This window comes from Columba livia, chromosome 2 (genome assembly GCF_036013475.1).
Source record: "Columba livia isolate bColLiv1 breed racing homer chromosome 2, bColLiv1.pat.W.v2, whole genome shotgun sequence".
NCBI lineage: Eukaryota > Metazoa > Chordata > Aves > Columbiformes > Columbidae > Columba > Columba livia.
In genome coordinates, this window is record NC_088603.1 from 99,270,183 (window position 1) to 99,331,130 (window position 60,948).

At 42.6% G+C, this 60,948-nt stretch overlaps 1 protein-coding gene across 1 annotated transcript; it reads right to left on the reverse strand.

Annotated features, from left to right (window-relative positions):
- Window positions 1-29,983: 29,983 nt before the first annotated feature.
- GLIPR2 (GLI pathogenesis related 2) lies at window positions 29,984-59,908 on the reverse strand. The gene is made up of 5 exons (XM_005509818.4): window positions 58,966-59,908; window positions 45,079-45,187; window positions 41,051-41,154; window positions 32,636-32,713; window positions 29,984-31,585 (listed from the first exon to the last, which is right to left on the reverse strand). Exons 1-5 carry the CDS (start codon window positions 58,976-58,978, stop codon window positions 31,425-31,427), a joined length of 465 nt encoding a protein of 154 aa, XP_005509875.1. The 5' UTR covers window positions 58,979-59,908; the 3' UTR covers window positions 29,984-31,424.
- Window positions 59,909-60,948: the final 1,040 nt, after the last annotated feature.

The window sequence follows — 60,948 nt, forward strand, 5'->3', positions numbered from 1 at the left end:
CAGCTCCTGTGAGATTCACATGCAAGGTTTTCTTCCTGTCAATCCTGCCTGTGGGACCTGATTCAACAGACACCTTCTAAGCAGGTGTAACCCCACAGAAAGGAGTGCCACATGTAATCCTGCTTTACCCAACAGTTGTTAGCAAGCTGACCTTGTATAAAGGCTTCAGAACCCTTAGGGGTCTTGGACTCACATCTCCCACGTGTCAGGAGTGTGCTGAGATGCAGGATGGTTACAGGTGGGGCTCTCTGACATATTGGTCAAATGCTGGTCAGCTAATCTACTAGAGGATGGAGATGAACCTGGCTCTTCCAGCCATAAAATGAGTGGTTGGCCAGGTGAGCTGACCAGTGTCTAGATTTGGGACACCTTTTAATACTAAAAAATGTTATAAGCTTGATCATGAGGAAGTTATCTTTTTTTAAGATATGATTTATGTTGATGCCAATATTACTTATAATGTGAGGCTCTCTAGATGGTGAGGGAATAAGTGGCATAAGGGTCATTTAGAGAGACACTGCATGTGACTCCTGTGAGGCATTTTTTACTTTTCACTCTGTATGGTTTGATCAGTGAGTTTAGGTTGCTGTTTATTGAATATTCAATAGCAAAGAGCTTAAGGGATGGTAGCAGCAGAGAGAAAGAATATGTGAGACAGAAGAGGAGGAGGACCAAGAGTGAAGGGCAGAAAGGCGCCACGCTGCATCATCAGCAGAGTTCCTGGTACACAGAGGATGACAGTTACTTTATCTGATCATACGCTAGAGCAGAGTCAGCTGCACAATCTTGCCTTCTGTTACACGTAAGGGTGGTACACAGCACATCCATAACCAGTGGCAAACTCTTCAGTGGTGATGCCCTATAGAGAGCATGGAATTGCAGTTCCTAAATAAAAGGCTGAAAACTTGTATTCCTTCACATGCTGAGGTTCTTTAGAAAAGAGAGAAGCAAAGTGATCATTTAACAATGGCTAGTTTTATTCTTTCCATGTCTGTATGAACCGTGGATTTTTATGAAAACCCATGGTTTTGGTGAAATCTGCACAACTTAAGGAAACCTTAGCCATGACTACAGGAGATACTCCAAAAGTGCTTTTATCCATGTGAAAAATGCTCACTCTGTAACATTGCCAAGACAGGTGTGAGCTTTGGCTCCCTGCAGCAGGAGAGCTTGCCACATTCTCTGACTGATTGAGAGCTAAAAGGGTCTGATTTCATTTCCGAAGGTGCTCACTGAAATCTCTCACTCTTCAAACACATCTTCTTAACCTTTTCATTCAGCCTGTAACCCTTCCTCCCCCCAGAACAAACACGCTCAAAGGAGCATCTGATTCTGCAGCAGAGCATGAGTATTGTTCAGTATCACTTTACAGAAGATGTTATAATGAGCTCATCACCAAAATATTTGAGCATCCTCCAGGAATGCTTTAAGCATTATTACTAACATTTGTTGTTGCTAATGCTTTACTCCTCTCCCAGGAGGAGAAGTTTGCCATAGAACACATTGCTTGGGGCTTATTTCTAATGAGATGGAGACATACATAGAAATAGGCCACTGGCTACCACAGCTTGCTGCGTTTAAATTCTACAGGTATCTATTATGCATAGGTTTATGCTATGGAAAGTGAAGTGAAAGGACCATATCCATCACCTGGAACCGTAAGTGGTGAGGTCTGCAACAATCCATAGTTCCTCCAGGGGTTTATTCCACAGTCCTCAAGCAACTCCTCAGAAAATTAGGATTTCAGCAGAGACAAACTGTGCTGAAACTGTTTGGGAGATCCAAATTTATCAAAAACAGTCCATGCAAGTGTTACAGATTTTCTTTGTGTTCTGGGAACATGCACAAAACACTGCAAATGTCTTTTCCCTGAGGTGACAGATAAAAAGCAGTATACTGATGGAACAAGCCAAGTAATCACCAGTCTCCTTGTCTTTTGATACATTTGCTAGCCTTGACTTTTTTTAAAAAATACATATATACATATATATATATATATATATATGGTTTATAATTAACCTGTAAGGTTCCTTTCAGTCAGTAACATCTCCTTTGTAACTGTTGTAGGTGCCAAAGGCTCAACCCATTCATCAGGTTTTACCAGCAGCGGAATCTCCAGTGGATCCCATGCCTCTGGGATGATGTCCCAGGAGGCCAGATCCCATGGAGGTGGAACTCCCAGGGGCGGTACAACCGCCACTGTCCAGTCCATCTGTAAGTGAGAATGCTCCTAATAATGATGAAATAACAAATGACTTCCGAGAAGTCAGCAGTATTTCAGTTCAAGTACACATTTACTAGATGAAGGGATGTAAATAAGAGAAGCGGCTGCACTGTCCTTGAAGCAACATTTCTCCTGTTTGTTGCTCTGTGCTTGGTGAGAAGCTGCAACTAGGGAATTAGTGGAAATAACTACGCCATAAATTTGCAAAGATACTGGTGGATAGCAAAGACAGATACCTGAAACACATAGTGACAGAAAAAAAGGCCAGTGGAAGTTTAGGTTATGCTTTCATCAGCACTACAGTGGAGGTTCATTAATTTTTTTTCAAATGCAAATTCAGGACCAAACCAAAAGCTTCACATTTGAACATACATAACAGTTTAAGTGGGAGGAAAGAAAGAAACATGAGAATGGAGTTACCAGGCTGACAGACAGGAATAATTCATCCACTTCTTGTGGCCTCTTAGAAAGAGCTTATTTTTCTTTCCTTTAAAGGAAATTTGTTGGGTCGAAAGCAGAGGGATCTACCTGCACTTACCAGCTCAAAGCAGGGATCAGCACAAGTTTCTGTCATCACTCTGCCAAGTTAATGGGACCCACACCTAGATAAATCAAACCAAGGGATGAAGAAGCCTAGTCTATACATGAATGCATTAGCAAGGAAGCTCCTTATGGTAGTATTGGTATATGGTAGACAACTGGAGGCAGGATTTAAGTTCTTAATTTCAAAAAGTGTCTTTCAAAGTGTAACACAGACCTTTGGTCTCTGACCTGGGGATGTTCGTAACCAATGCTCATATAGTCTGTATGTTTCTCTGTACTGCAACATTGCTTTAAGTTGTTCTCACACATTTCTTTGTATTTGTCCTTAGCGATGGGTGGTAAAGGAGGAAGACACTGAATAGAAGAAAAGCATCAGAAGTAAACTCTGCAAGCAGTTCATCCTTCACGGTCACTTGACAGCTTCTCCTCTTCTTTGCTCTCCCTGTCACTGACATGAAAAGTAACGCATTTTTCACATGCGCAAATAAAGTTTCTATTAAAATCATGGATTCTTGCATGAAATTAGTGGGGATGGGAATGCAAGGCAATTTCTTCCTCAGTTAAACATCCTCTGAAGTGCAGGCATGTACAAACACAAGCCAATAAATGGAAGCTGAAGTACTCTGGACTGTGAGAGTGTCTTACAAAAGTCTGGGGTTTAGCAATGCTAGACTTTCCAATTACATGTAGCTTACTTGGTTTATTTTACAAAAAGTGATCATCACAGTACTGTGGAGAAGGACCTGGGCAATCAGTGGACAAGTTAACCCTGAGTCAACTATGTGCCCTCGTGGACAAAAAGGCCAACTGTATCCTGGGGTGCATTAGGAAAAGTGTGACCAGCAGGTCAAGGGAGGTTATCCTGCCCCTCTACTCTGCCCTGGTGGGGCCGCACCTGGAGCACTGAGTCCAGTTCTGGGCTCCCCAGTTCCAGAAAGACAAGGAATTACTGGAGGGAGACCAGCAGTGGGCTACAAAGATAGTTAAGGGACTGGAGCATCTTATGAGGAGAGACTGAGTGAGCTGGTTCTGTTCAGCCTGGAGAAGGCTGAGAGGAGATCTCATCAATATCTCAAGGGTGAGTGTCAAGAGGATGGGACCAGACTCCTTTCAATGGTGCCCAACAACAAGATAGGGGGCAATGGGCACAGACTGCAACACAGGAAGTTCCATCTAAATATGAGAAGAAATTTCTTTGAGGGTGCCAGAGCACTGGAACAGGCTGCCCAGAGAGGTTGTGAAGTCTTCTTCTCTGGAGGTATTCAAAACCTGCCTGGATGTGATCCTATGCAACCTGCCTTAGGTCTACATGCTTTAGCAGGTGGGTTGGACTAGATGATCTCCAGAGGTCCCTTCCAACCCCAACCATTCTGTGATTCTGTATGAAACGTCACCCAGTTGTGAGAGAGAAGCATAGAAACATTTGATAAGGGGCATCTAGTAGTTCACTTTGGATGTACTTCTAATGGGCTATCAAATTAAATTCTACTTAATTAAAAATACACATAAGCAAATGAGAACAGGTCGAAAGAAATTTCATTCCTCAGAGAAGTAGCTGATATTTGTATCCATCTACTGTTTCTAAGGTCCCCTTCACAATCATTTAAAGTCCTTGTTTGGACATGAGAAATCAGTGTTTGCCTTCAGTTGCAGCAAAGTTAAACCGAATTATTTGATAAGGGGAGGAGTACTAGCATGGAGGATGATGAAGAGGGGAAGAAAGGTATCTTCACTTGCTGTGCTACACAAAGTATTAAGACGCAATTGAAAAACAGTCTCCATTTCATGGGATGGAGCTGTTCTCCTAGCAAGGCACTAACTCAGGCAAATGCTTAAATGTAAGCAGGAGCTGAAGTAATAAAATCATAGAAAGATTTTGTTTCGAACTGATCTTGGAGTGAGGAGAATGGGGACAGTTCTCTAGTGCAACCTCCTGCTCGAAGCAAGGTCAACCTTGATGTTAGACTTGTTTGCTCAGGGCTTTGTCCAGTCAGCTTTTGAAAATCTTCAAGCAGGGACATGTCACAGCTTCTCTGGGGGACCAGCTCAAAAGTTTCACCACTCCCACAGTTTGAGATTTTTCATACGTTGAAGCAGAATTTCCTTTGTTGCAAAGTTGCACTTACTCCAATGGGTTCTTGAGAGCATACCTAATAACAATGTATTTTAGAGTTTTCCACTTTAGAGACTGACTAATCAATATGCTTTCCTGAACTGACACCTGGGTGTAAAAGTGGTGATGATGGGACTAGAAACACCCTTTGCAGAGCTCAGTGCCTCCCAGTGCCACTGCTGAGAACAGACACACTATCTGCAAATCATGCACTGTCACATCAACAGGAATGGATGTTTCCTCTCTCCACAGACATTCTGTACAATTACAGATTTAGAGATTTCTTTGCACAATATTAGTAGCTTGTATATTTATGTTATCTTTCATATTTAAGGATCCCAAAGTGTTTTGTTCACTGTAAAGGAAATGCAGCAACATAATCACATGTGGGTTTGTTTGCATTTTTTTTAAGGTCAGACACCATCTAATTAGACTTGAGTAGTAGTTTGCATGTTGATATGCATGTGAAAGCTTCCCTGCTCATTGCCTGCGTGCTGGCTATCTACTACTAAATTGTTACCACAGCCATAAATATGTAATTGTAATATTGCTGTATTCCGTAACAAATAAAGACCAGGAATGAAGAACACCGTGACCAGGTGAAATTAAAAAGGAAAAAAAAAAAAAGCTGTTATGGAGGAAAAAAATAAGTGTTCAGGACTAACAGACAGCAACCAGCCTGCAAATCTGTCTGAGAAATGTGAGCTATGCTGTATGAAATGGTGTTTTATATGTAATTTTCAGCCTTTCTCTCAGCCTGTCTCTAGTGTCCTCTAGCACCTCCACAGATCTCAGACACCTCTCTGCAACAATGATTTTCACACATGTCCCGGGCACCATTATGCACAAGGCAAAAAGTTTGGCCAGACATAAACAACAGGATTTGTCAAACAGTGCCACCAGCCCCTGAAGAGGTAAGGGAAGGGGAGGCTGCTGGTTTTACTCTGACAAAACTTTTGTCTGGTTCTTCTGTTCTGCTTGGCTTTCCCACTGGCTTTCCCACAGCCTCCGATTAAGCAACCCCCTATCCCTCTCACTTTCAAAACTGTTTCATGGTCATCCTCAGTTCAGTTTATGGCAGCAGTCTCACAGCTGCTGCAGGACATCAGTAGGGTCCTGTTACTGTCAGAGTAAATTTTGGAGTTGTCCTACACAGGGTCATGAGTTGGACTTGATGATCTTCATGGGTGCCTTCTGACTCAAGACATTCTATGATTCCATGATACTTTCCCACCTTGGCTCACCTTCTGCAAGAGCTGTGTTGGAGCACTTTGATGGCTCGGGTTCTGCTCCCTGACCTCATGTTACCTCTCAAAAAAAAGCCACAACAGCTTTGTCAAACAGCTACGGGGTACAGGTAGAGAAAGCTGACTACATGGCCAAGACCACAGCTACATTTTTCTAAGGCAATTAATGTTCTCCACTCTTGGCTGCTTCATCACAGTTCTGCCATCTCTTTACACGGGAGGGAGGGAGCACAAGGTCGGTGTAGGGCAATATGGTTTTGACTGAACAGCATTTTATGTCTGTTTACAACTGATTAAAGGATGTGGGCAAGTGAAAGCCAAAGTAGAAGCTGCATCCTGTCTTTATTTTTAGAGATCACTAATGATTCCGCTTTTGCAGCCTTGACCATCCAGCATAATAAAAATAGATGCAATGAAACTCCAGATATTTGACATAGCCACAGTGCGTGTGTGCAAAGATGGACTCAGCAGTTTGCTGGTCGCCAGGTCTGGGCGAGTACGTGGCTCTACATCTGTCCTCCAAAGGCCTAATGCAGCAGCCTGTGACTACTAAAATGTAGCTGTGATCTACCAGCAGATCTTTATTTCCTCCTGTGCACTTAGCACTGGCATGAGGTACAGCAAGAAGGTCTGTCCTGGCTGTCCCCCATTTGGACGGTGCCTGCTCTGCAAATGGCAAGGTGCACTGCCAGAGAGCAGCAAGGACCTAAATTCCTGCAAACAGAGGTTCAAACACCTGCTTTAGCTATAATGATGTCAAAGTTGCTCCTTATTTTCCTGCAGAGGGAAAAGATTTAAACCTGGGTTTCAACTTTGATGTCGGCATTTCTTGACCTCAAGTGCTTTTGTCTTGTTAAAAAATGACTGTCATTAGTGAGAGCTGACAAAAGGTGTTATACCCAAAAGAAGGAAAACCAATCCAAACCAAAGCAAGGATCCTTAATCATGTATCGCTTCACTTTTCAGCATTTATGTGATTCTGGTGTTCTGCATTATTTTTCCCATATTTAAATCTTGCTGTATTGAGAACTATCCTAGATATCTTTACTGTGGCAGGGACCGTTCTCAGCTGCATTTGAATTCATTTCACTGAGGCAGCTCCAATAGGTCTACAGGAGAACAAAGGTAAATGCTTCCTGCTGAAAGCCTCACTCGCAGACCACTTAAGTAAATTCATATGCACATTATTGCAAATGAAGTATTTACATTTTTAACAGAATATAATTGAAAAGGTCAAATAACAACAAATAGGGCAATCTAAATCCCTCATGTCTCTCAATCAATGTTTCCACAACAAACAGACAGAGAGAGAGAGAAAGGAAAAGATGCAGCCGTGTGTGATTACCAGAGCAATAGCACTGAAGCACTATGCTGCAGAAAGCACAGAGCTCTCTGCTCAGAAATCGATTTCTCCCATGGGATGAGGTCGATAGTTGTCTGACAGGACAGTATACAGGCAATTTAATAGCGTTTTATCTAAATGAATCTATTCCTCCCCCACACTGGCCTCGTAGTTCATAAGAAGGCTCTCTTAGTAAAATAGATCTATTTATTTTTTATCAAAACAGGGAATAATGTATCATTCTGAAGACACTATCATTATCTATTAAAAAACATTTATCCCTGCTATTTGCTCATTACGTGCAACTCTTTCCCAGCATGATTATTCTAATTAGTTAACTCACGCACGCAGCCCATAAAAATCACTTTCAGTTACTCCAGAAATATTTTTCTTACCCCAGAACATTTTAAACTATAGGTCACCCTTTCAGGAAAAATAACATTGCAAAGCAAGCAAACTCAGTTGACTCGAAGGAGTATTGGTATCTGAAATGACATTTGCGTGCAAGAAAAAGCGTATTTTTTGAGGAATGTGTTACACACAGAGGTTTGTTGTGCAGTGTATCCATTTAAATAGTACCTATTAAGTAATAAATAATAAAGCTGACCTGATTATATTAGTGCATATCTGTGTGAAGTAAATGGTAATGAATGAGAACCCCTAATAAGCATAATTCCAAGGATGGATCTTTGGTGCTCTGGGAGTTTGGTATTGTGCCCCAAAGGTTCTTGTAAATCCAGCTGCAGTTCTTGCTCATCATTTAGAAGATTAGGGGCTGATAAGTGACAGTCAAGCCTTATTAGAACAGGCTAAGGCAACAGGAAACATTAATTGGGTAATTTAATGCACAAGGAGACAATAAATGCCTGCATTGTGGTTCAGATGCTGTTTCCTCTATTGATTTGTTCATGTCTTATTTTGTGAAATTCTCACGAATTCTTGGAGAGACTCTAAGGCAAAATCTAAGTTTAAAAACACAATAATACTTCTATTTTCTATAGCTCCTCTTTGCCTCTTGTGTTACTAAGGGACCCATCAGTAGCCCTGTCCTTGGAAACCAAAGAATGAAGACTGCTCCCTTGGCCCAGGACTCCTCCAACAAAACAGAGGAGAGACCCAAGGTATAGCAGCAGTGAAATGGTGTCTCACCATCTAATGTGTTATGGTTTCATCACAGCAGGAGTGTTGTGACTCTGGGAGGAAGCTCAGCCTCTCTTTTCCTCTAGAAAGCTTGGAGCTCTTAACAAAGTCCTCTTCTCTTTCACCTTTCTGAAGGAGATGTAGAAATAGTTGCTGGACTGATCTTCCTCTGAAAGTAAGGAAGATGAGAGGAAACTCATGACATATCTTCTTTGTGTATCTTCTTTGCCTAATGCCAGAACTAATCCACTCGTGGTGGGTATTCATGTAGAGAGCACCAAATATCTCAGTCACATACCAGCTCCTCATTTGGATCCAATTCAAAGGTTTCCTTCCTTGAGATATCTTTCCAACAGCTGAGCAGGAGGAAAAAGAGGTTCTCAACATGAGAAAGGGAGAGTCTTTACTTAGATACTAGGCACTGTATCCCTCTCATTTTCAAGCACTGTAACTTGGAAAATTTGGGGTGATAATTCATGGACAGTTTATTTTAATAATTTACATTTGCAGCAGTTTAAATATTAAAATGCAGTTTGAAGGCATGCAAGCATCATTAATTTCAAATAAACATTGGACACTATGCTCTGTTTAACAGGATCCAGTCTCACTTTCTGTGGTTTTTGAATCATTCCTTTCAAAGATTCCCAGCCACAGCCTCTCTCTTCCACCCAGCAGCCTGGCACCATTCCTGCTGCGAGCAGGGTTCGCCGTGCCTGTGGCACTGGCTGGAAGGGTCAGTCACTCCTCCTCACCTGCTGCAGCAAAATGCACTGTGAGCAGAGCAACCCTACGTTTCAAGCTTCTTCAGGACCATCATGTTTGAATTTGGCATCTTCTTCACGCCTCTCCAGATTTAAGGCAGTAGGTAGCCTCTCTGGATCCATTTAGCATACGATGTGGTGCTGCAGGGCACCTCTTAACAGATTCCTGGAGTCAAGGAAGGCTTAGTAGAAGTGGCAGGGTCCACCAACAGCCAAGGACATCCTCTCCACCACCATTTTAACTAGTGCTCTAGCTACACTCCGCGTCTCCCCAAAGACTGACTGAATCACAACAACCTGAGAGTGTCCAATGGGCCAAAAATAGGAAATGTGCATTTTGTCTTGTTGATACAATGCTTATTTGTAGTTTCACTGAATACTGTGAAGGACAGGTGGTGGCTGACCCATTCTGCTGGACACGGTGCAAGGGTAAGTCAAGGCAGACATCCACATCTCAGAAGGTCTGGCAGTCTACCTGGAACAAGACCAACACATTCTTTCAGACCAGCAACTAGGTACCCGGTGGCTGGGTTGAGCAGGTTAGCTCATTTCCTTTTCCCTCCAGAAGAGACCCCAATGGTCCTTCTCTGTGCTGTCATTCCACTGAAGTTCTGAGTGTTGCAACCATGCCAAAAAAAACAATAAAAATGACCAGGCTGCCCACAATGGTCCATGTTCTTAGGGTCTGGTATGTTAAAGAGACACAATTAATAATACACACTCAAATACACAAATACAAATGATTGTAAGTGCATTCCCTTGTAATAATATTAATCATTGCAGTAATTAACTTTAAAAAATCCTCCTCCTCGTTTGTATCACTTTGGGGGGAAAAGTGAGCATTAATATGTATTCTGGTTTAGTGCTCACCTAGTACAAGTGATATTTATCTAAGCTATCTTGTTCTTACTTTTTTGGGGAGGGGAGGGGTTTGTGTTTTGGTTTTTGTTTTTTGGTTTTTTTTTGGTTTGTGGGTTTGGTTTTTTGCTTTTTTCTTTAAAAGAAAGCCTGAATGTGGAAATATATAAATAAATAAATAGACTTCCCTCGCTGTCATAAAATTTCATAGGAAATATTGTCCCTAAGGAAAAAAGTGTATGCTACAAAAACAGTTTTTAAAATTCAGATGTTGTTTTTTTGGTGGTCTTTTGCAATTGGAATTTCCACCCAGCCAAGATTTTTACTGGCTAGTTTTAAGCTATCTCTGCAATTTATGTTGATACATAAACAGCTCTGATTTTAATTGCTATCAACTTCTTATACTTGATAGATGGTCTTAAACATTTTTTACCTCCAGAGACTATTTACTTTGCCAAGTATTGACACACTTTCAAGATTTATACTTCTCTAAGGAACAAAGTTTACAATAAAATATAATGTATTCCGTGGCTGTGAATGGTAATGTTACTAAACAATCCAAAGATATTTCACAACTGATAGTTATTTCCCTTTCACACACAGCACGACACTGTCTTAATCCTAATAGAGACTTAGGTTTTTAAAGAAAAACAAAATGCCTAATTTGCCTGATATAATGTTTCAGAGATCCAAGGGCAACCCCTTACAGAGCTCAACTATTACACTACAGTCAGAAACAGGAATTGCTACAGAAGCGTGAAATACATTGTCAAATATACGTGTAGTTACTAATTATTAGGCAGACATAACTTGCTAGATGATTGCAGTCACATCTAGATCTAAATATTTGGATTGGATCCCATTTGTTGGTAGCAACCATGGGTCATGTTGCTTAGAGGAACCCCAGAGGACAAGAAAGGGTCCTTAGAGAAAATATATCAAATCATACCATCTGAATGCAACTTCTGTTGCATTGCTGCAGAAGTAGCATCATCGAACTCTACCAGCAGCTCTTCTAAAATCAGCTGAAAAGATCTTCAGCATTGAAACAATCCATGGACCTTAGTTTAGTGACAAAGTACAGCTCCCAGCCCTCTAAGCATCTGCTTTCAAAGGAGAAACTTTAATTTTTGTGATTTTTTTTCAACCATTTGAGCTCTTTAGTAGATCTTTCTATATTAATCTATTTTGTAAATAGGTAATTTAATGTCACACAGCTCCAAGGAAAAGGAAAGACAGCTGCGGGTTGCTCTCTTTTTATCTTATTGTTACCAGTTCTCAAAGATGAGCAGGCACCCCAGCAATAAGAGGAAACACATTCCACATGTACCACAACCCATCTTGCTCACCGATGGGGAATGGAAAAGACATGATCCATGAGGACCTGTAATTTCCCTGGGAAAGGTGATGATGCAGCCTGTACAAGAGTAATTGTTGTAAAGTTTTGAATTTAAACATCCCAGCACCTGCTCTTGGTGAGGCTACAATTCCAGGTTACTTGGCTTTTGCCCTGGAGAGGAGACGTTCCCCTACAACTTCTATGAGAGATGCTAAAAATTCTAGGAATAAATGATTTTGTCAAGTAATAATTTCTATAATTAGTCATTGTGAGTACTTGCCCTCGCCATTCTACCTCTCCCATCCATCTTAAAAGGATTTTTCTACAGCAAATAATAGTTTGAGCTGAGACAGAATAAAAATTGAAGCAGAACAATAGAACTGCAAAGAGAAAAAAAATTAACAGTTACTTAAATCTGTTCTTAAGCAGATACAGAAATAAATGAGAATGATCAAAACAATTAAGAGAGATGAAAATGGAAAATATTATTGCAGATTTCTTTCCTGTAGGAGAAAGCAATAGAAATAGAGACCTAATTCAGATTATGGTTCAAAAAGCGTGCAAATTCTTGCTTAAGCAGTTATACTCAGATGTTTAAGAAGTTATTCATGTTCCACCATCATGAAGTTGTTTTTTAACATGTGCCTGGTAGTTTGTGTTGCAAAGATTTTTTGCAATATCACCAATAAAATTCCAACAAAATTTATTAGGATGTAAATTAACTCTGGAAATCTGTTTCAAGGTATAAAACTAATAATTCTTCTGTAGTGCATATTATTTATTCCTTTAGATGCAGGCAGATAAATCTGACAGTAATTTTGTACCAGTCCAACAGAGGACTTATAAAAGACAGTGGATGAGATAATTCATTTCTCATTATTCATGTTTACTTTATCTTTAGCATAAATAGATTATGAAAACAATATTTTCCATGGCTGGTGTGTTTCTGACAAATTTTAAATTACATGCGGAATATTCCTTAGAAAAGAGATGCTGAAAATATAAATTTATGACCATTTTGGCTCCTGTGCTTAAAAATGGTATACACAGAAAGAGGTTAATGGCATTATGATTTTCAGATAATCTGTTTTTAAACTGCTGACTTGGAAACTGTGAGATTAATAGCACTGAGAACATCTAAAGGTAATAGGATTACAATTTAATATTAACTAAGTGCTTCTTGGGGGTCCACTGTAGCGGTGCCTCATCTCTGAGATACACTAGAGTAATTAGTCTGTAGTAGCATACAGTGGTGATGCATGATAACTGCAGCTTTTTCCTGCTGCAGTTAGGATTTTCCATTCTCCCATAACTGGTTTTTATTTGTGATACGTGTCATGAACAGGCACAGAGCAAGCTTGCAACGCTCTTGGCATAAGCTGATGCTGATCGGGAGAGACCAGTTCTCAAAGGGTCCCATACTGAGCCAAATGCACAAGGAAAGGTTTGCTTGCTTTTGTCCCAGATAGCAGAATCACAAAAATTATCTGCTCCCACCTCTACTACACTCCAGGATGGGTGATACTGCACAGTGTCCTTAGGATAACCTGTTGTAGCCCAAGGTGGCCAGAGGTGACAGCTGTGCTGGCTGCAGGACAGAAGGGCAAAGTGAGTCCTGCTGTACTATCATCTCAAGCTCTATTTTTTTTCTTCCTCATTCTGCTAATTAAATGTATCCCCACGAAAGGAGCTGGCCTTCAATATCCCATGTTGCCATTCTCTCTGGGATAACAGGGTAGTTGGGTTCTGCTGTCACGTAGGATTGCCTGACTAAGCCACACCTGAAACACCAGTCGCACCTATTCATGGTAGTGAAGTGAGGATTGTGGAGACTTTCCTCCTATGGTAGGAATTGGTCACAGAAGCATTAAGACAGCGTGGCTGAAGCACCACAAGGACTTAGCAGAGCAAAGGCTACAGGACCAGTTTGCTTTTGTAAACAAGGGCACAGACAACAACAGCCAAGCTTGTAAACATCAAAGAAAGGGTTGACATCAAGATCGAAAGGCCTGAGCTTCAAGAAGGCCGAAGTACTAGGTCGGCAGAGGACCCACATGAGAGGATGGCAAAAAAAAGCACCTTGTACCTGGCATTGCTCCTCCTGCACACACAACATTACTAAAAAGACGCTCAAATCAAGAGATGGAAAATGATGCTTAATATTTACTGGGTCAGAGGGTTAAATAAGAAATATTCAGAAGCAAAGGATTACCTCATACTAAATATCGATTCTTCGAAGGTCAAACAGATGCATCCAACAGATCACTTCATGATGACCAGTCCCTGCCAGCCCCAGGAGTGCAGGGAGGACTCTGCAGGCAGAGCCCCTCATCCTCCAGGTCACGCAGAGGGACTTCTACCCACACCTTGTGGACACCTGCATCTTGCTGCTTATATGCAGGCTTGAGTTACTGAAAATGAGGAGAGCATTGTATATTTGGGAGCAAAATAAAAGCATTTAAGTTAGAAAAGCAGGCTAGCCAAAAAACAACAAACAACAACAAAACCCCCATAAAACCTATACATTGTCATAACTATTTGAGGGGGGATATTTCGATAATCTCAGTTTGGAGAATGTACTCACAAAACACAAAACTTGAGACTGATGTACTTCAAGAACTGCTTTCTACAGAACATTAGTGGGATCTAAATACTGTTATTTGTGCATTTAAAACTCTGCCTTTCAGGTAATGTGGAGTTTTGAACCAACAATGTTTGCATTTCACCTAGAAACTGCTTTTTGAACCCATCATAATTAAATTTATGTCAGCTGTGTTATGGGGGTATCAGCATATCTTGTACAGCTTAGCTTACTTCTTCTTCCCTATGTGAGCTACAGAAGCTTCTGTAGGTTCACACATGCATCTGTCTTACCCATGGTGAGCAGTACAAGAATAGTGACAAGAACAGTGTTATCATCCATTGCAGGATGATAACAGTGTATCTGCAGTGCATAAAGAAGTGTTTAAATTGATTCCTTCATGTGATAATTGCAAAAGCAGGCAAGCAGAGGTTCGCTTCATATGGAGACCAGTTTAGACCATTCAGGAGCTGGTTTTGACCACCTAGCAGAAGTATTAAACATTAACATATTTCAGTTGTGCCTATTGACTATGCATTTTAAATAGACTCTGCTATTCTCTCTCTCCCTGTGGAAAGATTTATTTTACTTTAAGTATACATGGAGTTGTGCTTTCAGTACTTTTTCTTTGTTTAACAAGAAGCTCTCTTACTGAAAACCCAGTAGACCACAAAACCAGTCAGGGACTTTTATCCAGGATGTCTGACCCATCGCCTGACAATAATTAGTTCAGGTTAATTACAGTAAATCTGTAGATTTGCAGCCTGAAATCATCTCATCCCCTAAGCTGAACCCTCCAGAGGTTTCTTTTATGAGCTCTGCATCCTAAGGGTGGACTTAAAGTAATGAATTTGTCTCTAATAAGATTCATAGGTTTGTTCCCTAAGCAATGGTGTCAATTATAGAATCTAACACTGATGGCTTATTTTGCTGAAAATAGAGAAATTGAGAGTTTTTAATGAAGCATGCAGGATTTTTAACATTTTTGCTTAACTCTTTGCATTGTCGAAAAGTACAAAAATACAATTATGCAAAATATTGTACCCCTTTCTATGTATTTCTGTGTGTGCCAATAGCTAATTTCCTCCTGCTCCATAATGGAAAAGGTTAATGTAATGACTCTGAGATTTCATTTGGAAATGTTCCAGAAGAGTGTCTGAGTATTTGCTGCACTTAATGGCAGGAAGTAATAAGTGAGGTTATGTATTGGTGAAAAATGTTTCATGTACTGAGAAGATTAATACTGGAGAGAGGCACAGGGGACACAAGCCTGAGGCTTCCTCCTCAATTCTGACACAATATAATATGTCCATACTTGATACGTGCCCTTCTGTAGTTAGCTCTTAATCACTGACAAAGCAGACAGTGAGTCTCTGGGGGACGTGGTATCGGGAGAAGAGAAGGAACCAGGCGCAGGATTCTCCTCCCTCCTACAAATGAGTGGCAGGCACCTCCAACTGGGAACACTGGACCAGATGGTACCAGTACCAGCACCCTATTAACATAGCAAGATAATGCTATAACACCCTTCAAGGGTTTGACTCTGTCCTGTGTATTTCAATATCTGTACTAATTTTTGTCCATAGTTATTGTATTTAGGGTTCCTGGAAGATGAACAACCATGTGACAGCTTTATTTCATCTTTTTATTTCACGTCACATTTATTACTTGTTAAAAATTTGGCATTATTGCATATGAAAGATGTAGCCCTTTCCTTTAATTCAAACTTTTCAAATATACTTTTAATTCAGATCCCATTCCCGTTCTCTGAGTCAGTCCAAGTCACAAAACTATGGTTTCAAGCTTATGAGAAATATATCAAGTCATTTATTTTACTATTTTAATAATTAAAGTATTATTTTGCTTTTAATTGCATTGAAAGAAGAGACAATGCTCCAGGACTCTTGACTCCACTGGAAAGAAATTCTGGAGATTGGACCTGGAAGGGGGTAAATGTGATGGTCAACATCACTGGAAGGGTGGATGCAGCTAAGATGAACAGCGCTTGTACACACACAACAGCTCCTAATATTTAAAACACAACTTACCTGAGCAAGGTAAACCACTCACCCTCCACAAGAGCATGTTCTGCACCCTGTCCAGGGCTTGCACAGGCAGGTGAATGCAGGCCACATGTTTGTTGTGGTTGAGATGGACAAACGACATAGACCAAGTTCTTCCAGGATGAAAGTAGTAGATGCCATTTATTGCCACAAGTGCATTTTTATGCAGTTTTACCAATTCATGTGTCTCTTCACTATTGGTTACAAGTTACAGCACTAACATCTCATTGGCTAATTTTACTGTCATCAGTGTTACTCTTCTACTCCCTTCTCTCTCACAGGTACATCCTTAACATCTCCAGATACTCCTTTACTCCCATCTTTCTCACAGGTAGGCCTTCATATCTTCAAGGCTAATTTCTGTTCCCATGCCCTCCGTCAGGGAATCCACGGACCCACCATAGTCCCACACACATGTTCAGACTTTTCAATCAGCTGTGGTCTGTCTGCAGCCTCAGCTGAGGGGAGAGGGGAGCCCCCATGCTCCTTTGGTTCTTGAGTGCTCAGCTGAGCATAGAAATCACTGTCCCAAAAGGGGACTTTGGGTCAACATGGGCACAGACTGTTGGGCTGGACCTAAGAGACTCATGTTGGGTACACAAGACAGGTGTCAGACTGGACAGGCTGCTGCGTTCACTGGTGGTCTAGGTCACACTGGGAGTAGGGATTGAGGGCTGTGAATTGCCTCGCCCACCACAATTTGGGTTCACCAAATTCTAACTTATTGTTTACTGTCATGCATAATCTTCTGCTGATCTCTGCTCTGAAGGCTGCTTATCTAACAAAGTCTATTTTGATGCACATTGGAAGCAATAAAGGCACCCATTAGGAAGAATAATATTTAGAAGAGGGAGAAAAAATGCATCAGAGATGCAAGATTAAAGAGAACATTCTCTTCTCTAGGTTGAGCACTGATCAGATCCTTGCAGCGACACAATTTAAGCTGGAAGGCGCTGGAGTACTGTATTGGGTTTACATGGCAAGGTTTTGGTAGAAGCGGGGGCTTCAGAGTGGCTTCTGTGAGAAGACACCAGGAGCCACCCCCACGTCAGAGAGCGCCCATTTCAGCTGCCTTCAAGACAGACCCAATGCTGGACAAAGCTGAGCCTATCAGTGATGCTGATGGTGCCTCTGTGATAATGTATTTAAGAAAGGGTAAAAAAGGCTGGACAGCAGCTGTGAGAGAGGAGCAAGAATATGTGAGAAACAGCCCTGTGAGCCCCGAGGGAGAGCAGAAGGAGCATTAGGAGATGCTTCAGGTGCCAGAGCAGAGATTCCCCTGCAGCCCGTGGTGCGGACCATAGTGAGGCCGGCTGTTCTCCTGCAGCCCACGAAGGAGCAGAGACACACCTGCAGCCCATGGAGGACCCCACATTGGAGCATGTGGATGTGCTCCCAAGTCGGAGCAGGCCCCTGTCAGGACCTGTGGCCCATAGAGAGGAGCCATCACAGGGGCAGCTTTTCTGGCAGGACCTGTGACCCCACTGGGGACCCACACTGGAGTAGTCTGTGCCTGCAGGACTGTGCCCCATGGGAAGGACCCATGCCGGAGCTGCTAATGAAAATCTGCAGCCTGGGGAAATGGCCCATGCGGGGGTAGGGAAAGAGTGTGATGAAGAAGAAGTGGCAGACCCTCTGTGTCACTTGTGGGTAGGAGGTGGAGGAATCAGGAGTGAAGTTGAGCCCAGGAAGAAGAGGGGAGAGGAAGCAAGGTGTTTTTACTTTTGTTTTGGCTTTTCACTATCCTTCTGTGGTATTAACTGGCAATAAATTATATTAATTTCCCCAAGTCAAGTCTGTTTCACCTGTGACAGCAATTGCTGAGTGATCTCCCTGTCCCTACCTTGATCCATGAGCTTTTCATTCTGTTTTCTCCCCTTGTTCTGCTGAGGAAGGTGAGTGAGAAAGCAGCTGGGTGAGCATCTGGTGACTATACAGGATCAGCCCACCACAAGCTCCAAGACCTAAACCTTTAATGGAAAAAATACTTGATTTCGTATTTTCCTGACAAGGTCCAGGATCATATTTCTGGAGAAGGAAACCTGTACCCAAAAAAAAGCAAATAGATTGATTACTTATCTCAGATGGCAAATGCTTCAATATCAGCTGCTATTTTTCCCATTTCAGGGCAGAGATCTGCAACTACAAACTGGATGTTGTGAGTATCCACTCTGCTTGAGAGAATAAAGGATCTACACCAGCCTACCTATAAGTCCAGCTGCCCTCTCACTCATTCATGCAAACAAAAACTGTTTCAAGACAAGCAATGGAAGGCTGTTTCTACAGTCTGGCAGCTGGAGCACATCTTAAACAAAGCCTGGACCTGAGACTCGTATTGCTGGGCAGAGGTGAGGATAGGAGGATCATATTAGAAAAGCCTCAATTTTCTTCTGATGTTGAATCAAATTAAAACCCTACGATCTCTCATTTATCTCATAAAACTAAAAAAAAATTGTTCTGCAGGTGGCCCTAGGGACTGACAAGTGGTGTTAATTACTTAGAAAACTATTTTGGCCACCTCCCTGAAAACATTTCCATTACAAAGTTATCAAACACGGGTTTAGTTAGGAAAGGCATATACTGTGCTTGGTTCTGCTAACCCTGCTAACTCAGTGTTGCAACATATTTTTCCACGTAACCACCTCTCCGCCTAGAAAGACCATGGGAAAGCTGAGGTGTGCAGGATATCTGTCTTCTAATCATGTATTGCAGCCAGAACTCTCCTCACTTGGAACCTGTAACCTGTTAATTGCCTTATCCTCATTTATATGATAAGTGGTTCATTTCCTTTATTGTGATTGAATCGCCCCCGATATTACAAGAAAACTGGAGCTGCAGAGAGTGCTTGATTGGATTTCATTGCTGTAGGCCATTTCTTAAACAGGTTACAGGTTGACAAACATAGAAGGAGGATCAATATCCATCCTTTGCCTCATTGACAAGCTAATCTTTTCAGTAAACATTTCATCAGTACCTGCCATTTGTATACATACCTGCCTCATGAGGATGGAGAAAGCTCTGCTTTATAAGGTTTAGGTAACTAATAAATGAAAAGACAAGAATATAAACGTGGTAAATCATCAAGATAGCATTTTTAGGAAAATAGCCTTTCATTGCCTGCAGAATATGACCAAACACGTTTCCAACCATTCTTAATTTTAATTAGGCTGCATTACACTCAGACCTGGTGTCAGCTTCTGTTTCTGTAACTCACCTTGTACCACTCTCTCGGAAAGGTCTGCCTGTCAGCCCGAAATCTCCAGCTGTGTTACAAATTCTTTATAAGACCACACTCACCAGAATTAGAGATATTAAATGAGCTCAGCAAATCTCACAGGGATGCCAAAATGCCCTGCATGGGGCCTGCTTTTCCACTCCAGACTAGATGAGAAGGGCCACCACGCTCAAGAAAGTGACATCCTCCTGTCTCATCAGAGGTAACAGGACTGTTTTGAGTGAGGCGTTAACGAAGCTGGGGCTCTACTAATCACTTAAAACTCATGAGTCATACTCCAGAAGAAAGCTAGAGAGTTATAAGTGTGTTTGGCGACATCTTCTTTTGTTTGCTTCTGTGTCACATGTTGAAATCTCCTTCCCCCACAACTACGTGGGCTGGAAACTGGCATTGTCTCTGACATAAATGAAGGCCAAGATGATCACTATATTTAGGCTTCTCTTGCAGTCCTGCCTATTAGAATTGCATGGCTGAATGACAAATGCTACAAAAACTGGCAATGTTGAATTTTGGTCTAACCCGAGACAGAGCATGAAGACATTCCCTGCAGGGCCTGGGGTGAAAGAAAATGGACAGCAAACATAAAACTCTGAGTTCATAACAAAAGTGAATAATTCTGCTGTTGACACTTTAGCAATTATTACTATCTTCAGTATCAGAAAAGTAGATATTAGTGATGCAAACAGGCTGCAAAGCATGGCAGGTAATCAATTCATTTTACAAGCCCTTCCTCTGCTTCTAGGATCCAAAGCTACTACTAGCCGTAGTAGAGAACTGCGCTATTTCCTCTTGCGGACCTGAAATCCAGCTAGCAGAAGGATGTACCCATGAAAACAGCTCCTTTCCATGCAGATGAGTCTCCCTTTGTTGGTCCAGTCTCAGTCTTTTCACTAAGGCTAATAGCAGCTGCCGTGCTGGTGCAAACTGGCTGTTGGTTCACATGCTACTTTATCTAAGCTGCTTCTGGTCACACTCACAGGACCTGGCATTTCCCTAGATTTAGGCAACTTTAAGGGTTCTAGACCATTTTCATATACAACTGCCAGTGGATGCTAGGATGGGAGACATCACTCCTATGCCGTCATATCAACACATCATATCACATATGATACTGTACCAATGCTGCTTACAGTACATGTTCATTCCTTTTGACATTCTAAATTTGCCATCTTACCAAGTCCTATAAGTCAAGAAATTTCCCTGCAAAAATTTAGGAGGCAAACTGCTTCTTCAATTTCTCACTATCTTTCATGTTTCCATTCTTCTATGACCTAAAGAGGCTCTTTTAAACCACACAGTATTATTTACCAGTCAGATAAACTTTGTAGACAGTAGAAAGTATTAGAAGTGAAGATTATCCCAGTTGTAACTTCACTGACACCACTGAAGTAACATTAGAAATATTCTGGTCCTGCATTTTGCTGGTAAAAGTGGCGGTGATACAACTTTTCAGTGCTTGAAGAATGAGAACAGAGAAAAAGTGGGGCAGTGTAAAGGTCAGGAGAATGCATACACATTTCCTTTTCTTCCCAAGGGAGTCTTTCAGTGTCTTTTAAAATAAATATTAACTCACCGCAACACTTCTCAGATGTCTGTTCTATCATCTATATAGTTTTAGGAAAAGCAAGTGGCAAGAAAGGGCTCACTTAATGTTGAGCAGTCTAGGAGAGGATTTAACATATTTCCAGCACAATGGATACCCTCTCTTCTCATATCAAGCTGTTCCATGTAGGTCTGAGAACGTTTGTTTTCCAGCCTTTCCAATTAGCAGAAGCAGTGTTAGGATACATCTTCTATTTGATGTGCACACTAGAACAGAAATATAATAGGGAGAATATATTCCCATAACCATAGGTTAATTGCTAGTAAATGTTGATCAAGCAGTCTTGGGTATGTTGATTAATGGCCTCAGTGAGCAGCTGAAAAATAGCTGGGCTGTTGGAAGGATCATTAGCAATTTTAACTCTTCAGCTATTGTGATGGGCATAGAGAAACAATTACTAACATTTATAATACATTTCACTGAGTACAGAGGCATACTGAAATGCAAGTTACAGTGAGGCAAAAACAATCACCGAGGTTTTATTGTGTTCATTTTTATAGAAGTTTACAAGACAGAGAGAGGCAAGAATTTTTTTTCTTCTTTTGGACACATTCTCGATAAATGCATGGGAGATTTTTTACATAAACATAAATACTCAGTTCTGCTCATTAGCCGTATTCTTGGAAAATGGAGAGGGACAGAGATGGTGTGTGAAAGGTAACATGCCAGTAAACAGACCCCATTTTAGCTTGTAGTGTCACAGCAATATTAAGCTGTGGCTTGCGACAGCACAAAGCCTGCAGTCCAGGGACTGAAGAAAAGAATGATGAGCTTTCATGCTGCCTCTGATCTTTCAAAGCTCTGAATACCATAGCCTCCCTCAGAGCATCCAGGAGACCATGGTGCTTGTGGGAATTCATTACAATACCTCTTCTTACCCAGACTGACTGCAGACCCTGGCGATGCTACAGTGTCTATTGCTGTTCCAGGGAGGGGATCTCTCACCAGTCAGAAGAAAGGATTTCAAAGCTCTTATAGATCACTGCAGGATATTTACACCACATAAAACCAAGGCAACAATCTCATCGTCAGGCTTCGGACAGCCACCCAGCTCCACAAATGTGGTCATAAATTGCCTTATTCTAACTTAGTCCTCAGAAAAGAAGGAGAGCATCACCTTCAGCCTGACTCTTCATGAAGCTTCTACAGTCTAGAGCACAGCTTCATGAATATCTGAAGGACTGCACCCTGGAGGGTTGGAGCTGAGCTGAGCTAAGAAAAAAGTTCATAGAAACACACCTACATATACAGCAGTGAACACTGCTTCATTCAGGTGTAAAGCAGCCTCCAGAAATTACGGTCACATTCCCCGAAACTATGTACCTTTCAGCTGTGTGGTAGGAAGGGCATATTGGTACACAGGTCTGCCAAAATCAACTCTGCATTGCTGAATGCTCTTTCTGGCTCTAACTGAGAGTCCTCAACTTGGTTCAGGTGCAGTTGGGGCATCTCCTCAGTCTGCTCCACTGCATGAGCCAGATGTGCACAGAATGATCCTTTGCAGTTTTGCTGATACTTTTTTCAATCCTGACATGTTCTTTTGGCCCTCACCCACCTTCAGCCCCGGGAATTTCTCAATAACTTCTGTCTAGTGTAAGGGTGATACACACGAACAGCCATTGCTGCCTCCTAGACCATCACTTGGTAGCCCCTGGTTTAGGATAGAAGCACCATATAAAACCTTTACAAAGCATTTATAGTGCTCAGAGCCCTCTCTTCCCGCCCACTCTTCTGTGCTAGCTCAGATGAACTCGTGTCACCTACCTTCAGAGACTTCATCACCCATATTAGCATTCAAATCCCAGGAGGAGAAAATAAAACAATCCTGAGCTGCAGGAGAAAAAAAGATGGTAAGGAGCTGAAGGCTATAACTGGCTGGTAATGAGACAAGTTCAATTGTAGCAGGCTTCTGGAAAGCTCATCAAGAACAATCCCTCACATGGTTTCAGAAAATATGCAACAGGAAATTACAGCCTGAAGGCACTGTGTTCACTAGCAATTCCCTACCAAGAAAGGGAGAGAGACAACAAACCAAAATAATTGAATAAGACTCTTTGAGCTTTATATGCAAGCTCTGCACTTGCCAAGGGAAGCGGGCAAGCAGCCAAAAGGGACACAATATATCACTAATTATAAAATATAGGAGAGAAATAGCCTGCTTGTTGGAGAAACAATTCATGTAAAGCTTTCTCTGTACCTTCTAGTGCAGATGCTGTTAGCACTGGCAGCATTCAGTAAAAGCACATTTTCCACAATGTAACTCTGGAGTGAGGCATTTGGTAATGTACCTATGACAGAAGGACAGGGGGAAAAAAACCCTCCCATTGTTCCTAAACTGGCACAGCTTTTGTATTGACACTTCTAAGAGACAGCCTGTGCACGAAGAATGCAAGACACTGTAAGCTATTTGTTTCTTGAAAAAAACGTGTGGGATAGAGAGCTGTATGCAGTCATTTGCCACAGTCATGAGGCACATGAACCCCTTCTCGGCAACACCCCACTAATAGCCACCACACTATTGCAGGGGATTTCTTCTCTGCTTTGCAGAAAGCCTAAGTAAATGTGGAGGGATGAAGAAAAGTGGAGGCAGCAGGAGAGGGGAAGCCCTCTACATCCCTTGTGTGGCCAGGCAAGACATGACCTCTTCTTAGATGGCAGAAAGCGCTGCGGATCCAGAGGGCATATGGCCAAGCCCCTCTGAAGCAGACTTCCAGCCCCAGTTCCCCCTGGAACTGTGGCCACAGATCTCGTCTTCTGACTTCTTCCACTCCCAACACCTTTATAGGCACCAGTCAGTACAGTTACAGGCATCCAGCACCTTCTCTCTGTGACCAAGGCCAGTGAGGATATTTAACTACTGTACTATGAAACAACATTGACAACTGTATCAGCCAGGACGCTTTCATAAATGCAAGCTTTGCAGATCATAAAATTCCTCGTTATTGTTTTGTTTTCTGGGGCTGATGTTTAATATGAACTTTGGATGTAGGTGTGGATAGAGCAGCAGCCCCGAAGCTGCAGAGTTCGAGGCAGTTCCTGGTGTAAACACTGGGCTTTCCAGAACAGAACAGCATAGAACATAAATCACAGAATCACAGAATGTTAGGGACTGGAAGGGACCATGAAAGATCATCTAGTCCAATCCCCGTGCCAGAGCAGGAACACCCACCTAGATGAGGTTACACAGGAAAGCGTCCAGGCGGGTTTTGAATGTCTCCAGAGAAGGAGACTCCACAACCTCCCTGGGCAGCCTGTTCCAGTGCTCTAGCACCCTCACTGAGAAGAAGTTTCTTCTCATATTTAAATGGAACCTCCTCTGTTCCAGTTTATACCCATTACCCCTTGTCCTATCGTTGGTTGTCACTGAGAAGAGCCTGGCTTCATCCTCGTGACACTCACCCTTTATATATTTACAAACATTGATGAGGTCACCCCTCAGTCTCCTCTTCTCCAAGCTAAAGAGACCCAGCTCCCTCAGCCTTTCCTCATAAGGGAGATGCTCCACTCCATCAATCATCTTTGTTGCCCTGCACTGGACTCTCTCAAGCAGCTCTCTGTCCTTCTTGAACCACTCGTTCCCATCACTTTACCTCACTTTGTACAAGCTCAGCTAAAAACCTTCCAAATTACATTTGCAGATGAATTAATGCAGCAAAAAGAATCCAAACCCAGCCCGTGTTTATTCTGCTCAGCTCTGGGATAATTTTTTTTAATACATTCAATAACCCAGCCGCGGGATTAAGGACATTTAAAATTACTCTTAGAGCCAAAGCTAAGGGGGCACAGACGTCATGGCACGGCAGAGCCCGGGGGTCGGTGGGCGCACGGAGGTCGGTGCCGGCTGCGGGCGGGAACCGCGGAGCGACGCTGCCACCTGCCGCCCGCTGCCGCCGCTGGGCCCGGGCTGGCGGGCATCGGCCTCCCGGGGAACTGCCGGCCCTCCGCGGGGATTTCCAGGCCACCCTCGGGAAGGGCAAAGCCTGCTCAAGGTTGGCATTCAAGCCCAAAGGTTTTGGCAGGCGATCAGGAAATAAAGAAAAAACAAAACAAAACAAAACACGAAGCTGGGAGGAGTGGCTGACACGCCAGAAGGCTGTGCTGCCATCCAGCGAGACCTGGACAGGCTGGAGAGTTGGGCGGGGAAAAACTTTATGAAATAAAACAAGGGAAAGTGTAGAGTCTTGCATCTGGGCAGGAACAACCCCAGGTTCCAGTATAAATTGGGGAACAACCTGTTAGAGAGCAGTGTAAGGGAAAGTGACCTGGGGGTCGTGGTGGACAGCAGGATGACCATGAGCCAGCACTGTGCCCTTGTGGCCAGGAAGGCCAATGGCATCCTGGGGTGTATTAGAAGGGGGTTGGTTAGTAGGTCAAGAGAGGTTCTCCTGCCCCCTACTCTGCCTTGGTGAGACCGCACCTGGAATATTGTGTCCAGTTCTGGGCCCCTCAGTTCATGAAGAGCAGGGAACTGCTGGAGAGAGTCCAGCGCAGGGCAACAAAGATGATTAAGGGAGTGGAGCATCTCCATCTCTGCAGAAGGGCTGAGGGAGCTGGGTCTCTTTAGCTTGGAGAAGAGGAGACTGACGGGTGACCTCATTAATGTTTATAAATATATAAAGGGTGAGTGTCACGAGGATGGACCCAGGCTCTTCTCAGTGACAACCAATGATAAGACAAGGGGCAATGAGTATAAACTGGAACACAGGAGGTTCCATTTAAATTTGAGAAGAAACTTCTTCACAGTGAGGGTGCCAGAGCACTGGAACAGGCTGCCCAACGGTGTTGTGGAGTCTCCTTCTCTGGAGACATTCAAAACCAGCCTGGATGCCTTCCTGTGTAACCCCATCTAGGTGTTCCTGCTCTGGTGGGGGGACTGGACCAGATGATCTTTCATGGTCCCTTCCAATCCCTAACATTCTGCAATTCTGTGAAGTCTCTGCTGAAACCTCTGGGATGAAGCAGAAGTGGCGGAAAGACCCCGATGAAAACTTGTCAGATACCCCACATGTGTGACAGCAGAACAATCGCCACTGTTTCTTCTCCTTCTAGCACACACCACATTAGTCATATATTACAGCTGTGTCTGCCTTAAGGGAGAGAGGGGGTATTTAATGTCTTGGCATTTGTTATTTTGAGCCTGCAAGATCCTGCCCCTGGGCTTTACAGGCTCCATGATCCTTGCAGCAGGAGTATCAGGTGTGGGACCAAAGACTGGGTTTCGCAAATGCTCCACCTCTCCTCGCAGCTAACCTGCTAACTTGGCACTAAAGTGTGAGGAAGAAAGGGGAGACCACAGCCCTACAGAGACAACTGAGGGCAAAGGGTTCTTATTATCTCCAAAACAATGGACACCCAGCTAGACTTCCCTCCTGAGACATCAGTGAGCACCCTTGGCTTGATGGATAGGGAAGAAGTTTTTCTGAAAGCTCACAGCCTTTTGCCCTATGAACCCTGATTATGAATTGTGATGACCTCTGAGCACAGCTTTGTCCAGGTAGGCTGACCCCAGCCATTGCAGATTAGCAGGCTCTGCATCCTGGCCGTGTTTTAATGGGCTCTTGCTCTCCACAGGCCTCTTTACAGCTTTTCCTAGGTTGCTGTCATAAATAAGGTCTCAGATTCTAGTCTATGTGTTGTCCATACAACCTGTGTCTGCCTTTTCTGTGTTACCTCTTTACAGTTCACCTGATATAACTAAAAGCCAACTGCAATTCATTGCATCGGTGACAAGATTCTTGCAATCCTGTGTCTTGCTCAGTATCCTCCTAGAGAAGAGAGACAGAGGGATTAATTTTTGAGCAAAAGGGAATAACTCAAAACTTCTTGTTAGAGGATGTGTAGAACCCTGACAGCACTGCTCACGAAAGTTAACCAGCTCAGAAAAGGAACCTTGTCAAGTAGATTTACAGTGGCTGCTACTCAGCTGGAAGACCCTACTCTCTGTGAAGGAGCAGAGGAACTAGGGGGAGGAGTGCAGCAAAGGGGGGGTCACTCAGTCCCTAGACCACTGTTTTGGGCACACAGGAGCACAGGGATGGCTCTCCTTCCAGACAGGTGGCCAGGGCACTCACTGCCAGAGCACGTCTCCCGAAACGGGGAAGGGGAAGCTAAACCCAGGCACTGCTGGAGACTCTCAGGCCCTCCTTGGCTTTCAGCATTTATTCAGAAAGGGCTTCCTTAGCAGCTTGAAGCAGCAGATTATTTTCTGGCTTGTGACTTGCTTCGTGCTGGTCATATAGGAAAGCCTAGTGCAACTCCTGTTCTGTGTTCCTGCCACAAGAAATGGCCACAGTCTGGTGTGCAGAGCTCAGGGGAGCAGCAATTAAGCCATGATATCCCCCAGAGTGCTAAAGAGAGAGCTGAAAAACACTAGAACTCAGTCCCACCATCTCCTTCTGCTATGGTTTGGGAAAGGTTGTACAAGGATGCAACAGCTCACTGTGAGCCAGAGGACAGGTTTTTTTGGTCTTTAGGTTGTTTAAAGTAGACAGAAATGATGATGTAATTTTCAAATTTTACTTTCCTACCGTGTAATAACTGAAAGCAGCTTACCCCTGACTTTTTCCTGTCTTCTCTTTAGAAATGCAGTTTTCTGAGGCTTCTAGTGCCAGGTTCAAGAAGGAGAGAGGTGGCTTTGGCTCACTGGATTTCTTTGTGCCATCTCAAGTCCCTTTTCCACCCTGCTTGGGGTCAAACAGCCTCCAGTTGCTGTCTTACACACAGTCCTTCCATCACAAAGCCTCTGGAGAAGATGTGGCATTGCCATGTACCACGACCACAAGGCCAGCAGCATCGTTGTTTGTAGTCAACAGATCAGGAGAGTCTGTGGCTTTGCTCACTTTACCTGTATGCCGGGCTTTCTAATATAGATCAAAACAACCATCACACACAGGGGCAAACTAAATGCCAGTGACCTCAGTTGAAGTCATACCTGGCTGTTTTGCAACTGGCTGCTTGGACATTACAGGAACTTAAGAAAACAGATGCTGAAAAAACAGCTCAAATTAGCATTAAAATGAGTCACGTGGTAAAGTGTCTTTAAATACTGAATTAGACAGAGAAAAGAAAAAAAGACTGTCAAAGTCAGAGATAAGCACAAAAGCTAAAAACATTATTAGGGCATGTGTGACACTGCAAAAGCTTGCATGTCAGCAGTCCACCAGCCTAACATGACTCCTCTGCAGGCCGCCCAATCAAGTCAACCACTTCATTGGAGACAAATCCTCCAAGTTAAAGCTGGAGACAAATAGAGTGGCTGAGCTCCCCAGAAGCGAAGCATCTCCATGTACAGCTTGCAAGACTTGTCGCCCATGGATTTCTTCTTATTATTGTTCATATGATGTGGCTTTCTCTCTGATCTGTGGTTTTCTAACAGTTCTTCTACCAGTTCTCAATGTCATCTTCCACTTTTTGGAGGACTTACTGCCTAGGTTTTGTCCTTTGGGGAAGATGGAGGAAAGCTGGCAAATTAAAATCTGTTCATGCAGGTTTCCCTTTTTAGAACTTTTAAAAATTCTTCCCTAAATGCTTTGTTATTATTTAACCCAGAAGACTGGAAATGAAGCCTCAGACCAGCCAGAATTCCTCATCTTCCTCCTGCTGCAAAAAGACCTTAGAAACCACCTGCAGGCCTCTCAAGATTTTTCTCTGGTATCAGAGCTGTCAGATCAGCCTTTTCTTTATTACCAGGGCAAATGTGACTTTTTTGTATACAACCCTGGCTGAGAAAGCTCTTAAACATCTTGTTCTGCTCTAACATGATTCGAAATAACCTTTCTTTGCCACCTCCCAAACTCCACAGCTCTCCAAGATGTGCTGGAGAGTGGAGCAATACACCTACACAGTCTTTTAATAAAGACGGTTGGTAAGTCAGGTTTCAGTGTACATTTCCCAAAAATCATATGGCTTCTGAGTCACATCAGCAGCATTTCCCTTCTCTTTGCATTTGGACTCCTACACACACTGTGGTTCACTACGCAGTCAGAGTTCATTTACAGAAGGCATCAACATCATGATCTTGGGTCATGAAACATTAAATTAACAGGTTTTTTTTCATTGTTACAATCATACTTATCTGCATGGACTCTCTGTGGAGTGCCTGAAGTGTGCATTGGGTCTATCTGAGTGTCTTTGTACTTCTTCCATGTCTCATTACTTCTAATGCTCCCTCAAAATGCTCTGTCTAAAAAGCTGTGGAAGTTCACTTTGCCACTATCATTTTAAACAAAGATAACCACTAGTACTTTTGGGTGTTCCCAGGTGTTTCTGAGATTAAGAAGAACTAAGTGGCAGCAGAGAAAAAAGTCTGACTTAACTTGAGTAGGATATATACAGTTTTACATCAAACACTCAATGTATTATAGGGCCAGTAGCAGCAATGTCATAATGAAAAAATATGAGTATTTTAATACCATTGATTCATTTAACATCAGCTTTTACTTTTCTATTGGTTGCAGCAAGCCTGTGTTGCTTTTTATGTTTCGAAAGGCCTGTTTTAATTCTTGGGGATGATAATGCACTGCACATAAAACATCAGCCTGTTTGGAGATGTAACATTTGCCAGCTGAGGGTTGAAGAGAGGAAGGTCCTGAGGCTGCAGTTGCTGGAACACACACGTCTGAGTGGGGGTTGAGTGGATTGTCTTTACCAAGAACATGTCAACCGAGAGAGGGAACAGCAGAAACAAAACCAGATACAAAGCAGGAGTTCAACAGAAAAAAGAGAAAACGCCTCTTCAGCTCCAGCTTTGAGTGTTACTTCAATCTTTATATAAAGGGATGATGTACGATCTGCTGTATGATTTATCATTTCTTAGAAGATCTTTCTTTCCTGGGCTAGAATGCTCCATGTTGCAAAAGTAATAACGTCATATGTTAATGCCCTGGAAATAAAATTTGAAGATTATTCAACAAAGACTCGGGTAACAGCAAAGGCTTGAGTAATTAATATTAAAAAATATTTAATTTTCAGATGTTCATTATATGTGTTAAATTCTTGGTTGCAGCAAATAGAGTGTAATGTACGGCATCACAGTGACATATAATCAAGCCATAACAGTGCAGTTTATTACAACTGTGTAAACAAAAGGAAGTATTTCTGTAATGGCACCCTTCATGAACCAAATTCTGGCATAGAGAATCTCAGCAGAAGACAAAATAAACATTTACAAACAAAGAAAACCCCAAATTAAAGCACAGTATAGGAACTTGGCCAAAATGGCCCAATCCACATTTCATAAGAGAAAACAAGTGTCATCAGAATTTTTGCTTGCTTGCTTTTAAGGAAATTTAATCAGAAATTTTCAGGGCATCAGTCCAGCATGTGAAGTATTTTTATTGTTATTGAATGATATGAACAAAGAGTAACCATCTCTGAATTATGACCATGTGAATAACTACCCCTGTGACATTATTAAAGGAGACAAAAGATTACTTGGGAATGTCATTGGCTGCATAATATGACACCTGCAGAAGATATTCCCTAGGAAATGAAAAAAAAGTTATTGAGAAGTAAAATCTAACATGCTCCAACAAAGAAACTTTTTTTTGTGCTTAAGTCTCTAAGAGAAAAAGTAGTTATCTTGCTTTCCTGTAACAGAAGTAAACATTTTGATTATACAATAATGTACATAATGTAAACTGTAACATGGGTTTGAACTTGAAACAGCACTCATCTCAAATAGCTTTTAAATATTAGCACCTAAACTGTAACACTGGGATTTAAACAATTTTAGTAGCTCTTGGGTCATGCATTAGTTATGGCTTGCTTGACGGATACAATTTTGTGAGAAATGTTTTAGTGTTCCATGAGATGCTTTTAATAAAACCACATTAGGTCTGAATGCCACTACATTCTACATGTGCCCCTTTCACATGGGAAGTTTTGCATATGGTCCATCTGCAGAGAGAAGGCCTCACAGTAGGAGGAGGTATAGATAGAGCATAGAAATCTACAGTTATTAAAAAATACTGGAAAACTGGCAGTACATGATATAATTACAAGCTGGTATCTTCAGTTTACAGAAAGCTATAAATTTGCTTGTCTAAAAAGAGACATCCAACATGTGCTTACTCACATGCTGACACAGAGTTCATGCAAACTATAAAAAAAACCCACCTTATACATTTTACCCTTCAGAAATGCTGCATATACTTCACCCTCAAATAAACTGAAACTCCCTCAGAAACAAGAGGGATCTAATGTGCAGACCGACTCAAGCAACATGTAATTGCTCCGTCTATAATGACAAGTGAACCACAGCATCAAACAAGAAATTTCATTGAATCGTACTTCATCTCAAACATTGTTAAGTCCAAATCCAGGTTCATTTGTCATTAAACAATAAGACTACCTTTGGGGAAAAAAAAAAAAAAAGTTATTTTCTTGGAGGAAGGACATTTTCTTCATAATAGCCTGGATTTACTACATTTCCAGCTGGATCATATCTAGCCACCACAAACGTTGAGCCATCACTAGCAGATGCTTTTCCAACTCCCATCTTTTTTGTGTTCTTCCAAACCATTGCTGTGAAGTGACCTGAAGAGAGAGAAACGTACGCATTCATCTTAGGTACTAAACCTATGACATGCCCTTTAATATGTTGAGGGGCTGAAAGAAAACAATACAAAACTGCTTATTTCTCCAACAGGTGAACAAGCTAAGGACATGAAAAGTAAACTACATCTGGCATTTTGTCTTGAAAAAGTCTTATCTGATCTGGTTCCACACTGCTATTCCCAGCTCCACATCCTATATCCAGATAAGAATACCTATGAAGAGAATCATGAAAGAAGTAGTTTTATGAATATCTGATATGAAATTTGACAAAGGAGTCATGCTCTTCACTCCCTCCAGCGTGAACAGCAGTTCTGACAGAGATGATTGTTCATTCGCTTTGACCATCTCATACTCCCCCATGTGCCTGCATACACAACTATTCAAAGTAACACTGTGGCTTCTTCTGCCTAGTTGCAATAGTCACCCCTGCATTGTGCTGCTCCATCAGTTGTGCTCTCTATGCACAGACAGACCCCAGGGGAAAAAAACATTATTTTCTTCATCTGAAACCAGCTTGGGTATATCTGTTGCTTGAACACTATTCAAGGAACAATGTTTTATGTTCCTTCAACACCAGATTGTCACTATGCAGTCAATGGACTCTGAATGATCTCCAAATTATATCTGAAGTGATCTCTATGATTGGAGTGATATAACCGGGTAGAAGACCCATGTTGATGTAGACAACAACATAGTACATTTAGTAAGACACCTATATGATTCTAATGTAGTATTTTCTACAAATGAATTTCCCTTAAAAATAAGTCACCTTTTAAAAATTTTGGAGCCAGAAGAAAAATACAGTACTAAAAAGCCCCCACAAATTTTACTTACTTCCTCATTTCTTAGTTTTCTTTTATCCTTTTGTGAGTTTTTTACATAAAACTTTTAGGAAATTCTGGTATTTTTTCTGATTTTTTTTCTAACAAATAAAGGTAGTTTTTTGAAAAATACCAAAATGAGTTGGCTAGCCAATTTCTTAAAATAAAAGTTGTGTTACTGAAGAAACAGTGCCCAGTCTCAACTCACCTGTCCCAGAAGAAAACCCTGGGTTTTGAAAGCTGTAATTTTTTATTTCACTGTACCATCTGTCAGCTACATCCTTCCCTGAAAGACAAAAGAAAGCTGCTGTGAAATCATGACATAAACACAGAAGTGTAGGTCACTCACAGCCTGGCCAACAAGATCTTCTGTTAGCAGCTGACAAGGACTTCTAGGAACACGGAGAAACAGTCTCACCTGGAAGGACAGAGATGATAAAGAGCACTGTACTATCACCAACAGATCAAGAAACAGGACCATCCACCAATTCTTGTCTGCAGTTAAAACTTTACAAGGTTGAAGTTAGAAAAACCTTCGGACAAGAGAGATCTGTGTGGTGCAGTATTTGGATCAAGATGGGGCAGAAATCCCTTTAGTCCTCAAAGAAACCATCTGGCAATTTAACACGTGGAGTTTATTCTATATTTTTTTCTGCCCACAACCTTCTGTAACTTTCATCCTGGAAGGCAGTGAAGACACATCACCCTCATCTTGGATGACTGTGCCTGTCATTAGGCTTCTACATATGGCTTTCACCAGCTCCTCCCTCTTGGAATGTGTTTGAGAAGACTTAAGCGAGCTTTGCCAGATTTTCTGAGGGCACAGGGACCTTTTCTACAGAGAGGCCTCTCACCTGTGGATGCAGGTGTGTGAAGATATCCCCTTACAGCTGCAAGCAAATCAAAGAAAAATGACACTTCCGACATCCTCTAGTTTTCTGCGTTCTCATCAGTATGTGGCACTTTAAATTTCTGAGTGCATTTATTTTTAGTAGATCTTACTTAGCACTTGAGCAATTGTCAATGTCCACTTAGAGGCACTCTAACTCAGGGTACTACAGTCAGACACCTCAAATATATGTCTTGGCCCTGCCGCTGTGTCCTTCCGTCCAGCACCAGCTCATCTCAGCAAAGGCTTTCACTGACCACAGCTGTGTGAGGACGATGACCATGGCCAGTGCTGTTAGCACTACATGTCTGTGGGTCTCTAAGGCTGATGTTTGCCAAATACATAATTAATTGAACAATTAAGGAACCCCATAGAAAGGAGCAGATTCTGATAATCTGCAGTGGACCTGGTGGAGCAGACAGCACAGGGGGCAGGAGCTCAGATCAGAACTTGCAGATGCTATGCACTCAAAAGCCAAATGTTGCTTCTTTTCCACTAGTAGCTGTTAGGAAATTCTTGTGTCAAACATTGCTCAGGGCGGGGGGAAGAAGGCAGGTTTTTCCCTGAGCTAATCAATAATGAAATTTCTGCTTAGCATTCCAGGACGTATAACGCAAGGCCAGTTGATTTCATAGCAAGCTGCCAGTGCTGCCAAGCCTACCGTCATGAAGAACGCTGGTCCCTGATGGAGTGCTGGCTGCAGAACAGAAATGACTCATGTTTTGCTGTTTTGCGGAAAAAAGTCTTGGACTCGCACTGTTTTAGAAGTCAGACACTGCACCGTTAGCTTCTTGAAACTTTGGTTGCTCATGAGTGCAGTCAGCTAAAAGGACAGTGGTGGTAGCCTGGCAAGCTGCCCTGTCAGAGCTGTCACTGAAAAGGAAATATTGAAGGAAATGCCATCTCTTGAGAGGCTGGTTAACTGAAAGTACTATGAACTGATCTATGCCACACTGCTTGTTAGGAATGGTGCTCTCTTAGTAGAGTCAATTTACATTTTTTACATAAAAACACAGCAAAACCTCTCTTGCTTCCCAAAGTAAATGTTTCGGGAGTAACATTAGGTTCCTTCCTTCCCTGCTCTCCTTGTGCCAAACAACAAACCCTGCAGACCTGTTTTACCACTGAAGTGAAAAACTTCATCTGTTACTCACACAAAAGCTAAAATGAAGACTGAAAAAAGTGCAAAGAGCACCCCTCATGCAATACAAGGGGAAAAGAAAAAGCACATAGTTTAAAAAAAAAAAAAAAAGGAAAACCCAAGCAGATCATCCCATCCTACCCTAGACTTCAATGCTATGAAGGATTTAGATGTGTTTGTGGCAAGCTGGGGAGAACAGAAATGCGGAATGTGACTGCAGACATGTCAGATATTATGAAGCACATGTATTTTACGTGTACAAGCGCTTAAGTAACCATACTGTGTAAGCAGCATTTTTACAGATGTAGGACTGCACTCCCACTGCTACCAGCACTTCATTCCCTCAATAAATCAGTGTGACATAGCATAAAGAGTAGCTCAAGACAATGCCAACCCCACTCAGCTTACTGTAGCTCTAAGAAGTGAACCTAGGCTCCACGTGACAAGAACTTAAAACCTCCATGGTGGAAACACTGCAAGACACATGGAAGTTTTGACAAACACAGTATCTCTTGATATTTTTTAAATTTATTTGAAGAATATAATCATGTGAAAATTTGATAACTCTCTAACTCCAGGGAGATGGCAATGCTACCAGGTAAGAATACTTCAGTCCTGTTCATGAAAGACAATGAGCAGAGCTGTGTAGCACAATCTGATGTCTTAATTCACAGCCTTCGTGGATAAGAGTTTGGAACTTACTGCAGCCAGGCAGTAAAAGCCTAGAAACTGATAAACAAGCTCTGTTTATTCATGTTCAGGATCGGGTTATCATTATATGGCATTGGTGTCATACTCCTTGAATTAAAAGTGTCATTGCATCATAGGCTGCGAGAAATTAAACACTGATTTGTTCCTGGCAAAAGAGAAGGTGACTAAAGGACTGGGCAACTTTTAGACACACTGTGTCTTGAAATCATGTTGAAGTGGCCTGGAAGTGAACAGAATGAACTGCGTCTGTCAAATGCCACAGGAGTCAAGGGTGGTCCTAAGTATGAGTCATTACCACATGAGAAGACAGGTAGGTACCTGGTGATTAAATGTGCTCTCTTTCCTCTGAAATACTTTTCTTCTGATTCCTTGCCCCTTGGAGAGAAGTAGACAATGCAGTGGTGGGACACAAAACCAACCAGTGTTGAAAGCGACAGCTGATACATGGGGGACTGAGGAAAACCCCTGTTCTGAGCCCACTGATACCTGGGCCTGCAGAAAACGAACTGAGAACAGCACAGGGGTCATCAGAGCACCAAGACAATCTGCTTCAGCAGCAACTTGCATCCTCAAACTTGCTGGTTCAGAGAACTGACCAGTTTTTCCATGTAAAATAATTACAGAATAAGTGATGCAGTTATATTTAGTGTCTGTTTCCCTTGCATTTCTATTTTTCATTGAAAACAGCTCCCATGCCCCGCAAAGCCCCCAGAACAGGGTTTGCTTGCTGTTCAAAGTGTGTATCAGTCAGATAGAAAGAACACAGAAATCTCACTCCCACCCCTTATTCCCAACTATGGCAGAAATTACCATTTACTTCTATCAAAAAGCCTGCAGATCTGTCCTACAGTCAGGGCTGCAGCTTCTCTTCTGTAGCTCCACTTGCAGAACCAATTAGTGTACTGTGTTTTTTTAAAGTATCCTTCCTGTTTGCATTGCTGTAAACCACATTCACGGTTTCAACACTTTTTCTATGGAAACACGGTTTGACTCCACCCTTTTCCTAGTGATAGCTGACGGATGACCTGCTCGGTTAGACTTACTAGATGCTTATTTTGGAACAGGCTGAACTTCACACTGAGTTTCGCCAGTACCGCAACTCTCTGTACGTATCTACATTGCACAAAAACTTGATGCAACAATCCTTGAATTAGTGCCCAAGTATAGTTCTGCCCAAGACTAGGCTCAGAATCACCATAGTGATTTTATTTTATTTACCCAAGCTATGACCTAGTAGCACGGCCACCATTACTGTGCTTCAAGCTGCCTCATGTGGTCAGAGAACTGACCATAGGACGTCAGTCCAAACATAGGACTAACAGAGCTGGTGTGAAGTTCTTCTGCCGATACCACTCTCTGAAATGCAGAGATAAAAGGGGCTGCTGCATGTAAAGTGGTGTCAGTACTTTTTCCTGACCATGCCCTGCATTTGATCACTTGTCCTGTTGTCTTACTACATTTCATTTCTAACTGTTCTCCTGGGTGAGGAGCTCTATTCTGTATGGATGTGTGGGGGAGTTTAAGTGCCAACAACTGCGATCTGACCAAGGGTTGCAGGGACCTGGGTGCCTGCATTGCCAGCAACTGGAGCACCAGCACAGGTGCAAGTGTGTGAGCAACAGAATCATAGAACAGTTTAGGTTGGAAGGGACCTACAAAGATCATCTAGTCCAATCCCCTGCCATGAGCAGGGACATCTGCAACTAGATCAGGTTGCTCAGAGCCCCATCCAGCCCAGCCTTGAATGTTTCCAGACATCAGGCATCAACCACCTCTCTGGGCAACCTGTGCCAGTGTTTCATCACCCCCATTGTAAAAAATTTCTTACTCATGTCTAGCCTGAACCTCTGCTCATGTAGTTTAAAACCATTATCCCTTTTCCCGTTGTAACACACTCTTCCAAAAAGTGCAAGCTGGATTAGGAAGAGTCACTACAGGAGTGTATGGCTGACACAGGGAGAAGGAGGCGTCCTGGCTGATGGCCAGAGAGCTGAGTGCACAAGAGACTCTGTACCAGCAACCGGAGTGCAAATGCAGCCTCAGGGGTTTGTATGTTCAGGTGCCAGTAGACACTGGGATCCACAGGCAGCTACTGGGCAGACTGAGTGTCTGAGCCCAGCTGCTGCAAGGATGCACACTGGAATTTTATATGTATGTATTTCAGTAATGGAAATAAGTATATATATTTGATGTTATGAAAATATAAATTTTATACAGATATCTTAAAACCCTTTACTGGAAAAAATATTTTTCTATTATTTTATTCATATATATTCATATATATTCCATATTCCAATGATGGAATATATATGAATATTCACTTCATTGTGATCAGCTAGAAAGGGGAACAAGATAAGGGCACTGATGCTGTTCATGTGAATGCTGACTGCCTCGGCCTGGGCTGATCTGTGTGGCCACCTGCATATATATGCATGTACATGTTGTACATGTGTATTCTCAGGTGTGCACACACAAATATACTCTCAGCCTCACTACTGGGAGGCACAAAGCTGTGGCAGCCCTATTACTGTATTCAGCTTCCTCTTCTAACACTTAATTTCTCTAGGCCTTGCCTTAGTGTTTCTCTCCACACCAAAGAGTGCTTAAATCCTCAAGTAATCCCACTGAGTAAGTTGCCAAAAACATTCTAATAAAATCACACAGGACTTATTTCTGTGCAGGAATGGATAGCACATCTACTTAAAAGCAAGGTACCCTAAACCTCAGAATTCTCCTCGAATGTTTTTCTAGCTTTTGTTATCACAAACTTCCTTCCAGCAGTCTGAGGGGAAAGAAGGTAGAGGTAGGTTTAAATTTACCTCAGAAATAAAATATCTACCTATATTGAAGTAATACTAATGGTTTTATGAAATATCTACCTAGACTGAAATCATACTAATAGTTTTAGGAAGTAATCCTCTACTCCCAGCATGCCTCATGCAGGTCATTATTTTATTTTACTTTGTTTTGTTTAACAGTACTGTGTAAGCCTGATGTCAGACAGCAAGAGATGCATCAAGGCAAGCTCTCAGTCAGAGCATGGTCCTGCAGGGCCGGGGTAGAGGGTGTCTGTGCCGCTTTGCCTGCTAGTCCTGATTTATCTATACCCAGACCCAGGTTCCCCTAATAACACATGACAACATACATGACAATGTACAGTGAGTTTCTCTTACGAACTCTCTAGAGTTCATTAGCTGCTGTGTTTTCACAGGTGTCATGGCACGTTCTTCACGACCACACCAGCCATCCCAACCAGAATTTAGTCATCCAGTGCTTGCCTTCAGCCTCTTGAGAGATGAGGAATGAGACGAGGCATCCTGAGAAGCCTGACAAACTACAGCTGCCAAGGCATGCTGCGGTCTCTCGCATTAGCAGCTCACTTATTTGAACACAGACAAAGAGAAATCTGCCGCAGAGCAGTTCCTGCAGGACTGGAGGGAGGAAACAGCTGTCAACTATTTCTTGGATTACAGGGATAAACGTATTTCCAGCGACAGCTTTAGGCTATGTAACTCCAAAATGCTGAATACAATTCAAGGTATTCTTGTACCAAGAAAGGGGTCAAACTAGAAGGGTCTTATAGTCGAAAACTTAAATCTTCTCTGAAACAAGAAATGCGTCTTCTGGCATTATTACAGAATTCAGTAAGAGCCAAAATAAACAATACCATCACTTTCTTAGAGAGAATACAGAGTATGCTGGAGGTTTATTGAGTTTTGCTTTATCTAGGAAAGAAACCAGAAGACACTGTCTGCCTTTGTTAAGCCCTTGAATGGATGCCTTAATACAAATTTCAACCTGAATGAGCAGGGTACAAATTAACTAACTGTATAAGAAAAAAAGAATGAACTAGCTCCACAGAGATAAAGACGAAGCCAAGACAAGAGAATAACTTTCTTTGAGGGACAAGTTTTCTCATTCTGGTACTTTGAATGATCCCGCTAAACAGCAAATGTAGAAGTGTTTTACAGAACAAAAGAGGATGTAGCTTAATTTTCTCAGCAAGACATTCAATCCTGTGGATAAGAAAATAGTAACAAAATTGCTCAAAACTGGCAAGTTATGTATGGAAAGAGTGCATTGAAGAAAACAGATGGGATCCAGAAAAAGACAAGCATTATACAATTTATGGAAGGATCTGTGTGTTTTGCTTCCAGCTCTCTAGATGGGAATTCTATGACTGTAACCTCAGGGGAAGGAGCACAGGCTATTAACACAAGCAAGAAGGAAGAAATAAGCTCAGTCAGTGAGTCATAGCCACTACACAAACTTTGCCACACATCTGTGTTTCCCCATGCTGCTCTGAACTCTTGCCTCAGAGTCTTGCAATGGACAGAATGCCAAATATGAGTAGATCAAATTGTATTTTTCCACCCTAGGTTTCTTTTTCACCATGAAAAAGAACCCATTAGGGACTAGAGTTGGCACTTGCAGAGGAGCTGAACAGTGTCTCTGGGTCTAAAACTCTCTTACTGAAAGAGGCCTCCAGCCTGCAGAAATGAGCTTCTGTCTCCCCAGGGCTGTGCTGGAAATTCCAGGGGTAGATGGGAATAAAGCAAGCAAGTGGTCACTTTTAATATATCCCACCTGCTGTCTGAGCAGGCTGAGGCATGAGCCCTGCCCACGGGAGGAGGCAGGAGGTAAGGGCCTGCTGAACATTGATCCAACTGAGGGCTCACCCCAGGCTGCCAGCTTGGCCAAAATTCAGGTCCTTGGGCATCCAAACCAAAGGCTGCCCATTATGTGTTACATTTATTATCAGAAAATATAGGGAGAGTATTTTTGTCTTCAGAAATGAAGGCACAGAAAAGGGCTCAAAGCCTGTTTGCTGACAGAGCAGAAGAAACTAGATGTCTAACATAAGCTTCTGTCAAGTTGGTTTTCCCTTGACTTTTTGCCCCCACAGTCAGGAACTGCTGTGTAGCATGCAACAGCTGTTTTTCCACCTTCCTCACCACAGCTGGCCTGTGGTCAGCCCCCTCCTTGGCTGAGACAAACTAAGGATAAAGGCCATGTAGAGGGCATTGACGGTTTCCTTCTTTCCTCTCCTGGACACCCAAGTAGCACTGAAAACATCTCCTCAGCTGGGACATATGGAGCAGCCAAGCTTCCCCTTCCTCCAAAGGCACATAACCCACAGTCCCTTACCCTCTCTATACCTACATGTGCTCCATGCTCTCAGTACATGTAGGTGACAGCAAACAACCATCTTGTCCCCATGGAGCCTGTGATGGACACACTTTCAAAGCAGGGGAAATGCCAGTACTCTTGCAACCAGAGGCTCTGAGCCCAAAGTACACAACAATGTACTTTACGTGGAGCACTGGGTGCAGTTCTGAGCACCATAGTATAAAAAGGATATAAAGCTATTGGAGAGTGTTCAGAGGAAGACCACAAAATTGGTGAAGGGTTTGGAGGGGAAGCCGTATGAGGAGCAGTTAAAGTCACTTGGTTTGTTCAGCCTGGAGAAGAGGAGACTGAGGGGAGACCTCATGGTGGCTACAGCTTCCTCACAAGGGGAGGAGGAGGGGCAGGAACTGAGCTCTTCTCTCTGGCGACCAGTGACAGAACCCAAGGGAATGTCAGGAAGATGTGCCAGGGGAGGTTTAGGTTGGACATTAGGAAAAGGTTCTTCCCCCAGCGGGTGGTGGAGCACTGGAACAGGCTCCCCAGGGAGGTCTCACAGCCCCAAGCCTGGCAGTGTTCAAGAAGAGACTGGACAACGCCCTCAGACACATGGTGTGAACTGTGGGGTTGTCACATGCAGGGACAGGAGTTGGACTCAATGACCCTTGTGGGTCCCTTCCAACTCAGGACATTCTATGATTCTAAGACAAGCCATTTATCCAGTGTCTGTGAGACAATAAGAGAATAAAACTTACCTGGTTGGTCGTAGGATGCCCATGCTAGGTTTTCTCCACATTTTCCATTAGCAGACTCAGAGCTGTGTTTGAGGACCCTTGTGGTAGCCAGCTCTTCTGCATACCTAGCAAAGGAATCCACACATCAAGTCACAGGCCACAGCAAGCAGAGAGGAGAAGGTGCAGGAGAAAGGAGGAGGAGATGCAAGCAAGGAATTGTGCTGGAAGATGACAGTTTAAGCTAAGTTCCTCAGCTGAAAAGCCCTGAAGCCAGGGGTACTTTAAGCTTACATAAATCTAGGAGTTAGGCAAAGGGAAGGCCTAGAGGCCATTTTCTTTGTCTTTCACAAGCACCCGTGTCACTGTAGAGAAGGGCCTAGACCAGGGCTGTCAAACTCATTTTCACCAGGGGCCACACCAGCCTTGCAGTTGCCTTCAAACAGTCAAATGAAGAAGTAGTTACATTTATACAGTCCTAAAATTACATTCGGCCCTTTGAAGGCAACTGCGAGACTGATGTGGCCCCCCACTGAAAATTAGTTTGACACACCTGGCCTAGAAGAAATCAAAGGGCACATCTTTCCCCACCCTGTTCTGCCCAGCACCTGGACATCCACTGGCCATCCTTACCTGCAGCTGCTGGGGGAAGGGAAGTACCCAGCAATTGCTACAGGTGTCACCTCCCCACATTTCTAGGCCTCTCATGGAAGTAACTTAAATGTTCTTGATGAGATGGAAAAGAGACACAAGTGGGGATGGGATTAAAGCAAGTGTAAAAAAAACAAACTCACATTTACAAATGAAACAAAGTCAAATGCAACACAAGAGCAATGTGCCAGGTGACAGTAGAGAGAAGGGGACCACATGGAGAATCTGAGGCAACAACTGTGTACACCAACAAAGGGATAAGCAGTTCTGCTTCTACAGAAGTTGACGGGTCTGAGAGCACGGGTTGTATTTTATAATCTCAGGACAACAGGGTTAAGAAGAATATCATGTGTAAAAATAATTATTCTCTTTACTCAACATTGGAAAGGCTTCAGTACAGAGGCGGTGAAATTGGAAAGACCATTTGTTATTTCTCACAGCACAAGAAATAAGAGGCAACACATGAAATCATCAGGCCACAGATTTAGAAGTCAAGTAAGACACCACTTTTTCCACACTGCAGCAGAAGTCATCACCAAAAGATGACGCAGACACCAAGACACATACAGGTTTGAAAAAGAGCTACACGAATTTACTGGGCGGGCTGGGTGTGGGTAATCTTCAGGGTTTATTAAACAACAGCAACAAGAAAATGAGGATACAATCTACTGCTTAGGAAAAATATATTTTCCAGGAGAAATATGTAACTTTCAGGAGAAGACAATGGGGCAAAGAATCACCACATTTCTTTTGTCCTGCTACTCCTTCCCTAATCATGAATTACTGGCATCTGCCAGAGACAGGAAATTTGTCCAGCTGAACATTTTGGCCCAAGCCAGTACTTCAGTCACTAGGTTCTCCAAAAACAAAACAAAACCCCCCCAAAAAAAAAACAAAACAAAAAACCCCACACCAAACCGAACCTTGTTAGTTGTCAGTCTGCCAGATCCTGAACTAGAGGATTGACCTCATTAATGTTTATATATTTATAAAGGGTGTGTGTCACGAGGATGGAGCCAGGCTCTTCTCAGTGACAACCAATGGTAAGACAAGGGGTAATGGGTTCAAACTAGAACACAAGAGGTTCCATTTAAATTTGAGAAGAAACTTTTTCTCAGTGAGGGTGCCAGAGCACTGGAACAGGCTGCCCAGGGGGGTTGTGGAGTCTCCTACTCTGGAGACATTCAAAACCCACCTGGACACATTGCTGTGTAGCCTCATCTAGGTGTTCCTGCTGTGGCAGGGGGATTGGACTAGATGATCTTTCAAGGTCCCTTCCAATCCCTAACATTCTGTGATTCTGTGATCTGTAGTTGCTCCTTCATGCCCAATATCATTACAGTCCTCTAATTTTTCTCTTTGAGGATTCCCACAACCCAAGCAAGAGACAAGAATGGAACAAAGTACACATTGCACATGGACAAAGTTGCCAGGGATTTGAGACAAAGGGTGATTAATTCGCTCTCGCTCAGTCAGTTGAAAGCGGAGATTTGTGTCTGACATCATCACCCTATGCTTCATTACAGTCAGAGATAAACAGACACCTGCTGAGAGTGACTCATCTCATGCTAAGGCAGGGATCCAACAGTCAGTTCCTCTAACCTGTTGCAATTATTGGAACTGAAAAATAGTAGGAAACAGACCCTTTTCAACACAGATAGAGAAGCATGGAAAAGTACCCTGAGATACACCAGTCATGCATCAACAAAGACCTCAGATATACCTAATGAAAAGGTGAAGTTCTTTGAATTTAAGATTATGCAAAATCTGTCTTGCCAAATACGAGATTTCTTACATTTCACATCTTTTATTCAGGTCAAACCATTTCTGGTTCTTGTTGTCAACCAGTTTCACCAGACTCTGAACATGTCTCTTCTAATTCTTACAAGTTAAGTTACAGACCACAACCAAAAAAAGGCTTCCTATTGTTATTCATCATAGTGGGGAAAGTCAGCTGAGACCAGAGGACTGTTAGGAATTCCAGAAGGACCTAAAAATACTCAGCAAGGGCTGAGTGATAAATGTGGAGCAATGCATATTTGACAGAATAATCTGAACTATTCATACAAGTTGACTTGTTCAAACCAGCTGTAGCACTTTGGAGACACAAGTGTTATTGACAAGTTAATGTAATTTCTTCCTCATTGTGAGGCACCATGTAAAACAGAAACAAAACAAGCTTTTGAAGAACAGAAGGAAAACCCCAGAAGATTACAAAGGTATGTGGCTGAGTCACTGGCATTCCATCTCTTAGAAATACCATATCCAGTTACAATGATGTCTCAAGAAAAGAAAAAAGTTAAAATTAAATACAGAATCAGATTTTGCCTGACGCCAGAGGGCATGTCCACGCACCATGTGCATGGTGCATTGTACATCACAACCTGTGGTGGAGATCTCTGGTCTGGGAGAGCAGGAGCTGAAGCATCTGTGTGGCAGCACAGCACCAAGCTGGGACAGTAAATCAGGTTCTGGAAAGCCCACAGTCTTTCTGGCTCCCAGCCAGAGAGCACAGAGAAGTCCACATGGTTATGACAGAAAGCCTGACAGGAGATGAGATCTCACTTCTGCACTGATCAAACTGGCCACTATTTAGCTATTATGGAAAGACATTTATTTTCTGAACAGTTTAATCAGCATTTACTCCTTCGGGTATCTCGTCAGCCTGAAAAAAACTGAAGCTTTTCAAATCTACTTTGAAAAAGGTTGCTGTAAAGGTAAAGGAAATAATATGCTTGCTATGTCTACAGCAAAGAGGACAAGCAGTAACAGACTCACATTTCTGTAGGGAAGACCCAAGACAGCAGGAAGATGGATTCACTGTACACTGAACATACAGCACTGGATAAGAGGTAAGATGTGTCCCACCTGACAGTCTAGAGAACAACATATACTGATTTTGCTTTTGAGCCAGGGAGATAGACAATTTGATCTGAAATTACTTCCCTCTGATTCCATAGATTTTAGACCACTCTTCAATTCCTACCATGAAAAAGGTTATTTTCTCCACTATTTCAGCAGCAGTGGATATTCTCCTGCAGATGAGAACCCATCATCTGACAGAGGTGGTGGTAAAGCATGTTTTAGACAACTACCCTCTGCAGAGGATACACACCAGTGTAGACAGATGTATCCCCTGTCTGGAAAAAGGCACAAGAAAGATTTATACAGTTGTGACCACAGAAGTGCCCCTGTGAGCAGCTGGTGCTATGTGATGGAGAAAGACAGAATGACAAGAGCTGGGTAGGGAGACACAGAGTAGAGTCCCTCACTTTCCACCCAGTAAGTCTTCATTGAATATCAGCATGTCAAAAGGCAAATATTTTTTACACTATACACAGCCAAACCTAACAGAAAAAGTGTCACAAATCTCATCAGAGAAAAGAAAGGACTGAACGTACTGTTGAGCTCCTCTGTTTAACTTCTTGCAGAGTTTTAGTGGGGGGACTCCGTGTTTCTTCCTGTAGTCATTGTGTGCTTTCAAAACTTCTTCAGCAAATTGTTTGGAAGCTGAAATCACATAAAAAAAATTGGAAAGGTCTGTCAAACACAGACATCAGTGAAGACAGAAAAAGCATACCCTGTAGCTAAGATGCTGGTGCAGGCTGGACTGAAGAACAGACACACACCACCCTCATGACCTGGGAGCAAGATGAAACAAACCGTTAATGCTTTCTGTGTCCAGGAACTAACACTGAGAGACACTCCCAGTGGGATGGTACAGACACACTAAAGGCTGTAGAAAAATGCAAACGGTATTCCCATCCTCAACAGCAAGGTGATTTAAGGTTAATTTGGCTGGCTTTCATTTTAGGATTTCAGCATGTTGCATCACCACTGCAAAGTCTCAGAGTAAGCAACAAGTAGGTCCTTTGAGGCAATGCACTAAAAATGCAAATTATTGTCTCCGTATGCAAGAATTTTCTGTATTAGTCAAGACACCCCCTGAAGAAAACAAAGATAGTAAAATGTTTAGAACTATGCAAATACTTTGAACCATGCACCATTCTTTTTATTCATTATATAGTACAAATTAATAGAAAAAGAATTGTTAACAAACAGCAAGTGGTTAGGAAAGAAATGACTGCTGGGGATGATTCTTTCCCCTGTGCTAGGGTGTATTTGGTAAATATCTAAATTCCAAAGTTACTGCAAAGCTTTAAAAGAGCCCACGTTGTTACCCTGGTAAACTCCGCACTTTCAGCAGTGCAAGGCAGAGGACAAGCAACAAGTCACAGTGCAATTCACTTTGACAGCAATTTCATGTCACCTCCTTTTACGACTTTGCTGATTTTCACCAAGCTTCAGAGGAAGAAAAAAAAAAAAAAACCAACCTATGTCATTGGTCACTCTGTGGAATTTGCTGCTATAAAAGAAATTTGGAGCCTGAAACAGGGTATTGGGACAGTTAGAGAGGTATGGATAGCATCTTCAAAACAGAAGGACAGTTTTCACTTTGTCTTGCTGAAGCTTTTGAAGAGGTTGAGACATCTTAGAGTATTTGTCCTGCTTTCACTGTGACACAGGTTTCTACATTTATTAATGAGTCACCAGCTTCATTTCTGAATATCCTATTAGCACGACTATCACCATTTTCCTTGTAAGATATTTTGAAAGCCCAAATGTACCTCATGACTGGAAAGTGTTTCCTGTTATTACCTTAGATTTCTCAGCTTCCTCTCCCTACTTGATCCTAACAACTACAATCAATCATTCTCTCCGTTATTAGTGCATGCACTATTCTGCTGTTTGCAATGATGCATTGTCCCACAGTATAGCTGTCAGTTTGCATACACTGCTCTCATAATGTCTTCCTAAGGTGACTACCCAACCCATGCTCACGCTTTAGGCTGCTTTCAGAGTTCTCTCCAGTTTCCACAACAGCTCGAGGATAATATGGTAGCCTAAGGTAATCTCAATATCCAATGTAGACAGAAAGGCGTTACTGTTTCTTGCAGTACCTTAAGCCTTTCAAACACAGTCCAAAGTTGGGCTGACCTTTTCCAGACTAAAGTGTCACAGTGGACATATATCTAATATATTCTTCATCCACATGCTTTCAGCTTAGAGTTTTCGGTATCAAGTTGTTGGCATTAGACTGTTAACAATTCAGCAACAGGAACCCTTTTTGGTGAAATTAGATCTGCCCACCACCATTCTCCTCCTTTTAGGTTTTCCTTCAATTTTGTGTGTCACGGGTTGCACACCATCAGACCAATAAGGCATTTCCATCTCTGATGTTTAAGCAACACACACCCTTTTGCCTGTCTCATCACTCTTATTACCATCACTCACAGCTCACCGATTCCATCAAACCAGTGTCCTAAACCTCTCATCAGCTGCATGGCCTACTTGAAGGCATCTATCATAAGGTTACTGAGGAAAGCAGGGGTCTGTGCTTCCAGAATTTTAAGATAGACTGCAGATCAAACAAATGGAAATACTCAGCTTTGAAAGTTGCATCACATACTCCAGGCTGCACTTTTCTGCACAAGACCAGGTTGTGGCTGTTATCATCTAGACTTAATATCTCATCCGCTTAGCATTAAATGGTAGATAAACAACCTGACTGGAAAGTGTGAAAGTGTCTATTCAAATAAGTTGCCACCAATGACAATAGCAAACTAAAATTCTAAAAAAAGTTAAGTCAACTGAAATATAGGTTGTGTCAACTGTCAGTCTATCCATTATCAGAAGCACTGCATAATCCAGCTCTGTACTAACATTTTGCATTACAAAGACAAACACGATGAGGACAAAACAGAGTTTCTTCTAGCCATGGCAGGCACTGTTCTGCTGTCCCTAGAGAACCTCCATCCTGCCCTTCCCTCAAAGGTGGCTGCTATAGAAACACTTATCTATATCTACTGTGACTCAAGCTCATGTGTCAACCTCCCTCTCTGCACAGCTTCCCCTGTGCATGCTGATGTGTGGAGAGGGACACCCAACTGCTAAATGTATTTCAGATTTGTTTTGGAGGATATGTTAAGTTTTTCCATTTTACCAATGTTCCATACACTAGGGAGCCAGAAGTGAGAGTTAACAGGACCTTTCAGGCTCCCACCCAAATGGGGAAAGCTTCCCAAAGCTTTGGAGACGTACTTTTTTCCCTTCATGTACACTGCTTAAGCTGCTAGGAAAAATTATTTCCCACTGCCAGGAAGTTAGGTTTGGTCATGAATCATTACACAGCTTAACAAGTAAAACAACTCAAGTTATTAGATACAGTTGCTTGCTTCTCATTATTCAATTATTTACCTCCGCTTTGGATTCTTCTGGAACTTTGGCTAAGATAATTGCAGCACGAGACCATGAATTTCCAGGGCATGATGTGGTAAAAAAAACACCTTATAGGATTTTCAGTTTCACTGATCAACTTCGTGTGACCACACAAAACTAAGCAGAGGCATCTACATTAATTTTCCCCATCTTTTTCTGAGTATTCTGTTTCTCCATTCTCTTATTGCTTCTAAACAGTGCCAATCTACTCACTCCTTCTCAGGTGAAGAGCTCTTTATATCTGAATCCTTCCCACTTCTTATCTGAACCCTGTCTTCTCCTGCTCTGTTCTTCCCTTAGTTTGGACATAAGAAGAGAAGCGAGTTATCTGAAGACATCTTCCACACCACTAGCTGCTCTGTACCACATTTGAAGCTGTCACTGGTCTTGCAGAGCTGCAAGATGACGTGGGGAAAAGGTAACAGTAAAATATTCCACGAAACACAAACATAAAACCTAACCACCCAATACCTACACAGGATAAATGCTGTGGGTATCCCTCATGTCACTGCTCAGGGTGCACAACATTATATCAGGCATGCGCTTGACTAGCAAAAAAGGTATACTTCTTTCTGGCTAAGTGAGTCATGAAAGAGCACAGCATCCATTTCTACAAGTACCATTGTCTTCTCAGTGTCCTCTGTCCTACTGTTTATGGATTAATCTTCACTGGCAATTTTGTACTTTCTATACATACTATTTTTTTCTGTTTAGCCTTTGGATAATTAACATATAATGCAGTCAACAACAAATGGACCTCATGGAGAATCGGACACAGAAAAGTGTACCATTATGTCTGTATCAATCCCTCTTTGAACACAGGCCTCAACTCTTCACACAACGTGTACATTACAGGTAAATTGAGATAATGACCCCACCTTTCTATTTTGCCTCAAAATAAATAATTAGAAATGTCCTCATATAATATCTTGAGCAATGTATCTGAAGAAAGCTGCAAAATACACTTCAAAGGACCCACCCCTTTGAAAAGAGGTAAATGCAAAAGCCTGATACAAACAACCTTCAAAATGTGACTCATATTACCCAGGATATTGCACGTTACTTTCACACTCTTTCCTCCCCAGAACACAGGGAGAAACATGAGTTATCCAGGCACAAAGTAGCCAAGTGCCAGAATACATTGAGAAGACACAAATGCAAAGTGGACAGAAAGTACATGAAAAGCTAACAATTTAAACACCAAGTATGCCTCTGCTTTGATACTGAAATCCCTTCAGTCTCCCTTGGCACTGCAGAATCACTCTATCCTACTCTGACAGCAACAATGGGGTGTGGAATGAGAATAGAGCAAATACAACTTTTAATAAGCCCAACAGCTTAACGAAAAACGTCACTGGAGGCTTTAGGGAACTCCAAACTAATTACATCACAAAGTCCTTTGTTACTGTCCCAGACAGCTGAAGATGCCTCTATTTCCACAAACTTCTGCAAGTACATTAACAGACTGGAAACAAACAAAATTCCTGAGTACAAGCTATCTCAGCTTTTAATGATCACATTTTCATCTAGACTTTACTAAGAGACCTGACATATTTATGATTAGTAATAATTAGTGATAATCTTTATTCTTACTTGAAATGTAATTCTGTGGCAACTTGCCCTAGCTGAATCTTTTCCACTCTAAGAATAATGTTCCTTCAATGGAGAAGTGATAGATATTTAGTTGATGTCAGAAATATTAAGAGGACGATTATGCCTCTACTGCATTTTGTCTCAGGATGGTCTTATACTGGGTGGCCTCTGCAGTGCCACAAGGAGTGAATATTCCACGTTTCTTTCTTCATATATTTGACTGCACTTTCTTCCTTCCCATTTGGGACAGTAACATCTTCAAAGACTGGCCCAGCTATTCTCAAATATGTAATTTGGGAGCATGGATCTGACACTCCAATTCATGCATCACTTCCAGCCATAAAATCTGACTTCCTTCAGTGCTAAACTCCCCTGTTCTCTCAAAAAACTGGCTGATTGCTTGGAAACATACACAAGAAATGAAATCACCTATACATCCTGGAGGGAAGGAAAGAGAAAATTATACTATATTCAGAAAGCATTATATCCTGGGTGGAGTTTCTTAGATGTCTTTTACATCTCTCAACAAAGAGCTCAATATAGGGGCAACATCTCCATCTCATACAATAGGCATTTATGGGAGATATCATAATTGTTGGTAGACTATTTCCCTTCCAACCTGAATTATCCTATCACCCTACTAAAAGCTAGAAGAGAAAGTACAACTTAAAGGCATGAAAGGAATTGGGGTTTATAATTAGACATGAGTTTGAACGGGAATAGTTTCCTGGAACTTACTTGTGTTTATCGGACTGCTCAAAATAGTTTTCCTTTCAGCTCAGGAGATCCCTTTTCAGGGAGGAGATTCTCTGATGTCCTTCAGGATTTAGTTTTGCCTGAACTGTTCTTACACACCTGCAAAAAGCTGGGATAAGCTTCAGGACAACAGTAAGATGTCGGAGTTAATTGAATGTGATGGACAAACTCCACACTCATTATCTGGGTCTCATCTACAGCAAACTGGCAACTTAATAACCTTGCATTACCTGTGCCATATGACGTAACTCACTATTTTTCCCCATTTGAGGCATATTGCCGGAGAATATGAAGCTGTCGGTGTAATAAAACGTTTCAATGACATTAGTCATGTCACTATTTGATTGCAAATCCTATTCTTGCTCTAATAGACAGTGCTGATTACTTCCTCACTTAAGGCCTTTTATAAACTGTTAGGCAATTGACTGCCCTGATTAAAAAGGAACACCTGGTAAACTGGAAACTGCACAGCTCTGAGAGGCAGCAGAGCCTTCTGTGATTTAAGCCTTTAAAAAATAAAAGTAACACTCATCAGCAGTCTTGAGCACTGACAGAAGCAAGTTCTCCCTTTCATTGGAGGCAAGGGTTGGGGGAGAAGTTCTCTGCTTGCAGCCTCTCCTCCAAACATTCAGAACAACAAGCACGTCAATAAGGAGTCACTGCCATGAAGTGGTCATCTTGCATAAGGCTGGAACTGATTGACCATCATATCTAGGGAAGTCAGTGTTGGCTTTGCACAAGAGACAACCAAAAGCATTCTTTTTATTACTATTCTGCCATGGAGAACAACTAAATATTGTAATCATGGCACACACGCACGCAGACAACCCTTGTAGGCAGTTACTGTGTAAGCTGTTAACCCTTTTAAAAAGGCTAAGGAGACCCTCTCATTAGTAAGGCCTTGTATTACTGAATCTAATTGCCACACAATATCCAGAGTAAATTCACTTCAAAATACAAAGCCACAAGTGAGCTGTGTGTGTCAGAACTGACCACACTATGTAGCAGGAGAAGATTAATCTTCTCCATTTCTTCTCCTCCTCCCTCCTCAACATCATATTTTCTTAGAGTTTCTAATTACAGTAATTTCTGAAGAAAATAAGGTGCAATTGTATTCACTAAAGAATAACACCAGAAATCACAACTTCCCTACTATCAAATCTGAGCTTCAGCCATTAGGTTTTGATTCCACCTTACAACGTCTGCAAGACAGCAGCATGATACTATAATCTTCAGCAAGTACCCTGTTTCCCCAAAAATAAGACCTATCCTGAAAACAAGCCCTAGCATGACTTTTCAGGATTTTTGAGGATGCTTGAAATATAAGGCCTACCGCAAAAATAAGCCCTAGTTACAGTTCATAAAAAGTCAATTTAAATAGTGTCCAGGCAACTATACATGTAAAAAAGTAAAATTATTGGCAATAGAATGCAGCAGGACAGATGTGACAAATGTGACAGAATGTGATGACATGACTATACCTGAATCAATGTTGATTTTTTTTTTTTCAAGAATAAATGTAGATTGTTGTTCATGGAAAAATAAGACATCCCCTGAAAATAAGCCCTAACAACACATCTTTTGGAGCACAAATTCATATAAGACCCTGTCTTATTTTCAGAGAAACAGAATAACAACTCTTTTAAGCCTTCTGTGAGTCACTTGCTTGTCTAACTTGAGCAATTTTTGCTGGCCACTTATTCATATTTCGGATCCTGCACATTCTTGTGCTCTGTGGATGGGCAGCAATAAAGACAACCTTGTTGGGAGCTGGTGCCAAGTCCATTTTGCATAGGACTGTTAGCTGTCTGGTGCCAACTGAAGTCTTGCCAAGTGAAGAAATTTGCTAAGAACCATCCCACTTCTCCTGGGATACTATCTGCCATTTGATACCTCTACCATTTATGTTCTATCATTGCTTGTGGTAACCATACCTGAACCAGTTTTTAGCTCATTAGCTCAAAAACCCTCCCATCTTGATTTTCTGCCAAGTACATCCAGGCTAACTGGGGCAATGATCAAAATATGTTTATTTATGCACTTCCCTGGGGCATGGAAATACAGCCATGCACATTTCTTCTGATCACTGAGGTGTAAACTCACCTATCCAGTACTTCAGACCAGGCAGGGAGACACAGGAAGCTTTCTTTGCCCATATTTATTATCGGTTACATAATCTCATTCTCATCCCCCTGCTAAACAGGTTAAACCCCAGTTTTCATACCTCAAAACTTTGATAAACACAGTCTTTATTTCATAGAATAGTTTGGGTTGGAAAGGACCTTCAAAGGTCATCTAGTCCAACCCCCTGCCATGAGCAGGGACATCTTCAACTAGATCAGGTTGCTCAGAGCCCCGTCCAGCCTGGCCTGGAATGTCTCCAGGGATGGGGCATCTACCGCCTCTCTGGGCAACCTGGGCCAGTGTTTTATCACCCTCATCATATTTTTTCCTTATACCTTGTCTGAATTTAATATATTTAAAGGATCAAATAGGCATACTACCCCCACACCACCCCCTGGAAGGTAAAACTCCACCTAAACCCCAAAATCTTTAAACCTCTTTATTTCAATGTTCCTTCTGCAGCTCCTGTTGGTTACTCACTGGCCCAGCGCTTGGGAGCCAAAGAATAAAAGAGACTGCAGTGTACACTTATACCTGGGGACTGCAGTTCCAAAGGGAAGCCCTTTGCATCTCTCCAGAAAGCCACTGCTACAACACTGTCATGGCCAATTCCTCCTGTGACCTGCCAGAGGGGCAGTCCAGGGGAATATACTCCTCCTCACAGTCATAAGTCCTCATACAATGGAGCTGCAGAAGCTACAGGAGAACTATCAAAGTATAAATATCAGGAAACACTTTTCCATTATTAGGGTGACCAAGCACTGGCACAGGTTGCCCAGAGAGGTTGCGGAGTCTCTATCCTTGGAGATATTCCAAAGCCATCTGAACACAGTCCTGGGCAAACAGCTTAGGCGGCCCTGCTTAAGCAGAGGAGTTGGACCAATACCTCTGGAGGCCTCTTCCCACCTCAGCCATTCTGTGATTCTAAGCTGAGAGATCTATTTTAGTAATAGGTCTTCATAAGGGAAAATTCAAGAACGGGTTACACCCTACCACAGTTCACCTCAAGTAACTTTTTGTGGATCACTTACTAAGTGCCCAACATGTTACAATGGCCCACAAAATTTACAAGTGTGACAAACAAACACACAGGGTAAAATTAAGCACTTATTGAGTAACTTCTTCCCATCTCCCTGTCACAAACTATCATCAGAGCTGTCTTATGGAAAACAGTCACCCTGCCTCCCTTTATTTACATTTACAAGAGGGTATGGAGACTTCAGCAACACGTGCAACCCCATTTCAGCTTTGTGACACACAGGTGTCACAGAATCACAGAATGTTAGGGACTGGAAGGGACCTCAAAAGATCATCTAGTCCAATCCCCCCATCAGAGCAGGAACACCTAGATGAGGTTACACAGGAAGGCATCCAGGCAGGTTTTGAATGTCTCCAGAGAAGGAGACTCCACAACCTCCCTGGGCAGCCTGTTCCAGTGCTCTGGCACCCTCACTGAGAAGAAGTTTCTTCTCATATTTAAGTGGAACCTCTTGTGTTCCAGTTTCAACCTGTTACCCCTTGTCTTACCATTGGTTGTCACCAAGAAGAGCCTGGCTCCATCCTCGTGACACTCACCCTTTACGTATTTGTAAACATTAATAAGGTCACCCCTCAGTCTCCTCCGAGCTAAAGAGCCCCAGCTCCCTCAGCCTTTCCTCATAAGGGAGATGCTCCACTCCATTAATCATCTTTGTTGCCCTGCACTGGACTCTCTCCAGCAGTTCCCTGTCCTTCTTGAACTGAGGGACAGCCTTTATGATCTGAGTTAGAAGATGGGCCCCAAAACACCGCACCTGCAATGGTGGCATAGCAAAGCTCCAGAAGGACGGTTAACTTACCATTTCACACAGCTCTGCAACAATCACGCTTAAAGCTGAGACCAGGCGAAGCCCACATTACCTCTGTTCAAAGCCAAGATTTGCTCTGGTAACTCAGTTCAGCCAACTTTAAATTATACTAAAAATGTTTGTGCTGGCCTTAAACAGGCCCATATTGTCTTTCTCCACAACACCCCAGACTACTATGGTCTTCTCACACCTGCTGGCCCAGGAACCAGTTCTGAACCTGAGCTGCTGGCCACTCCTCTGGCCTCACCTCGCCCCCCTCTGCAGGGCCACCCAGCCCAGCTCTGGCAGAGCTACTGGTCAGACCTTCAAAGACTGGGCAGAACTTGCTCACATCTGCCTGTAAAAACATAACACAGATATGCTCCAGCTAATCTTTCGGAGAACAGCGTGCCCTCAACCAAAATACTGACCTGAAATAGCCTTCCGGCCTGTTGAGATATGTGATACACACAAAGCAGTTAGGATCAAGAGACTCATTTTCTCATACTTTTTGTTCTTGCACATAGTGCAGCATCTAAGGCAAATTCAAACCTACACAAGATGGATACTATCACCTGCACTAATAGAAAAATAAGTGTTTTAATGTTTCTACTGAATTCCATTAAAAAGAGCTCTCTTCCTGCTTAACTTGGAGATTTTTTCTGTCTATTTTTTATTTTAGAAAGATTTCTTGGAAGGTTCAGAATGAAGAGCTGATGCTTTTTGATGCGCAGCTCTGTGTCATGGGAAACCTTAGTAGGTATCTCAGTTACTACAGACCACCACATTCCATCCTGTTCTTCGTGAAACCTCGATACTTGCTTTGGCATTTATCTGCTTTGAGCATGAGGCGCTACGACTACTAATCTACTAGTCAACAGGAGTAACTACTGTTGCGCAGGATGGTCCCTGCATTCTACTCCTCTCTCCCACTGAAACCCCAATGGTTCAACAGACAGGTAAAAACTGGGCCCAGAACACTGCTTGCCAAAGACCGACACCTTCCTGGCAGATTTTTCTCTATTTGCCATTTACTGAACTTGAACCAAGTAATCAGTGCCTTCTGTAGGCAAAAACTGGAGAAGTGTGGGGGTTCTAACTTGATTTTTGAAAGGCCCTTTTCCCACCACACCTCCATTTCAGTTCTGGTGTAAAGAGAAACAGCCAGAAACTTGTTTTAACAACAAGTTCTGCAAATACCCTGCTGTTACCAAACACGAATGCTCGGTTGCTAGCAGTTCAGACCCATTCATTTCCTCTCTCCCCACCAGTCCCGTAAAGCCAGCCAACACGAAAACACCTTGTCATTTTGGCAGCTTGTACCGCATTCCTCAAAAAGCAAACAGGTCACTTCTCCAGTATGCTTGTACTTTTTTGTTATGACCTGCTACAGCTGCCTCCTATCAAGATGCTAAAGTGCAAGTTTGCACTTCAGATCAGCTGAAGCTGCAGTTCACTCTGCAAAAAACCACAACAGTCCTTCTAATTGTGCTGCAAAGGTGCATCGCAAGGGTTAAAACTAGCACATGCTTCTAAGGAAGATTAAAACCTGCATGGAAAAACTGCACTGAGTTTAGTTCCTGGCTCTTTTCTTTTTGTCAAACCCCCTTCTCGGCCCTTATTTTTGTACTGACTCAACAAGCGGCACAGCGGGTAACTCCCAGCCTTTTTCCTGGAGTCCCACCCACATTTGCAGAAGAGGGGAGGGGGGAGAAAGGGGAAGAACATGAAAGAAAAGAAAAATAAAACCAAACGCTATAAAAAGATAGCTGGTATTTACTGAGCATGTCCTTGTCTTTGTCTGATAGCGCCTGCACCCATCAGCCAGAAGAAACAAGGCAATTCCCCAGCCTGGTTTTTAGGGAGTGAGCGGGGCAAGCTCCCTTCCCCCGCCAGGCAGGGCTGGAGGAGAAGCGGAAGAAATGAGACTTCTGGCAGGCTTTTTTCTCCCCTCATCCCAGCCTTTTTTGGAGACTCCCACACTGCAGCAGAACCACCTGCTCTCCAGAACAGAGAAGTGGAGGCAGCAACCAGCTGCTTCCCCCAGCATCGCCCGCAGCTGCTGGCATGGAGGGAGGGAGGGATATCCCCTCTGGGGCCAGGGCTGCCCGCAGGACCCTGGCTTCTGACCCGACACAGCTGTGAGGAGGTCAGAGACCACCCGACACGGCAACCTGAGCAACAGCTCACCATCACCTCATTTCCTGCAGAAAATACTTACCCAGGTCTTTTAGTTTTGGGATCTGCAGGGAAGGGAGCCTGCAGCACCTAATGCTAATCCTAATAATCCTAATGCTGCTCAAAAAGAGAAGACCAGGGGGAGGGAAGAAAGGGTCCCTGTGTTTGGCTTAGGTATTTGCAGGAGTTGTCACCATGGGAGGTGTTTGAACCTGATGAGGGAGTTTCAGTATGAATTTAGATTCAGCAGCCTGCAGTTTCCAAGGAAGAAAGCTGAGTCAGAGGTACCCGTGTCTTCCAATGCTCAGCTCTGTTTGACAAAGCAAAACCAATGCTCAGTCTCTAGCTCTGGTACTTGCAAAGAACATCACTTCAAATATAATCCAACAGCTAGTAACAACACATCATTAGAGAGCTTTTGTCAAAGAACTGAGATTTTCAACAGCAGGATTTCTTTGCCTGGGAATACTTGGGCCTCAAGATAGGTTAACCAAAGATAGAAAGTTAAAGAAACTGAAGACATTTTTTCTAAAATAGTGGCCCCACTTTATATGAATTAGAGCATCCTTAAATTTATACTTGCATGTAATCTCCACCTTCATCTTTCTGATCCAGAAGATGAGCAAGCGCTCTATTTGGAAGTCAGACAAATCCCAACCTGTTACATTTCCATGCATCCTAGTACAGAGAAACCTGCCTCAAGAGTGTCCTCAAGAGTCCTACAGCGGGAATATGAGGTATTTTACACAAAACAGAGGAAGTGATACTCTTAAAAAATAGCTGCTCTCCCGCATTCAAAGGCAAACCACACTGAATGATCTCAGACAGGAATTTAAAGACTCCATTGCTCTGGAAAGGGCAGATGGGATTTAGTCAATAAACCAATTGTCAGGACAGGATCTCCATTTTATGATTCATCTAAAAATACCACACGCAGCTCAAAGACAGTAACTGGGACCCAGTTTACCATTGATTTGAAAAGCGTGACACAAGTGACAAAACATTTTTAACATGTACTTAGATCTCGAGCTCTATTTGTATAACTACTTAGGGATGCAAACAATACTCAAGCTTTGGCAAAAGCACTTTCTGGTCTGTCATTGCTCCTAAGAGTGGAGCAACCAACTAATGCGCAGTAATAAATGTGCAGGAAATAACAAAGACGGTAATTGCCTTCTGGCTGTATTAGCAATTTGCAAACAGAGACAGTGCAGATAGTAAAACAAGAGGAGATTTTAATCCTTTTGGGGTTGGGAAGTGCACACTGGAATATCTCTACCGCTTTTTTCCAATTACCTTTGCTAATGTAATATACAGCCACTACACTTTTCTGGTATTTGTACTTTTTTATGCTATTAGCAAGGAAGTGCTGAATTTGATACTTTTAAGTGACTACAGTTACTTAAATTGTGGTAAGGTTATTTACTAAATCCCAGTCCACATGCAGCTTCCAGGACACAGGGCCAAAACCACACACTGGCAGCTATATGGTGCTTCTCCTGGACTGGGTTTCACACCAGTAAACCATTTACAGTCACACTTGCAGACAGCTCTGATCTCATCTACAATGCTGACCTTTAAAAAATAAAAAGGAAAAAACCTCAACACATCTGTGCTGAGGCCCCTTAAATCGTTACCCACTTGAGTATCTTCCTCAAGTTTCTCTGGAAGAGACCTGCGGTTTTGAGTGAATTAAGTACTAGGTTTTGCCGAGTCTGTCCCACACATGCTGTTTACCCACAGGACAAACAGACAATATGCTGCCAGGCTCTGATTTGTCACAGAAATAACATCCTAACCACAAGAACAAAAATAAACCATCCAGTTTCGCAGCCGTTTCAGCAGATCAGCACAGGTTTTCACTCAAACAGGACAAAGATGGACAGAGTCCCAGACATGAGCACTCTCTTCATAAGGTCTCCAGTCCTTGGCAGCTTCGGAGGAGTCTCCTCCAGCCGAGACTGTCGGGGCAGGACACACAGACAGCTGGCAGCGGTGGGGAAAGGACCAACAACACAGCCAGCAGCAGGGGGAAGCTTCACACATTTCTGCACAGCTGGGGAGAGACTTAGGACCCCAGCAAGGCTCGCCTTGGTTAAACAGAAAACGCATCTGAAATCTGAACCCTCCCAACAGGAAGGCTGAGGAAAAGCTTCCCCCCGCTACCCTCTCAAAGCATCCTGCTGCCTGTCTACAAGGCAGGTAAGTTTTGTCAGACAGCTAGACAAAAGATAATTTTAAAGCTATAAGGATTACAATTATTCCACACAGCAAAGCTGCTCTAAGTTACAAAATGTAAGTTGTATATAAAATACAACTACTCGCGCCGGTTAGGGAGGGGGTACTGTTTTCATAGCTTTTTTAATCTAACCCTGTGTCAGGGAGAAAGCTCCTCCCAGGCTGTACCATGCACAAATGAAAGAAGCTTTCTCGGAGGAAACCCACTAACGCTCCAGCAATGCTTTCCGAGCACAAAGCCAGGCACGGACGTTGTAAGAATACACAGCCAAATGTACGGAGGCATTTGCTCACCTGATTTTCCCATGATCAAGTGGTGGTGATGTTTGTTTTTTTGTTGTTTTGGGTGTTTTTTTTTCCAGATTTCACCTGATGCCTCCTCTCTCGATGCGGTTTCACTGTTTAGTGCCGGGGACGAAGCGTTCGCAATTTCAGCCCAACTTCTTCAGTCGCCTGTGACCGCTGCTCGAGGAAACTCAGCAGCATGAACCCGTTACCGCCCCTTCTTCAGCACTGGAGTCAGCCTGCCCACGCCTTATAAGGCATAGGGACACCGCTTTTTTTTTTCTTAAAAAGATCCCGTTTAGGGTCAGGAGCTATTTATCCACAGTAACCAAGCAGCTCCAAAACACCATATGGTTTTACATACCAATTAAGCTTAGTAATCGCGGCTGTTTTCTGATAAGAGGAGGCTGCGAAAATAAATTCTGCTGACAAATAATTCTGCTTCTGCAGCAGGCATGATCCATGAGGTTAATTCATACAGCTAAAACTTGTTAAAGTTTTACCCAGTTACTGTATGTAAAGTTGAAACAGGCAAGTGATAAAACATGTCAAAGTACAACTACATCTTATGTCTAAAATAAAAAAACTTTCTGGACTGTTATGACATAATCTGTAGAAGTTCTTAGGAAAATGCAGTGTAAGATTTTGCAGGTTAAAGAGGAACTGTGCTGCTGGTGTATTTCTGTGAAACGAGCTGGATGGGCGTGTGCCTCGTTTAATCTGTACAACCACACTGTACCACTGTTATCTTCACACTACATCAAAATACCTCAAGCTAATCTGGCAAATATTAACTACTTCAACTACGCTGAACAAGATGCTTTGATTTAACTTCAGAAGTGCTGCGTCTCTCCAAACAATAATTCAGTGACGTGCTTCCAACTTTCATCTTTTCATCATCACACAAAATCATCTGAGGTTAACGCTTCCCAATTTTTTTTACAACGCCTTTCAAAATTTCGAAGTTCTGCTTGGTTTTGTGCCAAGTCTGCTGGCTCAGCAGGTTTTAATGATTCTTTACCTACCGCTGGAGGCTGAGTTCCATTAAAAGAACAGAAAACTCAGAAATAAAGTGTTTTTTTTTTTCTTTTCTTTTTCTCTTAAAACACGTAGCAGCAGCAGATGGGGAAGACAACATCCCTTCACTGACACACTGCTCTTCCTGAGACTGCTTCACTGGCGAAGCTAAAACACCAGCCAGGGGGGTGTCACCATCTAATCATCGATGGGATCACTAAGAAGAGGGACGGGGGAAATCGATCACCATCCGGCAGAGGAAACCACAGGGTGTGAGATCACACTTACCCTCCCTTAGCTGGTCACAGGGCGAGCAGCAGAGCAGGAGGAAGAAGCCAAAGAAGGTGCAGAAGGAAATGCCCTCCTGCTCCCTCTGCCATGAATGGCAGCAGTTGGCAGAGGATCAGGGTGGGGAGCTGGAGCTGGTACTATCACAGCCCTTTATCTGGAGGCAAAAGCCACTGTTTTGTTTGCTTGCAGCAGTGAACAAACCATGGGCCAGTCCTTGAACCCTCACCTTTAAAAATGCTCTGCTAAACTTGAAATACTGGGCTGTACTACTCCTAGGACACACATCAATGCTCAGCAGTACCCCGTGCCACCCTATGGCTGTGACAAAAAGGGAATTTACATTTGCGTGACTTGGACTCTCTAGTATTTGAAATGTTCATTTATATACTCACAAGTGATTGCTATATTTTGTACTGTTTGTGCTTTAGATCTTTATAACATCCAGCTGCATTACAAAATGACATCCCCTCAGGACTTGAACTGCTACTAAGAAAACAGCATCAAGATCTTCAAAAATGACCAGAGACACCTGCATGTGATTTTCACTGTGTAACTTCAGAAAGAGGTTTCTCTGATCTGGCAAAAGTCCATTGTTACCTATAGGGGAAAAAAAAATGGTGCTTTTTCTGATCAGAAAACAAGGAAATCAAAATTACTGCTCAGGCATGAAATGTGAAAAGTATC

Bases quoted from the DNA above. Each gene is read 5' to 3' on its own strand.
- GLIPR2 (XM_005509818.4), bottom strand. The intron at 41,155-45,078 runs GTACGTTCAGTC...TTCCTTTGCTAG, and splicing joins TTAAACAGAGGAGCTCAACA to GTATGCAGAAGAGCTGGCTA. The intron at 31,586-32,635 runs GTGAGTTGAGAC...CTCTCTCTTCAG, and splicing joins AGGGTTTTCTTCTGGGACAG to GTCACTTCACAGCAATGGTT.